Here is a 72,089-nt window from a genome sequence, read left to right as displayed (position 1 = left end):
ATATAAAATTACAAATTGTGAATGCAATCATGAAAGATTCCCTTAAAAATAAGAGCCCTGTAGCTTAACTTTCCCAGCCACACAGGTCTTTCTACCAGTATTGTGATCCACTGTTTATTCTGTCTCACTTCAAACACTACCAGAAATTCTGAATCATAATAAACTCTAAGTCTAACACTAATCTCCAGCAAATCTCAGGAGAGATGGGACAGGACAGCACCTATATACCCTTTTATTTTTGGTGTTCCTTTCATTTAGTTACCAATGGCTAATATACATTTCTTACACACACATACACCACACACACACACACACACATGCAAATATGCCTTTTTAATTTTTTCTTTTATTAAGCAGATAGTACAGAGTTCCCATAAGCTTTCTAACTCTCATACACAGTTTCCCCTCTTGTTAACATCTAGAATTAGTACTGTGTATTTATTATAACTGGTGAAGTAATGTTGTCATATTATCATTAACTGAAGTGAATAGTTTTAATTGGCATTCACTTTATGTTGTACAGTCCTATTGGTTTGGCCCATATATAGAGAATGGTTTTGAGGAAGTTACTTGAATGAATGGTAAGAGTTTTAAACTGCCACCATCTTTATTCTTTAGGTTATTGAACTTTCATTACTTTCAGACTTTTAGACATAAAAATCTGGAAAAGTTTTTTTAGGCATGTAGATGAGGATGGTATTCCTGTTGCTGAAAGGCTGACAGGTGGGAGAATTTTACTGTCAGTTCTGATCTGATACTGCCCGTGTTTCAAAGGTCATCCATCAAATTGAACACAAAGTTCAGAAAGAAATAAACCTGTTAAATTTTTCCTGACTTTTCACTATGTTGGTTTCTTACTAATAGTCCTCGACCTATCTGATTACTTTAACCCTTATATTTGAAGGATAGAAAGGTAATTACCATAATATTATCACAGCTTCTTGTTTAAGTATCTCTCTTGCCATACAAGGTAAAAATTTCTGGGAAGAAAAGTTCCTGTGGTCGCCTGAAGAAATTTGCAACCTCCCCATCTTTAAATCTGCTTTCTGAAACTGAAAGAAAGTGATGTCTTAAATACTATGAAGTTTCTATCAGTGATAATCTGAGTAGAGAGGCAGGACACAGCATTGCCAGCCCTGAATCAAAGATTGATCCAAGGGAATATCTGGAGTGGATCACAAGCTGCTCTCCACTTCCACGCTGCTCCCCTGGGGAGGAACCAACTAGACACTGGGTTAGTGCACCTGCCTCCATGACCTCTTAGGTTACAACTGTGATCAACCTACATCAAATCTTGAGGCTTTGGAAAAATAGTGACTTCTGAAAGAAAGAGAGAGCAGGTTGGTCTTCAAGCAGTTATTTTCTGCCTGCTGGTCTATGACCAGCCCACAGAATTAAAATAGGAAACTAAAAATTACAAACAATTTCAGTGTAACCCAGGAGAAACCCAGGAATGGGAGGAAAGGTAGGAAAGAGAGAAGAATAAAGTCTCAGCATAGATTTGGAAAGTGAAAGAAGTATCTTTATGAGAGGATACATTTTATGCAAATAAGAGGTTTCAGATAGCAGTATAGAAAGATGTGCTTGAATAAAAGATCAAGGAAAATTTAAAAAATTTACAATGAAAAATTAAAATCAAATTTCCGTATTAGCAAGGAAAAACTTAAATGACTAGCAAAATCAGTAAAAATAAAACTGAGAAAGTAATAAAATAATTAGCATGAAACGAATGTTAGAGATCAAATAAAGAAATAAAATTAAAAGACTTAAATCATTAGGCTAAATGTGTATCTATTGAGATCCTCATTAGGACTCAAAGCCCCACTATAAGTTTTTTTTTTTTTGATGCTTGTAAGAAGTAAAAGTTAAAAATAGAGGTGTGAGGAAAAAATATATATTTCAGACATGAAAAACTAAAAGCAGGAAGGGTAAAATCAATACAAGAAAACATAATGTTTAACGTTAAAATCACTGTCATACTAACACTCAACATAGGTATGTATAAATGTCAAATTAATGTATTTTGTGAACATAAACTTGTGCTTAAAGACAATATTCACTCCCAGTCTAATTTTGACTTCCATTTGCTTCTCTTAGACTATTGTCCTTAACACCTCCTCAGGATTTCTCCATAGAAAAAAGTGAGGAAATGGCAGTAGTTACCAGAAGAGCTGGGTTCCAGTCTGGTCTCTGCCATGAATATGTGGAGGGCTTTAATCAAATCTCTTAAGGTCTTTGGGTCTTAATTTCCATTTTTGAAGTGAGAAGAAGTAGGCCTCATCTTGGAGGTTTCCACTTAGCATTACTTGAAACCTAAAGATGTATTTTGTTTGACTTGCAGAGTGCGTTTGAGTTTGTTTAGACTTAAATATCAACAGTGTGGAGACTGCACATTCTGAGACTTCACAGTCTCCATCATTCCATACTGTGATAATAGATTCTGTTACCCACTTGCCATTAAAGGCATGTGAGTATGTGACCTCTCTTAAACAATATCTATATTTCCTCTCTGAAGCTTAAAATGTGTGCATAGCATGTCCATACCAAAAATCCTATTTACTTAAAATAAATAAGATAAATAGATATAATAAAATAGATAATATGTTCAGTTTTACCAGTCTTTGTTTCAGTTTTATATAACCTTAACACAAAGGTGCTGTTTGTTTTGGATGCCTCCCTAGTGTGTTCATTCAACACAGCCTGCTTAGCACCTTCATGGCATTGCTACTTTAGTGATCTCTCTCCACTCCAACCTGTTAGATTTAACAGGATAGAATGTATCTCATAATTTTACTGCTAATTTCCCACACAATTCCTAGCATATGGGCCATAGTCAATAATGGGTAAATACAAAATTATGTGGAAGAACGAAGAAAAATGATTGGACTCTAATGTAGTATGTATCTGGCATAGAGTTCCACAGGCTTTTCAGTAAAAGGCCAGAAAGTAAATATTTTACTTTATAGGTCATATAGTCTCTATCAGAGCTACTGAATTCCACTGTTGTAATGTGTATCAGACAGAGTTCTCCAAAGACACATTATGCACATGATTTATTTTAAGGAAATTACTTACACTTGTTCAAGTTTACAAGTCTGAAAATCCATTTTTGCAAGTTAGCAGGCTGGAATCTCAGGCAGGAGTTAATGCTGCCATCTTGAATCTGACATTTGTAGGTCAGGCTGATAGACTAGAAACTCAGTCAGATTGATACTGCAGACTTGAGACAGAATTTCTTGTTCTCCGGGAGACCTTGCTCTTAAGACCTTCAACTGATGGGATGAGGCCCACCAACATTATTACTGAGGGTAATCTCTTTTACTTAAAGTCAGTTGATTGTAGATACTAATCACATCTAAAAAATACCTAGATAAACATTTGATTAAATAACTGAATCCTATAGTTAAGCAAGTTTATATGTGGAAACAATCATCACAGAGTATTAAAGCAGTCATAGACAATGTATAAAGAAATGGATGTGTACATGTGGGAATGTTCTAATAAAACTTTATTTAGTTTTAACTTTACATACTTTTCACATGTCTTTTTTTTTCTTTTGACTTTTTTCCAAAATTTCAAAATGTATATACTATTCTTAGTTCATTGAATGGGCCATGAATAATCAGGTGGTGAGTCAAATTTGCCCTAATGACCATAGTTTGCTGACCCCTGTTCCAACACATGGTTTGTATGTATTATCTACATGTATAACATTTATAAATAATATTTATTTAACCATTTATCTATACACAAACTCATACACACGTGCAAAGAACTTTAAAATTGAAGTTAACAACAGTAACTCTCAAAACAGTCTAAATGTAACTGAATTTATTGCAGTGAAAGAGTAGGAAATGCTAAAGAAAACTAAAAGATCAGTTTCTCGAGTCTTTTAAAAATACTGAAATTTATTATCATAGTATTGTTTGTGTTTAACATTCTCTGAGAAAAGTAGAACTAACAAAAATATCTGTCAAGGTATTTCAAATCCTTAAACTCCACAAAATAGTAGACAAATAATGATGAAATATGTTGCTAGAATGGAGATGGGACATAAGTTTTTCCAATTTATTAATCTCTTCTTTCATACTAATGCTCAGCTGTGCTCCTCAACACACACATTCTTCAGGTATTCATACTTTAAGCATGTACTTACAATACATAATAGAATTACATGCATATTTTCTCTGAGCAAACCCAAGAGGGAGACAGATGATTTTTAAAAAAATGAATGCACTTCTTAGGTATATTAGGGAGTCAAAAAGGTGAAATTAATTTCCTCTGTGTAACTTCATAGGGTCAAATATTTGGATGGAGTCTGAAAAGTGAGTTAAATGTAAGTAAAAATTAAGAATACTAAGTTGAAATATTTAAAAAATTATTCTTTAATCCTACAAAATACTATCATTTTTTCAAGATACTCTCTGTACTTAACATTACCATTTCAACTCATTACTCTGTGTGTTACAGAAGTATTTCCAGAGAGCAACATGTTTTCTGCATTTTCTTGTTCCTTTCAGAATTGGCAAAATTCTATTCCATTATTACCAGAATAAAAAACTTCAAATTCCCTTATATCCTTGTAAAAAAAATTAATCTTATATTCAAGACAGATATAAAGTGAAATCTAAATAGAAAATGTGTCTAGTTACTTTGTCTTATAATTGTTGCTGGTAGATCAAATAAAGAAAGCCAGATGTCTTTACCAAGGAGTTAAAAGAATTATTTCACACATGCAATCGTTGATGAAAGAGGAATATCTATTGCTTCCTTGTTTCTCTTTCCTATATGAAAAAGATAATAATAGCTGACAACTGAATTCTGATTACAACTGAAGAAATAAATGTGATTATTTCTTAACTTCAATTTAAGTCTGTTGTGTAGGTAGAGAAGATACTTATTCCCTCAATTGTATAACTGGACACCAATATAAGGCAATGCTATTCTTATGGATTGTTTAATTCTTAATCATTGAGCCATTTCCTAAATGTTTAATGCAAAATTTTACATTTGTATTTCAACTTTTTCCCAACAAAACATGAAATTTGAGTAGTAACTACAAAGACTTTTCTAGAATTACAGTTTAATTTTAGCATGGTAGCGTAAGAATTATGATGTTTTACTTTCTTTATATTGTTGGAAACAACTTTAGAAGATTTTCAATATGATGAAATTTGAGAAAAGTGACTCTTCACTGTGGAGTCCTTGATGCTATACAGATGAGTCTAGAAACAAGGTGCAAAATGAAAGTAAAAACAAGATGATGAAGGAGAAACAGGCACTGGATATGAATGCACACTTTGACACCATAGTGTAAAACAGTAAAGGGCAAGTTCAAAAACAGTGTCTCCATATCTAGACAAAGATCTATCAATCAGTTCATCCCCAGACCACATTTTCTCTAAATTACCACAGAACGATAATTACAGAATTACAGAACGATAATTACAGAGGGAAAAAAAAATGCATTTTGTGATCTCGCTGGTTACTCACTCTACAGTGTCCTACCAGAATATGTGCCTGTTTCCTGAGTGAAGTGGGAGGAGATAGCAAAGACAATTAAACACTCCTTTTGCAAAGTAGTCACTTAGCACTTGCATGCAAAATTTTACACACTTTTCTATTCAAGTTCTAAACATATCCTAGTCTACAGGTGACCATATTTTTAAAATAGCCATAAATGAACCTAGAAAGTTCTTTTAAAGCACTTTCAGTTTCTCTTTCTAAGGGAACAGATCCTGATGAGTGCAAGAGGGAAGAATGCACTAGTCTGTCTTGTCAGCCTTCCTTTCTAGTTGCTTTTACTCAAGGAGAGGATGTCAAATCTGTCCTGTGTACAAGAGAGCCTCAAGTGATTTTCTAGTAGAATTGCTTATGTTTCTGCTGATGTTTCTTTCTCTTTTTTTAAAGATTTATTTATTTATACAAGAACCAGGGTACAGGCCATATTCGCGAGAGTGTGAGAGGATTCACCAGAGACAGAGCAGGGAACAGAACAGGCAGACTGATGAAATACACTGCTGAGGGGAGCAGCGGGCTAGACAGGAGAGGTCTGCTCGCCATGTTGGTTGCTCCAAGGCCGGTGGGGATTGAACCAGCACTGCAGTGGCTGTGGACAGCTTCACAGTGCTGCACTCAACTGCCTGTGCCACCAGAGAGGCTCTCTGCTGATGTTTCTTAAGGGTTCCATGATGTACAAAACAAAGAGAAAGATACTTGAAAACAGCTATCCAAAAATATGCATTAGGTGATAAAGACTGAATTTTATTCTAACTTTGCACAAAAGTTTTAAACATCTGCTCTGGTAACAAATTCACTTAAATGTATTCAGACTTATTTTTAAGTTCATTACACAGAAGATGCATGTAGCTGCAGATATTGTATTTGGTGCCCACATTATTTTATTAAACATATATTAATTTATTTGATAGCCATTAAAAAGAATGTGTGTGCATGTGTGTCATATATACACATGCATATTTCACACTTGTGTGTGTGTCTGTTTGTGTAACCATGAATATCCTTCCTGGTTTCCAAACTCTCATGAAAAGCCAGAAAATCTGTACGTTTGAATGCATATTCACACATGGCATCCCTAGGTAGGAGCTGAATTACCACTGTCCCTATATAAGGGTTGTTTGCCCTATTTGCTGTGTTTCACCATAACTGCATGCCTACCTTGCCTCACTCATTTGAGTGGCAAACCTGGGCATGAGAATCATGTGAATTTGCTATCCTTGATGGATATTGTGGATACTACCTGCAATCACAATGGTGATTTTTAGCCTGGCGTGGTGAGAAGACCATTAAATGATTCTGGGACCAGCTCAGCCAGTTTTTCACCTTAGCCATGTAAAATGAGGATGCTATAATTACTGATTTTTCAGATATAATAAGAATTAAGTTAAATGTGTTTTAAATGAATAATACATCTGGTGTACAGTATCTCTCTGGTGGGTAGTTGCTCAAAGATGATGACAATGATTATCATGAGGATAGTGATGTGATGTTGATAATAAAGTTTTGAGGCCACAGTTTTCTCCATAGAATAGGAAAGTGTTTGAATCTAATCACACGAGTCCTTCAGCACAAAATGTTTCCAACATAGGTAGGATATTAAGCCCTGTTCCCTTTTAATTTTAGATTGCTATAAAATAAACCAAAATCTTTGCATTGTTTGGAAAGCCTGTTCATATAGAGACAGTGCTTTTCAATGTGTGTGATAAAGCTCAACTAAAATTAAGAAAAACTAATATTAATTAGCTGGTTGTAAAAAGTGACGATAAAGAATTTTCTGTGAAATACTGAAATTTTCAGGAGTATGACTTGTGACTTAGAGGAGAATTATATGTTTAAGTAAAACAGGGTGGTAATGTTAAGTGAAAGGTATTTTTTCTGTGGTGGAGCTTTCATTGATTAAATAATAATGACAGGGCCTCCCTGATGGTGCAGGCGGTTGAGTGTCACACTGTGAAGCTGTTCACAGCCTCTGCTGCGCGGGTTTGATCCCGGCCGGAGAATCCCATATGGTGAAGCAGACCACTCCTATCTCGCCCGCAGCTCCCCTCAGCAGTGTATTTCTTCAGTTTGCCTGTTCTGTTCCCCACTCTCTCTGGTGAATCCTCTCACCCTCCCACACATCTGGCCTGTACCCTCCTTCTTGTATGAAAATAAATAAATCTTAGAAAAAAAATGATAACCAACATGTAGCTGACTTTTGGGTTAGGTGTTAAATTGTTTCCATAGCATTAAACAATGTCTTAATGTGTTGGTGAGCAATAATTTCAAATATATGTAGCTACATTTACAAAAAAAAACCTGAACATGAATGAAGGCTTGCTGGATAGATATGTTTTTAATGAAATTATCCTCTTCAATCCTTGGATTTGTGAAATCTGAACAAAGAGCAAAAGACAAATTTTCTATTTTCTAGATATTTTCAGTGTCTTTTGTTAATTTAGCTACTTCTCTAGAAGTAGCTTCAAATGCCAGCCTCCTCCCACCCCCAGAGGAATAGTATAAGATGCCAGTAATTCAAAGGCTTTTTTTTTTGGCATAATGGTGACTTTGTATAAAAATAGAGTTCAAAGAAACCACAATGCTAATTGACTTTTTGGAACAGTTCAAAAATTTTTTTCCCATTTACAGAAGTGCAGTGGGAACATAAAGTGCTAACTTTCTGCCGACCACACAGGCAAATACACTTACTTTCTTTTTCATAGATTCTATCCTGCTTGAAAACAACTGTTTCCCTGCAAAGTAAAATGAGATAATTTTTTACAGATGACTCTATGATTAAAACTTGTATTCTTAATAGAGGAGACCTGGCATTAAAATTTTGAGGCTATGAAATAATTTTTATTTATAGTGATGACCTATCACTTTTTCAATCAATCCATATGAAATAATTATGTCAAGTGAGATGGAAAGGGAATATTGTATTTCCATTTGATCAAGAAGAAAGGTTTTTATGGTAGATTTTTATATTTAAACAAAGAATGTTAGATATTATGTTGGCCAATATAATCTAAGAATCTATAAGTCATACTTTATAACCAAAGTGCTATGTTTTTATTGCATACTCTGTTTCTTCAGATGGATTGTCTGCTAATACTTGTTGAACAGTACTAAGTATCCTCAATTCTCTTTCATTTATTCAGTCAAATAAAATATTTCTTCCCAACTACCATTCCCTGTATTGTGTCAGGAAAAATGTTACAGAACATTCCATCTACTTCTGATGTAAACTCACTTAAAAAGAACACACAGGTGCCCCAAACAGCATGCAACCCAAGCCAAAGGACTAGATCCCTACAAAGGTAATGAATAAGCCAAAGCCTGAAGGATGTATGGGTAGCAGCCAGGTATTGGGAACAGGGCAGAGATGTCTACAGTGGAAAGCAGAATGGGAAAGAGTGTCTCAGTAGAGGCCCAGATGGTATGAATGTAGGGTGTATAAATAAGTGTAATCAGAATGATGGTGACTTTGGGTGGGTGAGCTAAGACTGACAAGGTGGTTAGCCATTCATTGAGGAATATGGCCTTTGACCTGAGAATAACAGAAAGTTTCTATGGCATTAAGGGAGGCAACATGTAATCACTGGTGGTGGGTGAGGAGGCTGAGGCAAGAGAGGGATGTTTATTTGTTTCTTTTAGGAGAAGCAAAATAACAGTATTTTTTTTATGGTGGGAATAGTATAATAGAATGAAAAAGCTTAATATGTAATGTAGTGTGTGTGTGTGTATATATATATATATATATATATATATATCTCCTCTCATTCATGCACACTGGAAACATAATGTTATAATGCAATGTTACTTCAATAAAAAAAGGAAATATATTATTTGATGCTAAATAGGGAAAGTAGAGAATGGTAGATTGATGTCTTTGAGTGTGATGGGACAATGGACTCAAATGGTCTCACAGGATGTTGTTAACCTTCTGGAGGAACAGAGGACTCTTCACAGTGGTTTATAGTGGCATGTAAGAATTCTCTTCAGAGTTATTCTTTCCTTAATCAAGAAGGAGGACGTACACTCCTGAGGAAAGATAAGGCATGAACTAGCGACTGACACAGTGGCAGTAAGGAAATACAGTGTGATTGTAAGACTTAATTCCTTACTGTGATTTCACATAGAAATAAAAATTTTAAATGGTTTCAATAAAATCACAAAAATGTTGTATACCTTAAGCATTACAGGAACAATTAGGAACATTTTGAGGATGATCAAATTTGTTACTTTATACCATAATTCTTAAGATTTTTCATGTTAAAATTCATTATCAGTGGGAATGAATATTTAATACTCTAAAATAAGTCTTTCTCAATCAGAAAGAATGAATGGCACCTGAAATACAAGCATGAGTAGAAATGGGCCAAGAAAATGAAATTCTTAAAAAAAAAAAAAGAAATTCTGACAGATTAGGGTTCATGTCATAGAAGTCCTCAGGCTTTCCAACTAATTGAGAATATTAGTAACAAAATGGATTGTTTGCAAAAGCTGTGACCTATTAGCAGCTAATTTTCTAACCCTTGGAAAAATGTCATTTAAAGTATGTTAATATTATAACCTTTGCCAATATCAGTGACAAGTAATTGTTTCTTTTATTCCATCTATGGCACTTTAGAGATAAAAAGGCATCTTTTTTAGTACAACTGAAATGCTACCCTTTATTTTGTTGGGGGTAATTTTTCGATAATTAAGTAATCTAGAGAAATGTTATGGGTCTCCTCGGGCTCTAAAAATGCAATGTGAGTCCTGTTTTCAAAGATGGTTCATTTGCATTACTCCATCAGAAATATAATAAGGCAAGCAAGGTTAATATATATTTATTCTGTTTCCACATAATAATTGAGGTTGTTATACTTTCAGAAAACAAAAATAAATAATGAAATTTGGGGCCTTCCCGGTGGTGCAGCGGGTTGAGTGCAGCACTGTGAAGCTGTCCACAGCCTCTACAATGTGGGTTTGATTCCCAGCCAGCCAGGGAGATTCCCACATGGCGCAGCAGACCTCTCCTGTCTTGCCCACTGCTCCCCTCAGCAGTGTATTTCCGTCAGTCTGCCTGTTCTGCTCCCTGCTCTGTCTCTGGTGAATCCTCTTACCCTCCCACAACTCTGGCCTGTACCCCAGCTCTTGTATAAAAATAAATAAATCTTAAAAAAATAATAATAATAATGAAATTTAACCTTATCCTCTTATAGGATATGTGATTGTCATTAGTGAAAACATCCAAGATTCAACCTTTTAAAAATGAATCATTGCATAGTACATCATCTACTTTTATTTTTTACTAAATGGCATAAAAGACACCCTTTACCTGAAGGAATTCTTTATTGCAATCTAATGATTTAATAATAAAACTTATACCACCAGACTATTGCTTTTAACCTGAAATCTTTATATTCAATGAAGAATTTATCTGTATCATAAGAGCATAGACAGTTCAGCATGTTGTAATTTCATTACTCTGAAAATTAGCACTATTTTCCTTTTTACTAGTTGTTTTATATGTGATGCCTTATGTCTGTCAAAAGACTACATCATCTGGTTTTTGTTGTATTTTTTTTTTGTTCTGTTTGTTTCAACAACTTGTCACAATTATTTCATTTTTTTAAATTTTTAATTGTGGTAATATTAGGATACCTCCATCAGGTATTGCCACCATAGTGCACCTACCAACAAATCACTCCTAGTCCACCCCCATAGTCCATTGTGCTCCCTTCCCTCCTTCTTATGGCCTCCCCCAACTCCTCTCTGCCACTAGATACTTCACTTCTATAGTCAGCACTCAAAGATTAGTTTTTAAGCTTATTTTATCTGACCATTATCTATTCCACACATTAGTGACAACGTCTGACCTTTATCTCCTTCTGGTTTATTTCAATTCCTTGAAGGCAAGTATCTATCTTAAAGTCTTTACTGATGCCTGTAATACCCATTTCAGCATTATCCTTTCAGTAAACACTTGTTCAATTATTATTAAGATAAATGTTAAATCTGGCCTCATTGACTCTTTTTTGTTTGTAATGTAATTATTGGTATTAGAAAATCTGAGGAAAAAACAGTAATTTCTATTTACAGATATATTGACAGATTATACATGTAATGAATGCAGTTCCTCTTAACAAATTACCAACAGAGTATTAAATTCTGAAGTATATTATCATAACGAGAAAGAAATCGGGTATTGTGCCAATTTAAATATTTGAAAAGAAAAACATTAATTCAGGATTTTTTCAAGTTGATAGTATGCTGCTGTAGCAAACCAAGAGAGTTCTAACAGCAGAGCTTTGAACTGGTTAAGCTCTCTCAAACCTCATGTAATTCCTCCCAAGTACTTTATTGTCACCACCAATTTAAAATTTTGTTGTTTCTCAAACTCCAGATTTTGTAGTCTTTCTAACACACTGAGTCATCTATACACAACTTGGAATACTTTATCTTCTTCCCACTTCCAACTTGATTCATATATTTGCCAGCTGTATATTGAGTTCCCTCTCCAGGCACATTCAGTTCACTGCCTGAAATGGGGTAAATAAACAAAAAGTTCTGCCCTTATGAATCCATTATTCACCTAATCTGTCCCCAGAGCTTTATGAATCAATTCACAAACTCCAGCACCAATTTTTGCCTTAAACACAAGACAGATTATGTAGAGTAAGAAAAGGAATGAGGGTAGTTCACTAGTATTAGAGTCTTTGAAGAAAGTGATTCATAATTTGATGATAATTACATTTGCCACATAGAAGACTTTCTGAATTTTTAAAATCACCTTTCACTCCAGTCATTTAATCTTTAACTGAACATTTTTAGAATACCTACTAAGTGCCAAGCCCTATATTAGTGCTTAATGTATATAATGGATTTACTTGTGTGAATGTCAATCTAAGATTTCATGGGAAATAACAAATTCACAGCTTTATATCTTAAGTTTTATCACAGGGTTGATATTTTGTTTTTTTTCTAAAACTCTAAAAGTTGGTTTTCCAGTTTAGATTGTGATTTAAAATTGGCATTTTAGGTCTTTTTAAAAATGTAACTCCTCTAGTTTCATGCTCTGGTGGTTTTTGTGTGGAATTAGCCCAAGGTAGTTTTATAGCAATAAGGGATGTCTTATTGAAGAAGCCTTCTAGTACTTTACCTTTTATTCTTTTATTTCCTACTCAAAAACAATTGAAAAACTAGAAACTGTACCCAAGGGAGCTAGCTCTCAAGTATGATATGAAACTATTGGGTCATACTTTCCTTAGTTTTTAAGTAAAATAATATTCATTCCATTCTCTCACTAGAGAATGTATTGGGTTGGTTTTAAAATGAATCAATATGTACCTAAGGCTTCAGATTGCTTTTTAATGTCAGGGAGATATCTAGTAATTTTAAAAGCTGACTATCACAAGTTTATTGCCACACTATGAGTATAATTTCAAATTACAAGGCAAGCAGAAATGGAAGAAAAAAACCAACATTCTTGCCTAGGAAGGCAATTGTGAACCTGCTTGGAGGCCAAACTTGGTTTATAAATTTAGGTCTCCTGGTAATAATGATTTAATATTATTGTAGGCATATAAACAGAGAACTACTAGTGTCAGGAATAAGGGATTATATATTATTTATATGACTTTTTTATTATTGGTGCTTTTCTTCCTTGGTGTATAAAGTGCTTTTTAAATACCCTCCTGGCAATGCTGAAAATTTCTTTGTTTATGTCATTTCCTTCTTTTACTTGAGGAAAGTGAATTAATAGTTTGTCATTTACCAAAGTTCACATTTCTCTGATTCCTACTAAATATAAGGCTTGATGCTGAGGCAAAATGCAGCAGTCTGTCACCCCACCTATTTTCATCTATAGAGTTAATACATAAACTCGAGTCATGAGACATATAAGCCTATAATGTGATGTATTATGTAATAATTTACTAGGTCACGTTTAAAGACCCTAAGCTAATTCCAGCCATGTAGAAAATTACAAAGTCAGGAGTATTGTAGATATGACTGGGAGTTGTGTTGTCTTACGTAACTAACCCAAGGAAAGAACCTGATACAGTTGGATTCAAATATGAACAGAACCAGTTAGAAATAGCACTAAAATAACTTTTTATTGAACATCTCTAATTCTGTTTTTTTTTCTTTCTGCTGTCAGTTTCCTTTATCTGGCTATATATTAAATTAGACTTCCTAGTAGAATACACATCATCCACATTCATATCAAATGGCTAATTCAGAAAAATTTACCTGCTAGAAAACTGGTAACTTGAGGTTTTTTCACAAGAAAGGAAAAACATAGAGAAAAATGTTGATCAGCCAGGTTTGGGTTGCATGTTCACCTTATTGGCCACAAAATCTGCTACTAAAATTAACAGAAGAAAACAATGATGTGAATTTGAAAACTGTAACAGAGGGAATATGGTGTGTGTGGGGTGTGTGTGTGTGTGTGTGTGTGTGCGTGTGTGTGTGTGTAGAAGGAAGGGTGGGGTGAAGAGGGAAAGGTGTGAGCAGTTTCCTAAAGTTATGAGAGTTCATATTCTAAAAGAAAAGGAGAGGCTTTCTCAATTAATAAAAACACAGATAATCATTCAAATTATGAAGAAAAGCTTCTGATCAATAGAGACTTTTTATTGCTTTTAAAGTACCAGAGAGGGCCTCCCCAGTGGCGCAGCGGTAGAGCGCTGGGTTGCGAAGCTGCCCGCAGCCTCTGCGGCGCCGGTTCGATCCCCGGCTGCTCCCCGGCCACCGGAGGAGGGTCCCACATGGCGTGCAGACCTCTCCTGCCGCCCGCTGCTCCCCTCAGCAGTGTACTTCGGTCCTTCTGCCTGCTCTGCTCCCCGCTCTGGCTCTGGTGAATTCTCTCACCCTCCCGCGCTTCTGACTGTACCCAGTGCATGTATAAACAAAAAACAAACAAACAAACAAATAAATAAATAAATAAAACATGCCTCTTAAAAAAAAAAAATAAATAAAAAAAATAAAGTACCAGAGAAATCAAGGTAGGGACATGAGAGTATGAAGAGTGGTAAATTAAACAGACTAAGAGAATGTGAATTGTAGTAGATGAAGCTATAGAAGGCTCTTTCAGCACCTGTCATAGTAAAATTTTATAAACATAAGCCTCAATAAACATTATTTGATGAGGATAGCCAAAACTTATCTGGTTGATTAGCAGTGCAATCAGTAAACTAAATTAGATGGACTTCCTAGAAAAATACATCATGCATATTCATATGAAAATAATTGATTCAAGGGATTAATGACATTTCAAAAGGGGAGAACTAATTAGAAGAATAATTTAAAATATAATCTCATTAATGTTGATTAGTTATACAATAGCTTAAAGAACAAGATTAGAGAAAGTAAGTGAGAAATATTAAGTATAAGATATGGGAGGAAAATAATGAACAAAATAGTGTAAAATATATGAAATTGTCAGCTTTTTTCCTGCAAATAAGCAAAAAGAGTAGAAAACACATAAAGAGAATAAGAAGATTAAAAATTTGATGTTTCAGGGCCTCCCCGGTGGCGCAGCGGTTGAGCGCTGGGTTGCGAAGCTGCCCACAGCCTCCGTGGCGCCGGTTCGATCCCCGGCTGCTCCCCGGCCCCGGAGGAGGATCCCACATGGTGCGCAGACCTCTCCTGCCACCCGCTGCTCCCCTCAGCAGTGTGCTTCGGTCCTTCTGCCTGCTCTGCTCCCCGCTCCAGCTCTGGTGAATTCTCTCACCCTCCCGCGCCTCTGACTGTACCCAGTGCATGTATAAAGAAAACAAACAAACAAATATAATAAATAAATAAATAAAAAAAAAAAAAAACATGCCTCTAAAAAAAAAAAAAAAAAAAAAAATTTGATGTTTCAAGAATGTGAGTAATTTCTATTTAATTATTAAACAATTAGTTACAGATTTTGCTACGACAGCCTTTCCCCTTAGGCAAGCCCATCTGATACCGCACCTCTCTCCACTGTGATGGGCTTCCTGAACACTGATTACCTGGACCTGGCCTCCGTCTGCTTCTGTTTCCCTCTTATATGTGGATGCTTGTCTCCCCACAGCTTGACTTTGCCTGGCTAGCTGGATTCTGTCACATGACACCCCAGATCTCTCATGGATGCCCATTTCTGTAGGTTACTCCAGGCAAAGGTGATTAAGAAAACAAGTGAACAAATTATCTGTTTTTCAGCCAAATTAACTTTTATCTTACTTAGTTCTCAGAATCATTGAAAGTCTGCCTAATTCTACTAGATTTGCCATTCCAAATTTATTAGTATATATACAGAGTTTATTTCATAAATGGTTGAAAAAATACGTATTTATACATATACATACATGTATGTGTATATGTGTGTGTGTGTGTGTGTATAACTGGTATCAATGGTGTAATTCAGGATCTCATAGCTGTGTTCTAAACTGCTTTCTTGCAGACTTGACACACAAAATACTTTTACTTTCACTTTGAAACTCTAAAAATAATCTAGTTTTTCAATGATCAAAAAGTAATAATTAATTATGGATATAATATAAATTTTTGCTTGTAGTCCAAGTATTAAAATTACAATAACAATACAAATTACAATAATTTTAATAATATCCACCTTCTATAGCCGTGTGTTTCTAAAGATGCCATTCATGATTTGCACAGCAATAATAAACAATAAGGTAGGGGGAATATCCAAAATCTGTATTTTATTTTATATCAGACTCTGAGGAATTTACACTTAAATTTACTTTTGTCTTCAAACTAAATGGAAATTTTACTGAAAACCTAAGTTCATTTCTTGATTCTCCTTTAAAAATTTTTCTTGACACTAAAATTTCTTTCAATATGAACATATAACTTTAGGACTCACATTCAGTCTTAAAGTAGTTTAAAGCTGAAAACATAGTTACCAGAAACAAATCATCTTTGAGAGATTTTTTTAAAGAAAAATTAGTGTCATATTTAGGATAACCATGTCCTCAGAGAATTTAGAAATTTATTTTCCATGGTACAACATACATTTGAAATTTTTGATTAAAGAAATATTTTTCATATTCATCATTCCAAAATAAATGATTGAATTACATTCCAAATTTCAACACAAAATATACTTAGGGCTCATTTACAAATATTTATACTTTGTGATATGTTAAAAATTTATTCTCCCACTATGCAAATAGTGTTTTTTCAGTTAGCTGCATATGCATATCTTTTACTCTATTATTATTTTTGTATTGTGATGATGTTGGTTCACAGCACTGCATCTGTGCAGAGGTATAGAATCAGACCTCTTCAGCTGTATATTACCATATCACACCCACCGCCAAGGTACCCATAGCCCTTCAACATGGCTCATTGCGCTCCATCCACATTTTGTGCCCCGTATTCCCCCTCCATCTTTGGTACCCTCAATTGTACAGCCAGATTTCTAGGGTTTGTTTTGGTTTGGATTTGTCTGACTCTGTTTTGTCTCTCTATATTCTGCATTTGTCTTTCCATCCAGCATGTGTCTTTCTAATTCTGACATATTTTGCTTAACGTAATCTACATACTAATAGTGTTTTAACACCAAAATGTTTATTATCACAATTTTCCATCTTAGGGAATAATGCAAATATTAAAACTAGTTAGAATATTCCAATTGTCTTCCTTCTGCTCCTCCTGATTTCATCGTTTACTACTTATTATCTGTTCTCAACCCAGAAGAAAAATCCCAATATTTAAAATTCATTTAATGCTTTAGTTCAAAACCCTGTAACTCCTTTTCACTATGAGTAAACACTGAAGTCTTTGTGATATCCTCTAAGATCCTGCCTCTCAGACTTGCTCCTGCCTGCCCTATGACTGTCACATCACTCTTGCTGTACCAGTCCCAGCTGCTTCTCAAATGTCCTGGGACCACATGCCAGCTTCCTTTACTCAGAATGTCACCATCTGTGAGGCCAATCTTTACCATCACATGTAAAGTTTAATCCATCAGACCAGAATTAATTACTACCCCTTACCTGCTCAGATTTTCCCATGATACTTATTTTCTAATATATAAAATGTTGTATTTAGTGTGTATGCATGTGTGTGTGTATACCCACACATACACTCTATCTCCCCATGCCAAAATATAAACTCCGAGAGCAACGTTTTATCTGTTTTGCTCCTTCTTATACTCCCCAGTAACTTCAACACAGAGAATGTGTATCAGATGGCTCTTATGTACCATTTTACATCCTCTTAGCTTTAGATCCACTGGGGATCTAGTGACTGGAATTCAGTCCCTCTTCTATCCACACTTATACTAGAGTGACCAAGTTTACATGGCATTATAGGACGCAACCTGAAATCTCCTTGCCTCTTGCCTATCGTGTGCTCCTCTCACCTACTGCTCCTTGGCATCCTTGTTGAAAATGAGCCATGAGACCCCTCCATGCCCTTCATCTCCATGTGTTGTGTAACTGTCCCTGGTGTAGTAGGTTCGCTGTCAGTTTGGGCAAATGGAAAAAAAATCTTAGAGCCTTAGGTATATCTGCCATGTTCCTTATACCATGTCAAGCCAATGATTTTTTTTCATGTACTTAATGACCAGTCATCTACCTTCTTTGCTGTAATTTCTATTCAAGTCTTTTCCACATTTTTATTTGGATTACTTATCTTTTTAATGTGTTATTTTATATATGTATATATATAATCTGGATACAAGTTCTTTATCAGATATAGAATTTGTAAATATTTCTACAAGTCTGTCACTTGTCTTTTTGTTTTCTCAATATTATTTTCATTTATAACATGTGTATGTGTGTGAATACATATATCCCTCTGCATGTATTTACGTGTATAGGTATGTGTGTGTATATAAATAAAATACAGTTATATATATAAGTTATGCCAGCCACATATTCTTTACTTTCCTTTCTGCTGTATTCATGTCAGATTCTGTTTCTTTTCTTCTAAGTTTCCCTGAATTTGCATGAGGTTGTAAGTTCTAATCTTAGAACTTTGTGGGACTTCATGAGGCTGAGACTGAACATCTGTCGCCCATAAATAAGCTCATGCATTAAATAAAAAAAAATCCAGGTAAAAGGAAACATTATTCCAAGTATTGGCATTGTCATATTTTCTGCTGTGAAAAGTTCATCTTCCTATCACTCTATTGTCATGAACCTAAATATCAATAATCCATCATCACCATCACAATCAAGACTGCCCAAGATAGAATAAGTCATTCTCCACTTTGCTGTATAATTTAATTTTAAATCATAGGCACCATTTTACATACCAGAAGCAACTAAATAAATATATGGTAATCATTCCTTACTTACGCTATGATTTTCTTATTTGGAATCATCGCTTGCTACAAAATTTACATAACCATTAAATGAAATACAGGAAGATTTAGACTATCTAAATGAAATCTTTCTCACTTCTCCTATCAAAGTGTTTTAGATCAACCAGCAGGACATCTTCTACTGTTCATATAATTTTAGAAAATTATGAAATAACCTATGTGTGTGCACATGGTGGGGAATCTAAATGAACCTCTCTGTTATATTATAAATTGATTCTTCAACTTTAGTAAAAATTGTATGGCATGAGTTAAAAAAGAAATATCACATTATTGTATCAAGGAAATATGTCACTAAATTAAAGTATAACATTATCCTTAGCAGGCTTCCTTTACAGACAAACAGGTAGATGAGTCAGTTTCTGTGAGCACTATGCTCTGTTCCTGATTAATATTTGTAATTCAGCCTAAACTTGGATGAAAAAGCAGGAACATTTTCTTTGTTTTGGTGTTATTGATCATGACTTCCTAGAATGCATCATTAGCACCGGCTCTGGCCTGGCCCTGCACTCAACTGCTCAAAAGAGATCTCTTTTCTTTAAAATCAGCTCGTTAATGCCTTCAGGATGACAGAGTACAAACCCTAGCCCTTCATGTCTTTCTCCCACTCCTCTTCAGATAATTTTGTACAGACTATGAAACACCCTATTGATTGAAGTCTGAGGTTGTAAATGTGATTTATGAGTTGCATTTGATTAAATGTGTGACTGCTACAGGGGACATAGACATTTCTTCTGGTTATGGAAACCCTGTGCATACCACTTAAACCCAACCCTGCAGGCTTGGAGCAGCACCTCCTTAAAAAAAAAACTTAAGTCAAAAATTGCAATATATTGGAATACTATATGTTGACTAATTAAGTCAGCATGAGCACCATTCATATCATAAAAGGTATTTTCAGCTGGATAATTATTTTTTTTATTTTTATTATGTGTTAACAATTGATCTGTACTTAGCACCTGATCGGATTTGTGCTATTTAGCAGTTAGGTATTTTGAATATTCCAGGCAAAGTTTTCTTGATAAAAGAAACAATTAATCTTTCACAGTGTCTACATATACCATATCATTACAATGTATACACTAAATATCTCACTCGGTGGTGAGAAAAAAATGCAAGCAAATGCAACAAGAAAAAAATTCATCATCCAAATTGCTGTGAACTGAAATATGTTTCTCTAAAATGTGACTCTAGAGATAGGACATTTAGAAGGCAACTAAGGTTGAATTGGGTTCTAAGGGTGGGGTTTTGCTTAGATAGGATAGGTGGCCTTATAACACAGAAAAGCTTTCTTGTATTCTGCATTCTCGCTCTCTCTCTCTCTCTCTCTCTCTCTCTCTCTCTCTCTCCCTCCTCACCCATCCACATACTCTCACAGCAAGGGGGAAGCTATCTGCAAGCCAAGAGGAGTTCTCACCAGTTGGCCATGTTCACACCCTGATCACATACATCCAAACTCTCAATTTCTGTTGTTTAAGCCACCCTTAAGAAACAAAAAAATGGGGGCCTCCCCTGGTGGCGCAGCGGTTGAGCGCTGGGCTGCGAAGCTGCCCGCAGCCTCTGCAGCGCCGGTTCGATCCCCCAGGCACCGGTGAGGGTCCCAGCCTGCCGTGCCCACTGCTCCCCTCAGTAGTGTATTTCGTCACTCTGCTTTTTCTGTTCCCCGCTCTGGCTCTGGTGAATTCTCTCGCCCTCCCGCGCTTCTGACTGTACCCAGTGCTTGTATAAATAAATCTTTAAAAAAAAAATGGAAGTTATTAGAACAGGTGATCACTACAGTTTCCCCCTACACAAAGATGCCAAGGAAGATTCAGTATGAGTGGCACAATAGAGGGAATAATGCCATCAAATAGCATTCTTACTAGTGCTCAATATACCCACTAACTCAGGTGTAAGTGTGGAGGAGGAAACACCATCCTATTTGACAGAAGTTTGATGAACTATAGTGATGAACTGTCTTTTCATACTTTCAGAATTTAGGCATAGCTAAGAAAACACAATATGAAAAGTCATGGAAAAACATGAATTTGTCCTTAATTAAGAGAAATTAAGTGGGCATCCATGTTTCTACAACTTATGCCAATACCAACCTTTCTACATTATAACCTTTCCCCCAGTCTTCTAAAAGTCAATAAATCCTAAGTAACCAAATATAATATATTAAGTAGGTGCTTAAATATCTAACAGAACTGAGGCAAAAGCCTTAAGGAAAGTCCATGTTTCTTGGACTGATGAAGTTATACAAATGGGGAATCATCTTCAAAGCAGTGAACAACCTGTGAATTTGTCAGCGTTCTAGTCCCATGTTGACAAGTATAGCAACCCTGGCACCTCCTTAAAATTCAAAGTGTCAGTGCTGCATTATTTGTAAGCAATGTCTATAGATGGTGATTGCTCCTGCAAGCTATTGTAAAGGAGCATTCTAATCAAATAAAAATATACCAGCAAGTGTAAAATTACAAGTATAGTTCAAGCATATAAAAGTCAGGTGTTTCTTAACAATCTCCTGAATTAACAAGTAAGATTCTTTTTCAATAAATACTATTATAATAGTCAGATGAGTGCCAGCAGTGAAATTCCAAAACCAACAAATTGTACAATATTTTTTTCCAAGAAAATACTCATGTTCAGGTAAAGAAATTTAGAGTTACAGTAAAGCTACTAAATTATATTTTTTCTTATATTCCCATCTATAAAATAATTAAAGAACCAACTGTTCATAGGAATAAATGAGAGTTAAATAATCCCCTTTAGCAGTTAACTTGTAAAGAGAAGGAAACAGTGACTATTTTCTGAGGTTGATCAGAAAAAATTCATTCCAATAACCAAACCTGAGAGCTTGCCTGCAGACATATCAAGATCACCATTTAAGGCTGACTTTACACAATGCCTGATGCTTCGAAGATGGTCAGAGAATCAACACCCAGGAAAAACATATTTTTCCAAACTGGAAAACAAAATCAAAACACAATTTAAAAAGCCTCCTTCAGCAGTTTGAGAACAACACTTAGTCTTCCCATGGGACCGGCATCCCATAAACTAGTTCAGGATGCCTTCTGGGCAGTGTCTTTCATGACTATTTTTCTCCCTTCCTCTGGCAAAAGTTTTTGCTTTACCCAGAAAAAGTTAAAATGAGTGCCAAGGTAGAAATTGATACGTTAATTGAGGGTTCCCAAATCTTACTGTGTTCCTCTTCTAAAGAACCAGGTTTAATGGGAAAAAAATTTTTTTTTGCCTTTTTGAAAAGTTGGCCTTTAGTTGCACAGTGGGAAAGAAATGATTTTGTTGCATAATTATCAAATGATATTTATTCCTGTATACATTTGACATTCTTTAGCAATGATTCCTTATCTCTTTTAATTTTTTTTCCTTCTTTTTTTTTAAATGTAGGTAATGTTGGTTTATATCATGGTTTTTATTTTGGGAGTATAGGCTCCCCCTTCGTGTTTTAGTACCCTTTTTCTAGAAACCTATAAGCCAAATTCAGAGATTGGACATAACCAAGGCAATAAATACATAAATGAATAATGTGTAGATTGGAGTTACTATGTTTCTTTTGGGTCTGAGAATATATCAGAGCGTGGTAAAGAATGCACACTTTTTATTTTAGCTTAGATTTACTGTCTTCAAATTTATAGGTTAAAAAGAGTGAAAGAATTTCTTTTAAGTTAGAGGACAAGAAATTAATTAAATGATTAAAGTAAGAGCTAATATTTTTTTAAACTTGAGAAGCTCAGAAGTAAAAATAATGGTAGCATGGAATGCATATTATATAATATTCTCAGTTTTTGTTTTTGGCTTATAAGATTTTTTTTTTCCTCTGGCGCCTTATTTCCTATAGGCTAAAGAAGTTACTTTTTCTCTGTTAGAACACGATGTTCCTCCCCCTGTAAACTCCCACCCACCCTTTATTAGGGGAATGCCAGTCAGCCTGGATTACTTGGCCAATAAAAGGAAACTGTTTGAGGAGAAGACAAGTAGATGAATTTGTCGAGGAAGGCAGCAGAGTAGCGTCTGAAAGACCACGGTCCTGCTGTTTGGCAGAGGGCAGGGGTCTTTATCTAGAATTTCAAGGGAAATGGAGGGATTGGGCAAGGGTCAGCATGTTCCTCCTTGCGACACAAGCTTCTGGTGACTCTGTCTGACACAGCTTGCTTTTACCATGGTCTGGTGGTCAGCAATTCTGATGTTATCTTTGTAGTGAGGCTCTTTTCCCGTGGAATGTAAAAATCACGGTTTATTAAGCCTAAAGGGAAAAGAAAGAAAATGGAAGAGACAGAAAGACATAAACTTTGTTGCAGCGTCACCTTTACTAACAAAACAACATGATTTGTAATACAATAAAGCCTCTTAAACTGGAAAGCACCTTGAGGACAAGAACAATATGTCTTTTTAACCTTATATCTATTTCCAGGTGCAAGCTATTTCCACAGTGCCTAGCATAAAATAGCATTCAATAAACATTTTTGAATGAGTGAATACATGAGCTCACATTATTTGTGAGCAGTAAACTCTGAAGATTAAACATACCAAAACCTTGCTGCAATAATGAATATTACAAGCAATTAATTTATATTTAATAATTTAATGGCACAATTAATCATTATTGCAATGCATGCTAATCAATCATAAATGGTAAAGCGTTTACATAAATTAGCATGCTTCAACTGCTCTGGCATAGTCTGGCCCCAGTTTTTTTTAATTACCGGAGAGAAAAGGGCTGGAGAGGGCCATCTAGTAAAGTAGATCCTGATACCCCTTATACTTTTCTGTCTCTAATTTGGGGTAAAAGGAATTTGGACTCTATTTCCCAGCCTCAAACCAGCATCAATAAACAGAGGACTTTGCTTTCTCAATGTGATTTTAGGAGAGGTATAATGGCAACAATTCCAGATATCACCTGTTTCAGGAACATGGGTGACCACACCCAAGAGCTCCTAGACACCTCACTGACTTTTGACTAAGGAGTAGTGAGGGAAGCAGAGTCCTGTGTTCTCTGGAATTATAAAATCACTTATTCCTCCCTGGCTGAGCTACAGATACAAGAAAAATAATGAACAAGAAAAGGCATGGTTTTTGTGTTCCTAAAGCTATCTAGATGGCAGAAATTAGTCAAATTATCACAGAATAAATGCATAACTGTAATTGTGATACATTTTGCAAATGAGGGTTTCCTATACTCTGTTTATATAGCAATGTTAAGTCCATGAATATTAATTGAAACAGATGTCGAAATTCCAGGAAAAAACCTCCAATAATGTCAATATTATAATAACTACCAGGTCTCCATGTGTATTTTAAGATCATCAAGTCCTTTCTTATGTCATAAAGAACTTTCTTGTTGTTTTTTCTATAATTCCACTTTCAAATCATTTAATAATTAAAAGTTCTTGGAATAATTGTCCATTTGGTATTTAACTAGATATCATGAAAAACATTCTCTTTCAGAGACTCACTTTACCCCTTATCCCCACCTTTGCTGATACTCAGTATCACAGATGCCTTTTACCCTCTTTCAAATTGAATATAACATATGCTGGGTTTATCTCTTCAAAGAAATCATTTCCCAACAGAAATATCTTGTGTTTGAAATGACCTTGCATTAATGCAAGTACTAAGACATTTACCCACAAGAAATACCACTTGTATTTTTGTTTTGTAGAAAGACTTATTTGACTTATTACTTCCATGACAGTCACAGCCTACTGACAGAAGACAAATGTTTGCTTCTCTTTAATTTTAGAATACTCTTGAATGTTTATTCCCAGTTACCTACAGTTTCTTGATTAGAGGTAGCCAATCAAATCCTTGGACAGCTATTATTTATCTTCATAGGTGGACTGTTATTGTGGCCAGCCATACAAAAGTACACCCTCTAGTAACATGTTGTATCTTTATTTCTTCTGAAATCTTTTTTTAATACTTGTAGTGCATTTTTAGCAGCTCTTCTGAAGAGAAATAATGAAGGGTTGATCTATTGTAAAATTGGTGCCTTGAGTCACAATTTTATTGCCAGTTCATTAAAGCAATAGTACACTTATTCATGAGGCTCTTTTGGGTGTTTTTTTGTTTTTTGGTTTTTTTTAATGAAATGAGCAAAGGCATTCATAATGACATACACCGAGGCCTACAGAGATTGGTTTATTTATTCCCCAGGATACTTAGGGGCTGGAGATTAGCCTGTGCCTGTCTTGGCCACGGTACTGCAGCCCTGGCTTTATTCACATGAGCATGTTGATACAGCTCCTGAAGAAGTCTATTACTAAAAACTGAGAGTGGACCCCAAAAGGGAACTGAGAACTCTTTCATCAACCCATCTGTATGGGGGAAATTTTGCAGGTTCATACTCATCCTTGACAAAATTGTATCAAATAGCTGTGCTTCATTCTGGAACACCCCATACCCAAAAGGACAAAAATGTATAAGAGAAAATGCCTGCACTGAAGAGATAAAAATGAAGTTTAAATGTAAACTAGTGCCATGAATCCAGCGAAGTGCCCCAAATTCAGGCAGGTAATGTAATAGCTTTAAAAAAAAAAGTTAACTATACCTTTTTTGTATGGATACGTCATCATCCTACTACAGAATAAGCTGGATTCATACCCAGAGAGCAAACTGCAAATGTGTTTGTCCTCCATGTCCCCAGGAATGCTTTGACTTGTTAAATATTTAAAATCTATTTGGCATTCAGTAGGAAGTCAATATAATTTCTTTAGAAAAATGATGAACTCATTTCATGGGAATGAATAAGCTAACTTGCACATTTCATACAAATGAATCACTGGTCCAATTTTTCAGGAAAATAATAACAAGCACTACAGTAATCTAATAAATGTGCTTATGCATTTCATAGGGGCTATTCAATTTAAAATAATTGTCCCCACCCTCCAAAGTCATTAAAATGTGAGACTATAAATCTATTTTTTAAAAATAGGTTTCTTCGCTAGAGGTTGCAAATTGTTGAATGGACAAGGATTGGTAAAATTCCTCAAATCATGTTTTACTTGGGCACAAAATCAGATAAAAGATGTTCGGCCACTAGGTTGGAAACCTAATTCTGCCATTTGACAGCTCTGGAAACTTCTGCAAATGAGCTCCCACAATTTGTACTTCAGTTTTATCATTTAAAAAATGGAATAAAAATAGCACTTCATATTCTTTCAGTCAAGATTAGATTACTTAATACTCAAAAAAAATGCTATTATGCTGAACAAAAGGAAACCTCTAATGACAATCTAGCGTTAAGACTCTCTTTTAGTACTCAGACCTCTAAACAGGCACAGCTCTGAGGGGCTTTTCTTTCTTGCTCTACCAATTTGTCCTGGCGATATGGATGTTCTGTAATCTAGGCTAAAGAGCCACGGGCTATAAAGGAATTTCTGAAATGGCAACAAAAAAGAATCTATAGTTAAAATATGTACAACTACATTTTCCACCACAGCTATAATTTTAAATCCATCAACACAAGGACACAAAGATCAATTTTGCTCATTATTACGTCCCAACACCCAACACTGTCTGCACATAGTAGTTGTTCACTAAATGTTTACTAAATATTTGTTGAATAAATGAAAGACTGCTTTAATTGGTGGATTTACCTTTTACTCATAGGGTCCCTTCTTCATGTCCTAAACTACAAAATGTCCCAGAAGGAAGGCTAATTCTGTTAGTGGTTACAATGGTCCTCAAAAAGACCATTATTATTGCAGTTTGGCAGATGATCTGAAGTACATGAGTGAGTAAACAGAAAAAGGAGTTAAAGGATCAGTCAATAAAGTGTCAACTGGGGACTGCAGCAATTGTTCAGGTAAAAAATTGGTGACTGAAAAGTATACAGGAAGAGAGATCTCTTGTATATTTGCTGATTTAACTCAGAGAGAGAAGTGGGTGAAGGAGGAAGAGGGAGAGAAAAAAGAAATTAACTAATAGGTAGAAGACTGAGTATTCTCTTAGTACCTGAGAAACTATGGTTTTTAGCAACTTACTTTTCTTCTTAGGATTTCTTTGCAGCATCATATATCAGTTTGCTTAATCAAAAATATTTCTCCAATATGAAAAAAAAGAGAAATGTAGTTCCATTCCATTACTAATCTGTTCACTAATTCAGCAAACAAGTATTGCTTACATATGCCCACACCTCTAATAGCTGTTGGGATAAACTAGTGAACAAAACAAACGAGAATACATGTGTCATGAAGCATACATGCTAGTGGGAGGAAAACAAACAATATAAATAAGTCAAATAGGTGCTAAAAATTGATTGGTGCAGTGCAGAATTTAAAGAAGAGTAATAAGAGACAGCTCAGGAGAGGCAGAGGCAGGTGATATGAATTTTATTGGGATGGTCAGGGTAAGCTACAATCAGTAGGAAACATCTGAGCAATAGTTTTATTTATTCTTTTTTCCAAAGATTGATTGATTGATTGATTTATACAAGCACTGGGTACAGTCAGAAGCGTGGGAGGGTGAGAGAATTCACACAGCCAGAGCAGGGAACAGAACAGGCAGACTAACGAAACACACTGCTGAGGGGAGCAGCAGGCGCAGCAGGCGAGGTCTGTCGCGCCATGTGGGACCCTCACTGGCGGCTGGGGATCGAACCTGCACTTCAGAGGCTGTGGGCAGCTTCGCAGCCCAGCACTCAACCGTTGTGCAGCCCAGCGCTCAACCGCTGTGCCTCCAGGGGAGGCCCTGAGCAATAGTTTTAGATGAGAGATCAAGCCATTACAATATCTGGACAAAGCCATTCTGATGTGTTGAAATTTTTAGCAGAAATCTGCATTAGGATACCAGATCTCACTGTCTGTTTTAAATGTTGATTAAAATGTATTATCTGGGAGAAATAAGCGTGAAGCTCATTGTTTCCTTTTGTCAATAATAGCAACTTCAACAAACATTTGCCAGTACGAACTGTATTACAAGGTACTGGCCAGATTCTTTATATGTAATTTGTAAACCCTTAGGTGACTTGTGAAGTAGTAATACTTGTGAAATAGTAATAGTATACTACTTGTGAAGTAGTATACTGATGTCTGTTTACTAGGTAAGATCTATGAGTCAAAAGGATTAGTTGAAAGTTACAAAAACTTGTAAAAATTTAGAAAAAATAATTTTAAATTAACAAATAAATGAGACAGAAATAAGATGAGCACAATTTAGACTATAATCATTAATCAAAAAATATATATCATTAGCTTCAATTGTAAGTGAAGATTTTTTTCAGTCACACATTTATTTCCACTGTCATTTTGTTTTATCCCGATAAAATTAGGATGTGTTGAACAAGACACACACCTCACACAAAATGTAAGGGGTACCAAAAAATCCCAGTAATCAAGATAGATATGTTAATGCTATATAATATTTTAAAAACAAAGTTAATACAAAAATCCTTATGAATAAAACATTAAAATTTAAATAAAGACAAGATCAAACTGCATTACATACTTCACTTCCTGCATTCTAATCACAGATCTGACATTTTAATTATTACTTTCTCCACAAAACCAGAAGATAACTGATAATGTTTACTTGACACCCTTCCTAAGGGTACTTTAGTACTTGAAGAAATCTTAAGTTACCTATTGCCCGACTAATGCTTTGGAGTTAAGTCTTTCTATTTACCCTTAAATTACCCCATGAACTTGACCTCTCAACTTTTTCTGAAACAGATCAGGTTCACAGAGCATGTGCTTGTGCTGAAAAGTTTACAAATGAACCCAAGACTGCACAGCAGTGCTTACACTCTTCAATCAGTCACACCGGGAATGGTTTGCAAGAAAAGGCCTGTGCTAGTTGGTAATGCTGAAGTCCCTTTAGATGCTGACAATAAACTATGTCTTGGTCAATGTTTCTAATAACAAGATATTGCTTTAAATTGCATGTTAGATACAGTATAATACTAAATTGGGTATATTTATTCATTAGCCTCCTCAGGCCTAGCTCTAGGCAAAATTGTAAAGCAGGTTAAGTTTATACTTGACAGACCTCCTCTCTCTCCACAATGCCTGCAGATGCCAGGTCTTCTCAAGCTGCCCTACTGACCTGTCCACCGACCCTGTCAGTCTTCTTGGAAGCACTCCAAATTTGTCCTCATTTTCCATTTTATAAATATGACTACTAGTTTTACAACACCACAGGGTGTCAAATTAGTTAGCTGTGATTAGAAAACAATCACTCCAAAAAAAATTCGCCCTAAGGTATGTTTCCAATAATATTTTAATGTGTTTTCATGGGCAGAATATTAGCATTTTGACAGAGACTAGGGTTGGGATGGGAATTGCTTGCCTCTGTGGGAGACAAAATTGTATATATGGTGTGCCCTCAGCTGTAAATTAATACTGAGAATATATGAAAATATGCTGATATTTTTAATTATGAATTACAAGTTTTGCTTAAATAATAGCATACAGGAGGTATCATTTTTTGCATTTTCCATTTTCTTGTGAATGCATACCGTATTATGAACTATTTTATTCACATAAACAAAACATAAAGGATAATGAATATCAAGTAGCCATCACAGCTTTAACATCCTCATATTTTGCCAAGGAGGGAATGAGAGAGGGAGAGAGGACCAAAGATATGTTTAACTTTATAAAACTACCAAACTTCCAGAATGGCTACACTATTTTGCATTCCACCATGAGAGATCCAGTTTCTATATATCCTTCCTCACCAGTATTTGGTACTACCAGTATGAAGTGTCTATCCAACCCTTTTGCTCATTTTTAAATCAGATTGCTTTTTCGTTGTCGAATGTTGAGAAGCTTTATATATTGTGGATACAAGTCCTTCTTCAGATTGAATTTGTAAATATTTTTCCCAGCCTGGCATTTATTTCTGTTCTCTTAAAGTGTCTTTTAGAGAACAAAGTTTTTAGTTTTGATTAAATGCTACTTACGAAGTTTTCCTTTCATGGATAGATGTTTTGGTGACCTGTGTTAAGAACTCTGCCTCACCCCAGATCACAGAAATTCTCCCTGATGTTTTAAAATTTAAGACTTCCACTTATTTCTGTGATAAAGTGTTCAGTCTTTGCCATTAATTATGATGTTTGCTATAGGTTTTTTGAGATGCCCTTTTCTATATTAAGGAATAACTGGAAAGTATTCCATCCTCTTCTATTCTGAAATGTTTGGTAGAATTCACAAGTGAAACCATTGGGGTCTTAAGAATTCTTTTTCAGAAGAATTTAACTATAAATTTAATTCTGTTAATAGTTATAGAGCTATTCAAGTTATCTATTTCACCCTGGATGAGTTTAGGCAGTCTGGATTTTTGAGCAGTAAGTTCATTTTATCTAGTTGTCCAATTTATATAGAGACTTGTAATATTCCTTTCTCTTATTATTTGCAAGGTGTATAGTGTTATTACTGTTTCATTCTTTATTCAGCTCTCAAAAAAAAGTTTAAAAAATTTCATACAGTAGAAGCTTTCTTTGAGAACTATTTTTTTTTTAAAGATTTATTTATTTATACAAGCACTGGCTGCAGTCAGAAGCGCGGGAGGATGAGAGAATTCACCAGAGTCAGAGCGGGGAACAGAACAGACAGACCGACAAAATACACTGCTGAGGGGAGCAGCCGGGCGGCAAGAGAGGTCTGCACGCCATGTGGGACCCTCGACCCAGTGCTCAACCGCTGTGCCACCAGGGGAGACCCTCTTTGAGAACTATTTTATGAATAGATTCAATGTAGAAAACCAAAAGGGGACCCTGTGGTTGAAGGTGGAAGTTGACTTAGGACCACCAGGGCTCCTAGAGCTAGAAGGCCACTCACCTAGACTGTTATGTATGATGAGAGCAAGGTGCCATGGTGCTTAAGCCTCTGGCTCTGGGTTCAGAAAGAATGAGGTGGGATTGTGTCAGACTTATCCCCAGGTTAGCTGGTCTGGGGTGGGCGGCGGGGGGCGGGGGGTGGGGGTTGCGGTCCATATATCTTGGGCACTGCTCCATTTTACCTGGATACCATCTGCCTTACCCTCCTGTCTGGCCATAAGTAATGGCCTGTCACTCATAGTGTAGAAAATTTATCTTCATCATCTTACATTTAGTAACTTTAATCTTTAAAGATACGAGTTACAAGAGTAAAACCTTCTTTTTGCCCTTATAAAATGCATAATCTATTTTTTTCTATATCAACAAAAGAAGAATGTTCATATTAAGATCATGGTGTAGGAACCGCAGCAGGACTATACCTTTAACTCCAATGCAGAGAATGGCAGGAGGAAAGATTCATATTGAAATTACCAAAAGGACCTCCTCATAAATGTAAGCGATCACTTCCAAAGGGTTTTTGACCATGTGCAAGGTGTTCTTGCCAAACAGCAGGAATTCACAGTGGATGAGTTGCTCCCAAAAGCCATTGTTGGGCTGAATGATGAGTCAGCAATACTAGGTCCATGTGTGGACATCCTGCAGGCACCAGGCCTGGTGCTTCATAAGGTAGGCAAGGCAAAGGGCAGCCTAGTGGCTCACATTCACAATGCAGTTGCGGCAGCATGTAGCCGCGCTTCACCTCCATGCTGTGCATGAGGGAATGGGTCAGCCTCATGCGCCAGCACATACTGAATGTTGTACAAGATGTTCACCACCTCCACTGAAACTTTGGTGACCATGGTGATCTGGTTGCTGAGGGCATGAGCTTGTTGCTGGAGGCCACCCTGTTGCTGATTTATAGGCTGCCAGTGATCTGTGAGAGGCCGCTGAACTTGTGCTGCCAGGGGAGAGTACAGGGGTTGATGTGCTCAGGCTGGGGAGCCAATGAGGCATAAAGACTGCATCTGTGCTAGATTGCACCCATGGAAAACTGGTTCGATTATCAGAGCTACGTAATAGCACGATATCTGGAGTTAACATTTCCCATTTACACATGGGGAAAATAAGAAAGGTAGGGGCAAAGGACTCGCCTAGAGTCACAAACCAAGGTCTAAAACTCAGTGTTTCTGGTCTTGTCATGTGTGCATAAAGTCAGCAAATACAGCAGGGCATTCATTCAGTTAGTAACAGGGAACACATTACAGAGCTTGAGGTTATAAACAGGGAACACATTACAGAGCTTGAGAGGAGCAAGATGCCAAGCCAAATCCAGGGTGTGAGGCAAGTAGTTCGTGGGGAGACGGCTTAGAATGGGTTTTTTAGCCCCTTCAGTATCGAGACCCCAACAGTCTCACCTCTCTGGTGCATGCAGGAGAGACGGCAAGTTCATTCTAGAATAACCTCCTCTCAGGGTCTTGAGGAAAGAAAAGACTGGTCACAATCCAGAGCCATGTTCCCTAAGGGGCCCACTGCTCTGGTTTCCATGGCAATAGCCCCACATTTTAAAAAAACAGGATTTGTCTATGTGCCTTGAGCCTGCCCCACCCTATGTTCCTGCTTACCTGCCTCCCGCCTGTCACACTTAGGTTTTTAAAAATTGATCCATTTGGATACATGTACTCTTCTTCCTCTTAATTTAAACTGTTGTTGTTTATTCTCATTAAAATCAATGTTGCAGTGTTTGGGGGGTAAGATTAACTTACATTATTATTAATATTTTGGAAGCATGAAATCCCCCTTATGCCCCTATCCCCAGGTAATGTACTCCTCACCAAATCATAACATAGTCCACTGTGCTCCCTTCCCTCTTCATTCTGACCCCTTGCCTACCCCTCCCCACTGGGTGATTCAGTTCACATGTCAGCTTTCAAGGATTAGTTTCAAACTGTCTTTATCTGACCCTTTGTTTTGTTTCCCTGTATTCCACATGTTAGTGACACCATCTGACATTTGTCTTTCTCCTTCTGACATATTTCACTGAGCATTATCCCTTCCAATTCTATCCATGTTGCTGAAAATGATGTGAGTTTATCTTTTTTGGACACTGAATAATACTGCGGGGAGATGGGCGGAGCAACATGGCGGCGAGGAGACGCTGCGAGTAAGATCTCCCATTAAAAAAAGTTAATAGGGAGGAAAAGCGGCAGGTCCCAGTGAGAACTGGGACACGGAAGATAAACGGACGACTCCAGCAAACTACCCGAAGAAGAAAGTGGCCATTAAAGAGGACTAGAAGGGAGGGAAGCACAGAACCCTGCTCCCCTCCCCCGCCCACAGAGGCGGCACTCTCCGACCGGCAGAGAGGAGGAAACAACAAACCAAAACGGCCCACAAGAACAAAGGATGCAGCAAGCGGGACTGTGCGTGGAAAGGAACTATTGCAGCCACCACACCCTGTGAACGGGAGCTGAGGCGAACCCTGCAGGATTCGCCGCGGCGGTGAGCGAACGGCTCCGGGCGCCATTAGAGAAGAACAAAGACCCCGGGAGACGCGCACACAGCCCGGGCTGCCGGTAAGCTGGCGCGGAAACGCGGCGCGCTCGGGGAGCTTGAAAAGCAAGTGCAGACCTGGATCGCGGCTGCCCAGGTACCCGCGCCTGCGACCTAGGCTTGCGGGGAGACGACCTACGCTTGCGGGGAGACGCGCGGAGGTCCTCACTGAGGTGAAGGTCCCTCCCTGAGTGAGCAGGAACCAGGCACCCGGGCACGGGAGCAGTGCAAAAGGCGCCATTCCCGCGCCACTGAACTGGGCTACAGCCCACGTCCTGGAACTGAGGGCTTTGAACTGAGACCCGGGGCACGAAAATTCGGGGCATGGGTTCTCCACGACGGTGGGGCACAAGGCAGACACAGCACCCCAAAGCTGTTGAGGTGTACCCTACCATTCCCGCTCTGCTCCCTGTCCCACGGGGTTGGGGGGACGAAAAACAGCCCCCCAAGGACACTAGGAGAGATCTCTGGCGCCACCTAGTGACCAGGAAAAAAAAGTCACTAACACCCCATAGAACAGGAAATTTCTTAAGACTGCTTGAAAAGGGCAGAAGGCTTCTGCAGTGGCCAGCCGGGAAGTTATTCCACGCCAGGCCCCTTCCGACCAGCAGTCTGAGCCCACAGAGGGAGCAGGCACTCACGTCCGGGGCAGACCGGGGGCGCAGAAGAGTGTGCCTGAAACCGGAGGCGCAGGGACTGCATCCCGCTTCGCCATTTGAGAACAGGGACATTTCTTCAGTAAAAACTGCCTAAAACCAGCAGAAAGCTCCCCCAGAAGGCAGAGATGGCTCCTGGAAGAGCCAGAGGGGAGCGGAGAAGTTCACCCAAGATGCCAGTCAGTCCGAGCATCACAGTGTCCCAACGCATACGACAAATTAGAAAACAGACAGTAGGGAGTAGAAGAACCACACGCAACCTAACAACTCCTCAGGAAAGAAGCACACCACAAAAAGAAAACCACTCCCCAGATTGCAACGACAGCAACTTGGAAGAACTTCTGAGCCTTCCAGAAAGAGAATTTAAAATTGCCATGATTAAAAAAGTGATAGATCAGAAGAAGGAAATTGAGTCCCTAAAGAGGGAAAACAATGGTCAGAAGAATGAAATTGAGTCCCTAAAGAGGGAAGTAAAAGAAATGCAGGAGATCAAAGAATTAATGGAGGAACTAAAGAACTCCGGGAAAAGCAAGGAAAGCAGAATAGATGAAATGGAAGAACGAATAAGTTCTCTTGAAGACACAGAAATAAAAAGAACCAAAACAGAAAAGGAAAGAGAAGTACGAAGGAAAAAGAATGAAGAAAGACTTCGAGAACTATCTGACTCCATGAGGAAAGGAAATATAAGAGTTATAGGAATTCCAGAAGGAGAGGAGAGAGATGTAGGAACAGAGAAAATATTCCAGGAGATAATTGAAGAGAACTTCCCAAATGCGAAGAAGGAGCTGAAAATTGATATACAAGAAGCAAGAAGAACACCAAACTTCCACGACGAAAGGAAAAACACAGCAAGACACATAATAGTAAAGCTCCCAAGAATCCAGGACAAGGAAAAAATAATGAAGCTGACAAGAGGAAAGAAACAGATAACATTCAAAGGAAAACCAATCAGGCTGACATCAGACTTCTCTGAAGAAACACTACGGGCAAGGAGAGAGTGGAGGGACATAGTCAACAGACTCCAAGAAAACAGATGCCAACCAAGAATACTCTATCCCGCAAAGCTCTCTTTCCTCCATGAAGAAAGAATATGGACCTTCCCAGACAAAGAGAAACTCCGGAATTTCATTACGAATAAACCCCCACTCCAAAAATACTACAAGGAATCCTAAAGCCAGAACCTCAGAGGGACGAATAACAACGAAAGAAGACCAAAAAAAAAAAAAAAAAAGTTATTAAAAGAATAAATAAAATCAAAGGAAAGACAAACATAATGGCAAATACAGATGCTAACATATCAATATTAACTCTAAATGTAAATGGACTAAACTCTTCAATAAAAAGACACAGAGTTGCAGCCTGGATTAAGAAACAAAATCCAACCTTTTGCTGTCTCCAGGAAACACATTAGCTACAAAAGATAAAAATAGGCTCAAAGTCAAAGGATGGAAAACAATCCTACAAGCAAATGGGCCAAAAAAGAAAGCAGGAACAGCTATACTTATATCAGATAAAACAGACTTCAAACTCAAAAAAATAAAAAGAGACCCAATGGTCACTACATTATGATTAAGGGGACAATACTTCAAGAAGAAATAACACTCATTAACATATACTCACCAAACGAAAGAGCACCAAAATATATCAGACAACTGTTGTCCTCTCTGAAAACAGACATCAGAGAAAACACATACGTAGTGGGAGACTTCAACACACCACTATCAACAATGGATAGATCAACAAGACAAAAAATAAGTAAAGAAACTAAAGCTCTAAATAAGGACCTAGAGCATTTGGGCTTAACAGACATCTATAGAACACTAAACCCAAAAAAAATGGAGTACACATTTTTCTCAAGCGCACACGGATCATTCTCCAGGATCGATCACATACTGGGGCACAAGACAAACATCAACAGATACACCAAGATTGAAATCATACCAACCATCTTTTCTGACCACGAAGGCATCAAACTAGAAATAAATCATAAAAAGAAGGCAAGGAACTATCCTACCTCATGGAGATTAAAAGCCACACTACTGGAAGACCACTGGACTAACGAGGAGATCAAAGAAGAAATTAAAAAATTCTTTGAATTGAATGACAAGGAGGACACCAATATCCTAAATGTATGGGATGCAGCAAAAGCAGTAATAAGAGGAAAATATATAGCAATAGAAGCTCACATCAAAAAACAAGAAAGAACTCAAAGAAACAACCTAATCTCGAAGCTCAAAGATCTAGAAAAAGAACAACAAAAAAACCCCAAATCCAGTAGAAGAAAAGAAATAATAAAAACCAAAGCAGAAATAAATGAAATTGAAACTAAAAAAACAATCCAAAAGATCAATGAAACCAAGAGCTGGTTCTTTGAAAAAATAAATAAAATAGACAAACCCCTAGCCAGGCTCACAAAGGAAAAAAGGGAGAAAGCACAAATACACAGGATCATAAATGAAAGAGGAGAAATCACAACGGACACAGCAGAAATCAAAAGAATAATCAGTAACTACTATGAACAGTTATATGGAAACAAGTTCAACAATCTAGAGGAGATGGACAAATTCCTACAACTCTACAATCACCCAAAGCTAGATAAAGAAGAAATAGAACACCTAAACAGACCAATTACAAGCAGCGAAATTGAAATGGTAATCAAAAACCTCCCCAAAAACAAAAGCCCAGGACCTGATGGATTTACAAATGAATTCTACCAAACATTCAGAGACGAATTAGTGCCTATCCTTCACAAACTCTTCCAAAAAATTGAGAAGGAAGGGACAATACCAAACACGTTCTATGAAGCCAATATTACACTAATACCAAAACCGAATAAGGACAACACAAAAAAGGAAAACTATAGGCCAATCTCCCTAATGAACACTGATGCAAAAATCCTCAATAAAATTTTAGCTATCAGAATCCAACAATGTATCCATAAGATAATTCACCACGACCAAGTTGGATTCATTCCAGGGGCACAAGGATGGTTTAACATCCGAAAATCAATCAACGTTATCCAACACATCAACAAAAAGAAATATAAAAACCATATGATAATATCAATAGATGCTGAGAAAGCTTTCGACAAAGTGCAACACCCATTCATGATAAAAGCCCTTGAAATTCTTGGGATACAAGGAACATACCTCAACATCATAAAGGCCATCTATGACAAGCCAACAGCCAGTATCATTCTCAATGGTGAAAAGCTGAAAGCAATTCCATTAAGATCTGGAATAAGACAAGGATGTCCACTCTCACCACTGCTTTTCAATATAATACTGGAAGTCCTAGCCAGAGCAATAAGACAAGAGAAAGACATCCAAGGAATCCAAATAGGAAAAGAAGAAGTCAAACTATCACTCTTTGCAGATGATATGATAATATACATAGAGAACCCCAAAATCTCCACAGAAAAACTAATTCAACTCATCGGTCAGTTCAGTAAAGTGGCAGGATACAAAATCAACATGCAAAAGTCAGTAGCCTTCCTATACACAAACAATAAATCTGAAGAAGAAGAAATCAAAAAAACCACCCCTTTTATTATTGAAACAAAAAAAATCAAATATTTGGGAATAAATCTAACAAAAGAGGTAAAGGACCTATACAAAGAAAACTATAAAACACTGTTAAAAGAAATAGAAGAAGACACAAAGAAATGGAAAGACATCCCCTGCTCATGGATTGGAAGAATAAACATTATTAAAATGGCCATCCTACCAAAAGCAATATACAGATTCAATGCTATTCCAATCAAAATCTCAATGGCATTCTTCAAAGAAATAGAACAATTATTGATGAAATTCATATGGAATCACCAAAAACCCGAATAGCCAAAGCTCTACTGAAAAAAAAGAAGGAAATGGAGGCATCAAACTCCCAGACTTCAAACTCTACTACAAAGCCATAATCATCAAAACTGCATGGTATTGGAACAAGAACAGACATACAGACCAATGGAATCGAATAGAAAATCCAGAAATAAACCCACAGATTTATGCTCAACTAATCTTTGACAAAGGAGCAAAGACTATGCATTGGAGCAAAGAAAGTTTGTTCAATAAATGGTGCTGGGAAAACTGGGTCGCTACATGCAAAAGAATGAAGCTTGACCACTACCTCACACCATACACAAAAATCAACTCAAAATGGATTAAAGAACTAGACATAAGACCTGAAACCATAAAATACATAGAAGGAAATATAGGCGAAACACTACGGGATTTGCACATCAAAGACATCTTTACAGACACATCACCCAAAGCAGTGATAGTGAAGGCAAAGATAAACAGCTGGGACTACATCAAATTAAAGAGCTTCTGCACAGCAAAAGAGACAATAACAAAAACAAAGAGAAACCCCACCAACTGGGAGAACATTTTTGCACCCAACACTAATGATAAAGGACTGATCACAAAAATCTGCAAAGAGCTGATGAGACTCAGCAACAACAAAGAAAATAATCCAGTCAAAAAATGGGCAGAAGAGCTAAAAAGAAACTTCTCTGAAGAGGAAATGCAAATGGCCAACAGACATATGAAAAATGTTCAACATCACTTGCAATCAGGGAAATGCAAATCAAAACTACCATCAGATACCATCTTACACCAGTGAGAATGGCACATATTAAAAAAACTAGCAACAACAAATGTTGGCGAGGATGTGGAGAAAAAGGAACTCTTCTGCACTGTTGGTGGGAGTGCAAACTGGTCCAACCACTATGGAGAGCTGTGTGGAGATTTCTGGACCTACTAAACATAGAGCTTCCATATGATCCAGCAATTCCACTCCTAGGTATTTACCCAAAGGACACAGAAACATCAATTCCAAAGAGCACCTGCACCCCTATGTTTATAGCAGCACTGTTTACAATAGCTAAGCTTTGGAAACAACCCAAATGCCCAAAAGTAGATGACTGGATCAAGAAGATGTGGTACATATATACCATGGAATATTACTCAGCATTCAAAAAAGGTAAACACATGCAATTTGCAGCAACATGGATGGCGCTGGAAGGGATCATGCTCAGCGAAATAAGCCAAAAAGAAAAAGAAAAATACCGGATGGTCTCACTCATAGCAGGAATCTAGAAAACTTAAATAAGGGACCAGGAAAATGAATATAAGAAAGTGAAAATCAAAATCAACAAAAAACTATGAACCAGAGACACTTTTTGGGGGTGGGGGGCGGGAGGGGAAGGATTGGGGTCAGAATGGGGCGTTTGCAATTGTATGGGGGAATATAAAAATAAAATTTAAGATTAAAAAAAATAAATAAATAAATAAATAATACTGCGGGGGGTGGGGGAGGTGGTGTGTGGTGTGTGGTGGGTAGGTGGGTGTATATGCCATATCTCTTGATCTACTCATCTGTTTTGGGCACTTAGTTTGGTTATTATAAATAGCACTGCAATAGACTTGGGAGTTTCCTTTCAAGTTAGTATTTTTGAATTTGGGGGGTTGATGCCTAGGAGTGGAATTACTGGGTCATACGCAGATCCATTTATAAACTTTGAGACACTTGCATATGGCTGGACCAGTTTGCATTCCCACTAACAGTAGGAGGGTTCTGTTTTCTCCATCCTTGCCAATACTCGTTCCTGATCTTTTCCATATAGGTTTTGATGTTTCTGATCTTTTCTCACATGTGTGGGGTAGTATCTCATTGTGGTTTTGATTTGCATTTCCCTGATGATTACTCATGATGAATATTTTTTTTCATTACCTGTTTATCATTTGTATGTCTTTTAAAGAAGTGCCTGTTTAGCTCTCCTGTCTATTATTTTGATTGGCTTATTCGTTTTCTTATTGTTGAGTTGTATAATGTTGCAATTACAAAAAATTGTGTATCTCCACGTACATATGTGTGAATATTTCTCTACAGTCAATAATTAAAAGTAAAAATGCTGGGTTAAAGTGCATGAGCATTTTTTACTATTCTAGAAATTCCAAATTGCTGTCCACAATACTTTATATTCTAACCTGTGAATGATGAGTTACTGTATCTCCATATCATCACTAACAGCTGATTTTTAGACATTTTAATTTTTGCCAATCTAAAGTATGTGGAAGGGTACTTAATAGTTGTTTTAATTTGCATTTTCCTAAGAACTTATAAATTAAAATTTCTATTAATTGCCTGTTCTGTTAATTGCCTGTTTATATCATGTTCTATAGTCTTTAATGACAAAAGTGTTTTGAAGTTCTAATGAAAACGTCTAGTGATTACCCTTCAATTAAGAAGGAACATCTTCTTATGAGGCTTCTCCCAGTACCCTTTAAATAAATCTAGTGCTGCTTTCTTTGACTATATCAAAAATTAATTTTAATGGACTCAGTCACCATACATTGTATCTTCAGATTATGATTAAGCATATAACACAAGCTTCAGCCTTCCTGGGTTCATATCCTCCTTTATCTCTTCTTATATGTGACTTCTGATGAAAACTTAATTTCTCAGTGGTTCCATTTCCTAATCTTATAATGAGTTAATAATAATCACTGCAATCCCCACACCCTAATAAGATAGAAATAGTATATCATAAATGTAGTTGATGCAGTTAGAATGGTGCCTGGTACATGGAATTAGTAGTAGTAGTAGTAGTAGTAGTAGTAGTAATAGTAGTAGTAGTAGTAGTCGTAGTAGTAGTAGAAATAACATATTAAGCCACATCTTAAGCACTTTGGTTTTGAGAAAAATACTTTAGTAATCACATTTTGGTTTATGTAATTTGTTTCTTTCTGCATGGCAGATGGTTATTTTTTAAGTCATTAAGTTTTTCCTCATCTTCATAGCTTTTTATTGCCTATTTTTCTCTGATTAAGCTATTTTCATTCTTCATTTCAGAGAAATTTTCTCTCTACTTACATATATGGCCCTATAAACCTTAGTGAATGCCATGGAGATGCTTTGAAAGTTTTCAGTGAAAGATCTTATAAAAATGGCATTGGTTTTTATTTCAAATGACTCAAGATGAATCCCTAGATGTAAAATCATAGCCTTTTCCAAAATCTTAGCAAGAAATGACAATCTTAGAATATGGTTATAACTGGAAATGCCATTTGATTGCAATGCTACAAAATAGTATCTTTGACCCCAGTATTAAAAGCTAGGTTAAAAGTTTCAAAACCTAGAGACATCCCTTGCAATTGACTGTGAAGCCTCCTAAAGTACTAAAAATTAGGGAATCAGAATAGAAAATTATAAGAGCACCACAGTTTAGTTGATATCTAAAAGCACTAAAAATTTATCACAAAACTGAAAACAGGGCAAATGCAAACACATTTTTAAAATAGTTTCTAACATTTCTTCCCTATTACCTATTCATAGCTCTTGTGTGTGTATTAAGAGAAAATACATGGAGTGATTAAGACGATGGACCTTGTCATCACCCTTTACGTCCTCTTAATTTAAACATTATATTTAGAAACTATTGCTTTTATAATCTGTCCTGCACACATTCTACATTTTAAGGTTGTAGTTATAGCTTAATGAACGCTTTCTAATTTTTATGTAAAAGAGTTCTTGAATTTGTTGTCAAGGTAAAAATAACTTTAGAATTGAAACAGAGTACACTGTTTAATAATATTGAGTAGTTCTTGTTGAACAGAACTACTATTGGAGAGAAGAGAACCATTAGTAAAAAGAGATCCAACTACAGGAGAGGCAGTGCAGAAGCAAAGGCTCAGAAATGTCATAGAATGTCTATCTTTATGAAAGATACAAAAAGAAGTGTCAGTGGTTTTTTAATCTATATTTTTACATATATGCTCTGTAAGTTTTTTTATTGAACCTGGTATCATAACTATTTTTCATATACACATGCTTTGTATAAACTACCTCATTCTCTGCAAATGCAGCAGAGTATTCTGATGTATAATTGAACGTTACTGCATTTATTCCTCTACCAGTAGACATTTCGATTGTCTCTATTTTTTTTTCTTATTGCAAAGCATGGATAATGTTACACAAAAAGTATTTGTGTACTTAAGCAAGGATTCGTAGATAATATCTTATAAGAATATTTGCTTGAAGGGCAATTTCTTGATTAGGAGATATATTTTTTAAGTGTGCATAGATTCTACAAATGAAACCCCCAAATATATTGTACTAACTTGTATTGCTACCAGCAGTGTATGAGAGAATAAACTGTCCTTCACGAAATGTCCACATTTGAAGTAATCAGTCTAAGGTTGTGCCAACCTGATAAATAAAATAGTAATCAATTGTACTTTTGATTTGTATTCTGACCTCTAATGAGGTTAGTAATTTTATATGGCTAATGCATAATAATTTTTACATAGTGTATCATGTATGTATATTATATATATGAATGTTATTTACTGAATATTTTATCATAGAAATTTCCAGATTTTTATGTAATCAAATATGCAAATAGCTTTTAGGTTGTGTAATTAATAGCAAGACCTTCACCTTAGACATCCCATCCTCTAAAATATTTTCTTCCCAAAGCAGTTTGCAGAGTTATTTACTTTCTTTAATATATCGTCTTCTTTAATATATCATCTTGTTGCTATTGTTTGCTTGCTTTCTGTGACAAATGCAGTTACAATGAATAATTTCATGCTCTTTCCCAAGTTAGTCTTTGGTTTCGTACTTACATAAGACATTTTCAATGACTATAAATCCTACCTGTTTACTTCAAGTATATTTAATATACTAATTTATAAAACCTTAAGCCTTTTCCTTCAGACAGTAGTTTTAAAAATATCTCAGACTTCCTCAAACTTCTTTGCCCATAATTGTTAACCATTTGTATTCAAACTGTAAGATCTTATGCCTGGTGTCTTTGCTGAACAGTAACCCTGCGGTCTGGAATTAACCTACAGGCCTTTACAGAGCTCTGACCTGTTAAGTGAAGACAGATTACATTTATTTCCTACATTAAAATCATAATTTTCTATCTGGTTTTATCTACCTGATCATTTTTTCCCTTCTAAGTACATTTAACTGCATTATTGGAAAGAATACTTGAAAAAATACTTTGTGTGGGACAGATTGTAGAAATAATAATTTCTAAATATAATGTTTAGATTATGAGGAGGTAAAGGGTGATGATAAGATCTGTTGTCTTATTCACTCTGGGTAGTTTCTCTTAACAGACACACATAAGCTATGAATAGGTAATATTTGAATATGTTAGAAAGCATGAGCTCAAATCCAGTCAATTCTAATACTTGATGATTTGATGAGATCCTTCAGTCACCCTAGACCTTGCTTCCTCTTCAGTTTTGGTTAGGCATAAATATTTAGAGAATTTTCTGGTTCGTACACCTTTTTCCCACCTGAGCAATATGTTATTGTGGGTATTGTTTCGACAAAGATGACATTTGAGTTCATCTCTTTCGCTTTCAGTTGTCGTACTTATATTTTGTGCTATCTGTTATGTTAAAAATCCTGTCTCTTCCCTCAAATTATCTTTAAGATTTCCCTGCTAATCTCTCATCTAAATTTTTTAAGGGAAAAACTTCAAAAACTGTTACTGGAAGTTTCTAGTATTACTTTGCCATAATCAAACTTAAATAAGTCCATTGCTGAATTTGATTTTTATTATTCTATGCACATTTTTCTAACCTAACTCCCTTACTACCTTATAAAGGAGAAGAGTTATTCTCTTTTTTCCCTTATTAGAATTCTGAAAACTCTTATGATATTCATTAAATCTGCTCATAGGTATCACATCATTTGTCTCTTTTTCCTTATAGCCCCCTTTGAATTTTGAAACCTTAATATAAACAACACACACTAACTTCCAGCTTCTGCCAGATTCCTCTGAAGTATACAGGATACCCCTACTCCCCAGTAAAAGAAAATAAACACCACAAAATAAAACATACAAATGAGAAAGCAAGCATAACAAAAAAAGAGGATCATAAATTGGCATTCATGTTAATAAAGTACATATCTGCCCCCATAATTTCTCAGCTTGCCAGCACTATCAATGCTGCTATAAGAGAGCTTGTCAAGCAAGTCCTAAGTGAATCTTGCTATAATTTGGGTGACTTAGAAGCTCCCTGTAATGAATAAGCATATTTGGTCTTCTTTTCTAATCTATTCTTGTAAGGACATCCCATTGGTCTGGAGGATCTTGTAGGTAGTTGATTCAGCATTTCACATCCATCCCAACCTGCCATCTGCATTATGACTTAAAATCTCTAAAATTTCTTCAGAGCAATACCAGATAATGTCATCTCAAACTTAATGTACCTAAGAGTCATCTGAAAATCTTGTGGAAGTACAGATTCTAATTCAGAGGGTAAAGGATGTACCTAAGACTCTGCATTTGTAAAGAAATTCCCAGGAGATGCTGAAACTGCAGTGCTGTGGACCACATTCTGAGTTCCAGTTTTCAGATTCCTTTTTTACATAAGAGAAACTGCAGGATAGTTCCAATTATGAAAACAATTACAATGACCAAAAATGGTGACTATAAAATAGTTCACATTTATATGGCATTTCAAGTTGACAGAGCACTTTGACATTTGTTAACTCCTTCTGATATTCACAATAACCCCCTGATGAAGGCAGGGCATTAATTATTCAGAGCAGAAATTGAAGGAATGTTAACTCTCTTGCTCAATGTCACACAACTAATAAGTTGCAAGGTGATCTGTGAGGTTAACTCAGACAGTATAACAAAATGACTTAAGTGCACAGGCTTTGGATATTGTCTATCCTTTGACTATTGTCTCCTTCACATTTTAATTATGTGACATTGTACAGGTTACTTAACCTCTCAATTTTTGTTCCCTCATTTATAATCTGGACATGCTTACTTCATACACTTTTTAGGTTTAATAAGCTCTAAAACATGTAGTATAAATGGCTGTCACATGGTAATCACTAAATAAATGGCAATGGCTGCTGTTGTTTTGTGACCGTCCTTATTATCCCAGAATTTTGCTGAATTTCTGTAGATACCTTATATCCTCGTAAAATCTTAGTGCCCACCAGCAAGAAATATCTAACTTCCCTGAAGCACTTGACCATCTTGGGCTCTACATTAAAAATATGACAAGATTAAACACTTGGAGTGAATCTTTTTTTTTTTTTCAGTGTCTCTATTTAGCTGAATCTGTGGGAGGATTAACAGAGTGACTGCCTATTGATGTGTTGTTATGTAGATAGAGAATTTCTCCTGCAGAGTTTCTACAAGGGCTCCTTTCACAAGCCCACAAATCCATGCACATTTTCTTGAAGTATAAAAGTTATTTTTTTATTTATCTTAGGATGCTGGTGAACGTACTTGGCTAAGCTTCAGATGATTTTGCCACTTATGTTTTCTGTAAAAGTAATTGAATAGTGCCACTAGAAAAGCTGAAAAATGACATCTTTGTCAGTGACAGATAAGTGAGACAAAAATAAGATAACACTGTACCATATTGATATGACTTATGAATTTGTCTCAATAATCATTAGATATATATTTTTGCCTTTTACAAATACATCCAGGTAAGGGCAGCACCATCTTTTAAAATGTCTTAACAAATAAAAATATGCATTTTTCCCTTGGATTAGTTTTTCATCTAGTGGAATAAAAGAATGTAATCTTTTTCTTATTTAAAATCTGTCTTTCTCTAACATGTAAGTTCTGTGGTTGGAAAGTTGATAGTTCTTGCTATTTTGACTTCTAATCATTTTTCACCTAACCTGATCACTATCACATGAGTTTTAGTGCTATAACATCTTTCAGAAATCTCAGGTATGCAAGAAAAATAAAACTATAGAGCAAAGATAAATGTTTAAGGTAAATTGTAGGGTGAGAAGTATAAGTCTATGTTTTCAAAGTCCATAAGGTGAACAATTGGTCAGTTCAGCCAATCACTCAATTGCTATTTTGCTTGAATATCTGATTAACTCATTATGAGCAACTGATGTATTGGTAAAAGATGGGACTTAAGGGCAGCATTTCTTTCTATTTTAGGCTGGACTCCTAGATCAGCATAACAGAATATTTATTCTCATTTTGCAATAAAAAATAATAAGGAATATGCATTATATAACAGAAAAGAGAGCTAATATATTAAACAAAAGTAAGAAATTATTTATATCCATCCACCAAACAAGATGCATTAGAAAATAAATTTGACATCAGACAAAACTTAGTAATGATATTTAACCATTAAAAAATTAATTTTACTGTAGTCTACTTGAAATCATATTTCAATAGTATATAAATACTTTGTTTTTACATGTAGAAAGACTGTAAGAAAACACACCAAAATTTTAATTATATTGTGACTTTGAGATGATTTTCATTTCTGAATACATTTTATATATTTTTATAAAATGTTCATAAAGTTTATCAATTACATTGATAATCAAAAATATGATAAACACTTTAAAAATGAAATTAAATAGAAGCAGGAGTCAATATTTTATACTTTAAAAAAAGCATATATGATTTTTTGAGTCATATCAAATTGAGTTAAAATTTTATTCTTCCATTTAGACAGTCTAGGCGAGGATGTGCTATAATAGCAGGTGGCCCCAATATTCTCATTGGAGTAGCAAAAATAAATTAAATAAGTTTATTTATCACTCATGCAAAGATTGCTATTGCTGTACTCCTTAGGGTGGCTCAGCACATCCAGGGTAATTTGCTTCTATGACTCTGCTTTCCACGTTCGGTAGGACTTGAGAAAAGGCTTCAGAGTCGAGCTTCAGCAATGAGGCACATCACTTCAAAAGTGGCACCCATCATTTTAGTTCCCATTTCACTGTCACAACACTTGAAAAGTGTAGCCTTCCTTGTCCCGGAAGAGGAGGAGAGACAGATGAAGTCATAGCTTCCTGCATGCCAGTGAGCTATGGACCTCGCACGCTTATTTCCTTAATAGTCTTACTTGAGTATTTAAACTGCAAAACATTTGTAAAATCACACTGTAGTGCCTGGCATGGTGTAAGTTGTTAGTAAATGTTCACTGTATGCGCCTCTTGCCTATAGCTAGAACCAAATATATAAAATATATTCTAAGTCATCTATATTGGAGGATCACTATGCATTCTGCCTGTGAGCTATGAACTACACAATATCTATACTATCTTTGCCCAGGTTTAAGAACAGAATTTTTTACATTGTATTATACCTTCTAGTCTAGGATATTCAGTGGCTTTATATGAATCAGTAATATTTTCTCAAAGCTCAATATGTTTTTCTACAAACTAAGATAGCTAACAATTTACCACACCACCGCTTTATCAGCCCAAGACAACAATTTAGTTTTACTGAACAGCACCAAGTTTATATGACTCATTGGCTTAGGTCTCCTTCCTCCCCGTGGAAACGTGATAGGATGCAAAATTAACAATTCTTTGGCATCAGACAAATACACACTGAAATTTTATTTCTGTCACCTACGTCCCATGAGATCTCAGGAAACTGACCTAGCCTCACTGAACTTCAATTTCCTTTCTCATAAGAAAAATTGGGATGAAAATATTTACTGTAGCAGATGTTTTTGATCAGCCGCATCACACCTTTAAGGACCACCCTCCATTTCAGTCTCAATTTTGGTGAGCAGCTCATAGAGCTGTTGGTGTTTGCCACATGGGTGCTTTTCTCTGCGTATCTGCTTTGGGGCTTTCTCCCCTTATGCTTACTCAGCTCACATAAGTGCTCAGTTAAAGTGGAGGGGAGTTAATACCTGCTTGGGTAGAAACCATCCTGGTGGAATCATGCATATATTGCCCACAGCAGAATCTACAAAAACAGACATCTAATGCACTTATCCTTTCTCCTTTTTTCTCCTTCCTGCCTGTAGGGCAAATGGCTTTCAGGCTTTTCTGCCCTCCCACCATTAGGCTTGCCCTGCCTGGTGGAGCACCTACAGTTGGTACATTGTTGTAAGCTCTCTTGTTTACTTCTGTGGGCCATGGGAGGAGTATTGAGATAGTCACAGAGAGAAGCAGGAGAAGAAGCAGGAGAGAGAAGGGGAGAGAAGGGGAGAGAGAAGCCCAGAGTGAAGACTTGCTGGGGGCTTGGAGGCCTCCTGGCCCCACCCACCCTGGCACCCTTGCCTGCCGTGTGCCTGTTTGCCACACTACATGTAAAGCTCAATAAAAGCCTGAGAAAGCCACTGAGGGCTCCAGGACTCTCCTTTACTGGGTCTGCTCAGATCACAGATACCCTGCTCTGTGCCCTTCCTGCCCCTACACTGCCTCAGTTCTATGCCTGTGGATCACAACTCATAAATAGCCTACACTCAAGTCCTTGTCTCACCTTCTGCTTTGAGACAACCCGAATTTAGACAGTAGCAAATTTTAGAAAATGCCTATAATGTTTTTACACTTTGTAATTTGAAGGCATTTTATATTTCATGGGTTTTGGGGGTATTTCACATTTTCTTTGGTGGCAATTAACCTTATAAATAAGTTCACATATTTGGTGTGGTATATTAATGTTTTATATGATCACTGGTCATATAATTCCTTGTCATGAAGCCAGGTAAGTCAGCATAGTGGAAGGTAAGAATATTTCTGAAATTCATTCCTGTAACAAGACAACTAGAAATAAGCTCATTATATATACTCACAAGTGACTGTGAACCTCATACATATTACTCATACACCCAAGCTACATGTACTCCCAACTCAGCTACCTTTAACTAGGTCCTCAAGTTGCTCCTGGGGCCTCCAAAATTATTCAACCCAAGCAAAGTGTAGCAGAGAGGATTTCAGGATGGAGAATGAGCATAGTGTAATTTAACTTGAAGTTACATTATCTTATTTTAGAAGATTTAACAAAAATGTAAGGTTATGTGAACACATCGCAAAAGAAAAGTATTCTCAGGACCTTGGAAAAGATCAGTGCAAGTTAGAGACCCTGAAGCTTGAGCTTCATTAGCTTCATAATAATGCCACCCCAGGTCATGTCTATTAATAAATTACTATTAGATGACAGAGGGAGTAAGAGAGAAGAAGGAGTGAAGAAGAGCCTATCTTCTTATGAGGCCATTTTGCATTCCATGTGAAAAATATAGGCTGGAGTTATGGAAAGCCTTTTATTTTTCCTCTCAATTATTAAAATCTTAATTTAAAAATGCATGAAGAACTTTCTTTTATGAGTAAAGAAAAAAGATAAGGTTTTAAAATTTAAGCATGTACTTATTCTGGGGAATGAATTGGAAATGAACAAGAGGAAGAGTAAAACTCCATTCATTTGGCACTTGTGATTTTTCATATATGGTGTGCAGCTAAAGAAAGAATTTGACAAAGAATTTCAGGAGAGAAATGAAATTTAAAATGACAAAATCTTTTCAAACATTTTAATGCAATCGATATACTAATTACAATTTTATCTCTAAGTATCATGTAAGATCCACTCTTTAGTACTACTTTTGTTGCCTCACGGCTTGTAAAGCACGGCTTGCGTTCACAGAAATAAAATGTTCATTCCTTCCGTGAATTGGGGGGGGTGGGATGTGTATGTATATGTACTTTGGATTGGTTTTTCCTCTAATGACCCTGCATTTGTGAGATTTTACCGAATGTTTGTCGCTGTGTGGTTAGATTACATATCTTTAAGGCTGATTATACCTTTGCCTCATGTACAGTCCTAAAACTAAATCATAAGAAAACAAGACAGAAAATTAAAAGGAAAGGAATCATTATGTTCTAGTCTAGAAATAATAAAGAACATTATCCATTTTGTAAAATAATCTTTTTATTCAATAGAAGCTGTCAAATTTTCATCCCTCAATTTTTATTGTCTTCTTGGCGGTTACAGAAGAATTTTTTTTAAAGAAACAATTTCCCAGAAAAAAATTATACAAAGCTAATATATCGAGTTACCAGAAGAAAAAGTACAGCACTTTTTAGCATTGAGTTCACTGGGAAATAGTGGAATAGTCAGCTAACTGGAGATACAGAAATAGTATATGAGAGGAACATTCGTTGAGAAACTCACTATTGTACTCTCCTCAATATTGTAGAAAGTTTGAAAGAGGACCGGTTCCCCACCCGTGGTCTGTGTCTGTCATTCTAAGTGCTACCTATTAATATTACAGGATCTTCGGAGCCGGTCATGTTTCACTTCCTCAGACCCCTCAGGGATAAGAGGCCTGGAGGTGTGGAGAAGGCAGAAGTCAAGTCTGCAACCAGAGAGAATGAGGATGAAAGGGAAGGGGAGTGGGTCTTGAGGAGCAGGTGATGTTTCAACAGGCAGCAGAAACAGGTGTCTCCTTCAGAGTAGGGGCAGCCCATTGGTTAGGAGGACCCGAGCAAATGAGTGCTGCAACAGAAATCCCAGAGTCCTCTGGTTTTAGCGTGGCAAGCATTGGGACGACCTGTTCTCAGGCACCCTCTGAGCATCCCCTGCTTCATAATAAATTGAAGTTTTTTAGTGCAGAAAGCTGTCCCCATGTTTTTATGGAAAGGTCATTGACACTATTTTTCCTGTGAGGACTCATTTTTGTCTCATTCTCTAGCTTGGCAAATAGATGCATGTTAGACTTCTAGTGTATGGTTTTGTGACACTAGTTCTAGTTTCCAAAGTGTTAAGCAATATGATAATAGCAGGCATGATCAAAATAATTGCAATAGCATAATCTGTATGAAAGTATCCACTTTCTAACTTACTATGGCCTTATTCTAGTCCTATGACATGTAGTGTTTCGGTGAAATGAAAAAACGGTACTAAGTTGATGGGTTCAATCAGAACAAGGTCCACACAAACCTCAGCTTCAGCATTTCACTAAGCTCAATGAGTTGTCATATGACCTTGTGAATTTCATTCCCCAAACTAAACAGATCCCTGAAATTCTTAAGTAAATCTGTCTTGCCACTGAAAATCTCTTTTTTCTTGCATTGGATATTTGATTAGGTATTGTAATCTTACATTATTCCAAACAAAATGTATTTCTGAATACTAATCTACTTCAAATGAGATACCTAATGCCTTCCAAAAGAAAACTATCGGAGTTTGTACTCTTTGACCAACTTCTGCCCATTTCCTCTGCTCCCTAGTCTCAGGTAACTACCATTCACCATTCAACTAACTGTCACTATAAGCTCAACTATTTTAGATTCCATGTATTCCATTCCATAGAGTATTTGTTTTCTCTGTCTGATTTATCTCACTTAGCATAATGACCTAAAGCTCCATTCATGTTATAGCAACTGGCAGGTAGTTCTTCTGTCTCATGTGAGTAATATGTATGTGTGTGTGTACACACACATTATATATATATATATATATATATATAATAATTCATATGAAACTTCAGTTACAAAATGAATAATTGGAGAAGCTAATGTACAGCATGGTGATTATACTTGATAATATATTATATGCTTAGTTAATAATATATGCTAGAAGTTACCAAGAAATTAGATCTTAAATGTTCTCATCACAAAAACAAAAATGGTAATTGTAGGTTATGATGAGGTGTTAGCTAAAACTGTGGTGGTAATCATCTTGCTATATGGAAGTGTATCAAATCAATAGTATTTGCAACTAAACTTACACAATGTATATGCCTATGATATCTCAATAAAGTTATGGGGGCAGGACAGGAAAAAATAAGATGGAAATATCCATCACCCTGAATTTTCCTGTTTCCTTAGGATGGCAAATAATTTGGAATTGACTACATACACCTTAGTCTCACTTTAGTTGAATTAATTATTGTCTCACTTTAGTTTAATTATTGTCAGGGTCAAAAACATTTTGTGACAGGGAACAACTATTGTCCTTGATTTGTGTTCATGGGTCTGCAGCTTACATACAAGTCTAGCTGATAGTCTAGAGTGGAGTCAGATACTATTTGGGATAACAGAGGCTCATTTCTCTAATCTGTGATGTAGACACAAAATATCTTAGTTGATGTCTTCATCAGAATTTCGTCAAGACATCTCAGATTTGAACATAATATCTTTCCCAGAATCTGTACCATCTTTTTAAATATTAGAGTGAATACCAACACTCCTTAGAAACACAGTAGTCAGCCTAGATTTGTTCCCTCTCCTCTCCATCATTCTCGCTCCAGTTCATCTCATCTGCTCCTCCTGCCCCTGCCACACCACTCCCGCCCTAATTTTTGTCCTAATCATTTCCTACTTGAAGTAAGGATACATAGCATTTCTGATCACTCCCTGTCATAGACTCTGTTTTTCCCAGCCCACCAATGTATGCCTTATGCAACTGTACAAATTATTATTTTAAATAGTAAGTCTGATCATGACTTCTCATTTCTTCAAATGGCCTTCCTTAAACAGCAAGTTCAAGGGGTGTTGTGACCTGGTCTATGCAGACTGGCCAGTTTCATCCGTTAGCTTTCCTTTCTCGTGACTCTATCATGTACTGAGCCTTATGCTGCAGACATCCTCTTGCTTTTCATTCACTGAACTGGCTGGTTTTTTGTTTTTTTTTTTTCTCATCCTTTGCCTCTGTATATGATGCTTCAGTTTTGGGTTGTTTTGTTTTTGTCTACACCTGTAACACCTACCTGGGTAAGTCACAGCTCTCAAGTCAGAGCTCACTTGTGCTTGGAAGATTTTCCAGACACAAACTTAACTGTTTTAAGGACACTCTCCTATGCGTTTCCATAGTATCCAAAACATTTATCATGCTGTATTGTAGTAATCTCTTTGTCTGGATTGGAGTTTTAAGTACTCAGACTATAAATTGGGATGTTTACATGATCTCTCCATTCTATTTGACAGACTTCTTGTTAGAAGTGCTTTCTCTTCTTCTTCTCTTAGAAGACTCTCAGTTCCTCACCACTTACTGTACTGTCTACTTTTCTCCCTTTTCCCCTTATACCAGTCTTAACCAGTGTAAAACTGTACTACTAGTTTGAATCTATATATTTCTGATTAAAGCCTAAGTTGGTAACTTCATTGACATTGTATTTCTACTCTTGACACTAAATCAAGAAGGGAAAAATTTGGAACTATCAATGACCATATGGGTGGGGAAGAGAGTATGGCAGAGAATATAAAAACAGAAAGACTAAATTTCCAGATATAAAATACTACCACAGATTTAATACTCAACCAGAAATCTAAATATTTAACCTTATTCTTACATTGAAGAAAACAATGCCCATTTTTTAAAAGAAATTAACCTTAGGCTGTAGAGCATCCTAAATGTTTAAAATAAATTAGGAATGAACTATAAGTACAGTTATTACATGATTATCGCTTATGAATTAAATACAGTATGTTCTGAAGTTAATAGATTTCAGCTTAGAATAAAGATGTTTCTGTTAAAGGGACTTGTTTTCATTGTTTTTTATGATCTTCAAGTAGCCACTTTATTGGTTGCCAAAAATGAGATAGATACTGTTTCAAATATTAGCACTTTTGTTCTGATACATGGTCTTTGTTTCCAGTCAGTCACCTGCAATATTAAAAGTGATGTGCTCAACCTGCTTTCCATTTAATGAAGCATTTCTAGGAAGTGATTTCTTTCTTTTATAATAACAACTGCATTCTGTATTCAAATATCATGCCATTCTTTGCCAGGACAAAAGCTTTATGGATTTTTAATATTTCCATATAACCATTCCAACTAACATCATTCACTAAAATATTTTCAAAGATGGGAACTCATATCTATATCTAAAGACCTTCACTGGAAATCTCTGTCTCCCAGCCAAGGAGTAAAGAATGCATTGTGCTTCCAAGAACCTTACTTTGTATAATCTAATTAGGAAACAGATACATTTACATTTGAAATTTTGCCTTATACTAAATGAAATTAAAATGAGAATGGAAATTATAAAATAAAAAATTAGTTAAATGCATCTTTCCAATTATAACAATATACTCAAAAATAGGATATGAGAAAATTCTACCAGATCATAAGGACACATTTTTAACAATGTGTTAATACAATGTTGTTAACAATAGTGATTTTTTTTGTCCTGCCTTAGGATCCCAATAGGAAAAAAAGGCACACTCAAATTAGGGCAATTTGAGGATGGTTTCACAAGGAATGTTTAGGACTCGTTAGTTAAAGTAAAGAAAAACCACATGGACATGATGGTAATTACTCCTCACTAAGGAGTGGGAGCTTTTTTTGTCAGGCATGAAGGAAAAGAGATTAGCATTTACCAAAACCTGAAAAGACAGAGCTCTGTAGAGAGGGCTGCCTTCACTATAGGACCCTTCAGCCTCATAAATAAGGCTACCAGAGAAGACAGGCGAGGAGAAAGAACAAGGTAGGGAAGGAGCACAGTGGATTATGGAGGAGAACTATGGGTGTTTTGGTGGTGAATGTAGTTTGATAAAAATATCTGAAAGGAAAGATCCTGTTGTTCTAATCATAAACATTTTAAACCAGTGTTACCGCAATAAAAAAGGAAGATGCAAAAATAGAATAAAACACTAGTGAAAATCTAAATTTGTACCTATTGTAAATTTGTTTATTGTGTATTGGTTTTAAGCAACATTATAAAATTAATTGGTATTGTTCTAATTTCTTTGGTTGATTTTATTGCAAAATGCAACGTGAAAAAATCTAGACAAATAGTGATGAATATGCTAAACACTTTAAAATATTTATCTGGAAAAAGTTAAGGAGGCCAACCTTGAGTGGCAAGTATTTTTAATGTTCCTCAAGTGTAGTTGTCTTTTACAATATAACTCTCATCCTGTCATTAAACTCACATTTGTAATATTGTATAATTATAGTAAGATATACTATTTCTCTTTTCAAAGCTGAAAAGACACAGCTTCAAAAGAAGCTCATTTTTTTCTCATTTATATTCTCTAGTCTATTGTTTTACTACCCGCATTACTTTTTTTAAAAAACATTTATTAATATTTAATCTTATTAATATTGTTGGAGATACCTTAAAAATAAGAAACTTGTAATTCCTATTACTTAAACAGGATAGCTAATAATTCATTATAGCCAGTTCTTTTTGTTTATTCTAAATCAGTGTATCCTGACAAGCTGTCTGTATTTAAGGAAAAACAGTGATAGCCTATTATACTTTACTTCAAATGCTATCAAAATAGTTTCTTTGATATGTCTGTGATAGCAAATTACCTAATTCCAAGAACAGAAATTATAATTTTATGTGATAATGTATTCTTTGGCAGTTCTTTTACTTAGAAAAAGGCAACTATGATTAATGAAATAGAAAAATGAATATTTTATATAACATAAAATGAATCTTCTAAAAAGTTTTAATCTAAAGACATAGTATATTATTTTAGGTATATTGGAAAGAAATAAGTGAAGGCTTGTAAGGAAGTAGTCTTCTACTCTAGTTTAGTCATTCATTTTCACCTTTCTGGAAACACAGAATTAGAGGGTCTAATCCAATTGTCCTTGTTTTTGACTGGGATACTATTTATGGTTTCTGAAAACTAGCATGTGTGCTGCTATTTAAAGCGTTTGTCCATCACAATAGTCTTCAGGCTGAAGAATCTAGGGTACACGTCTAACTCACCTAGCACTTCACCAGCCTTTAGCACAGAAGAAGGGTGACTACATCTTTCTCATTCAGAGTTCAGTCCTATAACCCAGGCTGCTACTATTTATTATATATTTACTGTTTCTACTAAGATCTTTACATATTTACAGTCTCCTACATATTACATATTTACAGTCTCCTAAGATCAAGGTTCTACTTTCTCCACTTATGTTCTGCATACACATTCAAACACATGCATGTGTATGTGTGTGTGTGCACACGAACACACACACACACACACACACACACACACGATCCTCTCTAGACATATACACAAGCAAAGCTGGTTGTCCAGCAGTTAACAACACAGACTATGAATTAAGGGTGTTTGAATCAAATCTTGGCTCAAACATTTGTCAGTATTTTGTACTAAGCAATCTATACAGCTTTTCTGTTTTGTTTTCCCTTCCAAATCTGCTTTATTTATTTTATTATTATAGCAACATTAGTGTGCAGTGCTGTTTTGGTTCCAAGATTACATTTTCTCACCAAACCTACCACCCAATGTCCAGTCATCATCCACCATAAACCAATTGGCCCCTTCTACCTAGTCTCTCCTCCCTCCACCTGTCTGGTAATCATCAATCTGTTATTAGAGTCTAAAGTTTCATTTTTGTTTTCTTTGTATCCCACAAGTGAATAGAGTCATACAGTATATGTCTTTGTCCTTCTTACTTATCACTACACTTTCAATTTGTAAAATGGAAAATAATAGTACTTAATAATATGTAAGAATTTTAAAAATCAATACATAAAAGGCTTAAAATGTACACATAGTAAGTATTCCACAAGAATTAGCTGTCAAATCTCTGCACAACATAAATCAGATTATGTCCTTCCCCTCTTAAAAATCTCAAGTGGTTTTCTGCAATAAGAATTTAAAATCAAAAATGCTTACCACAGTCTCTGAGGCTCAGGATAACCTGACTCCCTCTATCTCTCCCACTTCACTTCTTGCTACCTGACCTTGCAATTCCTCCATGGCTTATTTTTCCCACTTCAATATCATTGCTCCTATGATTTCCTCTGTGTGTAAAGTTTCTTCTCCATTCTTTGAATGGATGGCATCTTCTACCAGAAGTCAGAAAACATTTTTTGTTAAAGACAAGAAAGTAAAGATTTTCACATTTATGAGCCATATAATTTCTGTTGCAAGAACTTGACTCAACTGGTGTAGGGCAAAAGCTGTCATGAACAATTCATAAATGTTGAGTGTCGCTCTATTCCAACAAAACTTTATGAAATCAGGCAGTATGTGACTATGGGCTATTGTTTCCCTAACCACTATAATCTAATCATTGCCTGACTAATTTAAATAATATCACTGGGAGAGAGATTTGCTAATTCTACAACTATGATTATTTTCCTGTAACATATATCACAATGCATGATATTAGATTTATTTACTTGTTTACTATTCTTCATGATACCCTACACATACACTCTAAGTGTTTAGCATAGTACCTATTGCTTAGAAGGCACTCAATAAATACTTGGAATGGATAAATACCATTTTATCTCACTTTAAAAGTTAAGAAAAACAGATCGGTAGAACATTGCTTAAAGAGTTATATAGATTGCCAATAGCAGGAATGCATCCTTTATAAAGAATTTTTGAAATAAGCTTTATTGAACAATATAGAAAATCCCCATCTTGAAGTCCTGAGCTCACACAGTGCTGGAATGTTGCTAGTCCTTATGTGTCTGCTGCCTTGGGATTTCCTAGGGATTAGAGATAAGCATGACCTCATTTTTGTTGAATATGCATGTTATGAGAATTAGAACTAAACAGGCCATCTGGGGAATAATGTCTTCCTTTAGTATTGTTCATTTCATAGTATATACATGAGGGATATTCATTTCATGGAGAAAATTAAGAAGTCACAGCAATCAAAGCATGCTCCATTTTAAAAAGTTCACGGTATGCTTTAGGGCTAAATATTCACAGCATGCATTTTAAAGATGCAATTAGGGGCAATGATGCACAAAATTGCATGTGCAAAGAAAATATTATTTTTAGAAATGCAATTGAAACATTCAAAGGAACTAAAAATAAAAGATTGTACTGTTCAGGTGAGAACCTATAGCAATGTAATAAGCTCTGTACACAGCAGAAAATACTCTTGCATTGGAGAATGTTTTTTCAGTGAATTTCTTCAAATATCTCATTCAATAGCCTTTGATCCAAATGGGTAGATATCATAGTCTGAGAATCTAGATTTTGGATGACGTTGTTAAATAATATTTAGGTACCAGTTATTATAATTATACACATCTGTTTAATCTGTGGCTCATATTTTACGTCCTTTATTAAAATTATACTAAGAAGCCAAGAACACTTTTTTTTTTTTTTAAAGATTGATTTATTTATTTATTTATCCATGCACTGGGTACAGTCAGAAGCGCGGGAGGGTGAGAGAATTCACCAGAGCCAGAGCAGGGAGCAGAGCAGGCAGAAGGAGCGAAGTACACTGCTGAGGGGAGCAGCGGGCGGCAGGAGAGGTCTGCGCGCCATGCGGGACCCTCCTCCGGTGGCTGGGGAGCAGCCGGGGATCGAACCGGCGCTGCAGAGGCTGCGGGTAGCTTCGCAACCCAGCGCTCAACCGCTGCGCCACCGGGGAGGCCCCAAGAACACTTTTTTTGAGACACAGTTCTTTGGTGGATTTAAACTTCCATTTAGTATTCCATATACTGTGATCTCCATATTTGGTGATTGCCAAGGTTTTTTGAAGCAATTTCAGTACATCTCTCCTCTAGGTTTATTTCATTTGGGTGTGATTTCGTGGATACTTTTATTTTCAATCCATTGATTTTTTTATCTTTCTTCCTATGTATTAAACTATAGCTATAGCTTGCATTCTTTTCAAAAACTTCTAAGTTACATATTCAGTAGAAACAATTAATTTGCATGTACTATAAGTAAAATAAATGTGAAATTTTTAACAAGTTTTATTCCCTCTAAGTAAATAGAAATATGGGGGAAAAATCATTTTGAACATACTGTGAAACAAATCTATAGAGCAAAGAAATTATCTAATTTGTGCTAATACTAGAAAAGAATAAAAGGAGGAATTTTAATCAAACTAAAACTGAGCCTTCTGGTTAAAAATATCTTTCAATAAAAAATAATTTTCACAGCTTACCTTCTTGTAACTTTTTAGTTGATTTTAAGTAATTGCAGTTATTGTGTAGCAGTTATTATTATTTGAAAATGACCTAGTTGAAGAATCAACACATAAGATGTTGTTCAAGTCAATTAGTCAGATGTTTTCCTTCCATGTAACTGATGTTGAATTTGTTTAAAATTTTGAAAGTCTAACTATAAGCGAGACAAGTAACATATTATTCAGGTTATGTAGTGATAAACTACATAATTTTTTTAAAGTACAAATACTTAAGTTTTAAGTTTATACTGATAGATTCAATGTTTAAAGTAAATAGTTATCTTTCAAAATTTAACAAAAAAATCAGTAACAAAAAAAATTAAACAACAGTAAATCTCATGTAAGGCTTCCCTAAAGTAGTCCCCTATGATGAAAAGTTGCCTGCACATATCACAGTCATATCTAACTATGATACAGAATCTTATTCAGAACCTAGAACAACATCTGACATATACCAGACACTCAATATATATCTGAATAAATTAAACATAATTATTACCATCACTGGCTTCTGTAATTTACAAATGAAATTATAGCGAGAAGTTAAAAAGGACATAAGTGATAATCATCACTAGCCAACAAATAATTGTTCATATTCCACTGAGGTCAAATATATATGTAATGCTGCATACTTGGTGATGTCTATTTAACCCTTGTCAGAGAGAATTTACTTTTCATTTGTTTCTAGCCAGCTTTCAAAACTTCCCCCTAGACAGAAGATAAAATAGATGAGAGTAGGAGGATTCAAGTCTAAGGAAAAGACCAAAATGTAGGGTGGAGAAAGTAGGAAGAGCTTCATGTTATCAATATGTTTCTTATACTTATGTTGAGTAAAATAAAAAGGAGTGAGATATTTCTAACCTGCCAGAACAAAGTGAATCTTTGCTCCTGGCTACAACTTTCAAATGAAAATAAGATACTATGAGATTCCTTGCTTTAAACATCTTTTATAGCTGTACACTTTCCCCTGGCTTTTCTTTATATTGTTCCATGGGGCTTGCTATTTTATACATCACTTTTATTTTCTTTAAGCCAGCAAAATCCTGGTTTGGATGCTTCGCCTTCCACTGACCCAGCTGCCTTATCATTTTATCTAATAGTTGTAAAATTAGAAAGTTCTGACAAATCCCTTACGGCCCTGCTGAGCCCAAGGAAAGAATGTTCAGTGGATCCTAGAAATGGGAAGGCTGCAAAGAAATTTTGCTGTGGGTAACTTTTAAACCAAAGGTACAATCTTAGAATGGGGATCTTGAGACTGAAATCACTCTGTAACTTAATTGTATCAATTTTAATTTTGCACTTATATCTTCTTGTTTGTTTTTGCTAGACCCTAGAGGCCATACTCAAGGATGCCATCTCACTTGGTTTCCCAGTATATTTCCCAGAACAGAACTCCATAGAATTTATGACCCAATTTTTGTGTTTTGATTTAATCTGAAAAATATCCAACTCACATCAAGCACAGAGCTGGCAGTTAGGAACGATAAAGCTGTCTCTCTCTTAAACCAAGGTTGCTAAAAGGTTCAAATCGAGGCTGTGTCTTACTTCCTATACTCAATCTCTCTTCCTGTATACAAATAGATTTCATTCTTTGTTGTTTTCCTTTAACTATGCTTGTTTATTAGAGAAAATTAACGACAATGATAAAATTCTTCAAAAATATATACCCATATATATATATATATATATATGGGTATATATATATATATATATACACGCACACTAAAAGAGAAAGCAATTCAAGATATTTGTTCCCACATGAAAGTTGGACTGATATGGAGAAATTAGTAATAACAATAATAGTGTTGAATAATAGAGAAAGCATAGAAATTTTAGCATATTAATAATAATATAAGAACACTTTTTGATATTTCCAAAATAGGCTTTGTAAACAACTGTATTATCTGTTCTGAGAAAGTAATTATTAATAAAATTTTCTACATTATTTTTTGCATCATAAAAAGAATGCTTCTTAATGATATTTTTAAAGTTATCTAAACTAGAACTATATTTGCATAAGAAGAATTAATCTTTAAGATATCCAAGATATTGACCTGTTTATTCTGTGATCACAAAGTACTCAAAAAGTTCTAAATTCTTTAAATATTATTTTAATTCTTCTAATATATCTATAGTATAGATACTGTCATTGCTATTATTATTGCTCCTTTGATTATTATTATTATTATTTCTTTTATTAAAAAAAGCAAGATACAGCAAGGTTAAGTATCTTATTCAAGGTACTAGTAATAGGAGACAATAAAACATAAGATTTAGGTAGTCTAGCCCTGGGCTCCACAATGCTCCTCCTTAATACCATAAAGTGCTTATTCATCTTAAGTGTATTTATTCATATCAGCTAACATTAAGCCCAAAGTCCTCTAGAGCTATATGGCATAGCTAAAGCTTTACTAACTCATATTCATAAGCAATTTGTTTACAAAGTAGCATTCTTTTGGGGGGACATGTTTGTACCATAAAAGTAGGGCCTATGTATTTAATAGTAACTTCATAAACTTAAAACATTTTTTTCATGATTGGAAGGATATTTATTACAGTTTTATTTAAAAGAATTTAATGTGCAAATAATTATACACCTACACATGGAATAGATGCAACCATTTAAAAATATGCCAAAAAAATAAAATCACCATTAATTGTAATCACTATTCTTTTTCTACTTATTTTATGAAACGGTTTCAGGTCTTTATAAAGTGCCAGAAATCAAAAGCAATATATAATCCTATGGTGTAAAACATATTTTTAATCAAATTAAAATCTTAGACTGCTGGTAACATTTCCACAATTAATTTTTATAAATTTTTGCTATTGGATTCTACTAAAATTAAATGCATCAAAACGCTGCTTCAGGTAGGGTGAAAGCTATGCATGTTTACAGCATTTGGAAAGCAACCAGCATATATATTTACTACATCAAATGACTAAAAAGGATGCATCACCGTACTACATGACTAAATAAGGGCCAATCACACATTATTAAACATAATGCCAATGGGGATAAAACAAAGCAGTTGAGTAGCAGACATATTTCAAATTAAGAAATGATAAAATTTGGTCTCCCCGGTGGAGCAGGGGTTTGAGCACGGTGGTGTGCAGCTGTCCGTAGCCTCTGCAGCACAGGTTCGATTCCTGGCTGGCTAGGAAGATACCCACATGGTGTGGCAGACCTCTCCTGTCTGGCCCGCTGCTCCCCTCAAAGGTGCTTTTGGTCCATCTGCCTGTTCTGCTCCCTACTCTGTCTCTGGTGAATCCTCTCATCCTCCTGCACCTCTGGCCTATATCCCAGTTCTTGTATGCATAAATAAATAAATCTTTAAAAAAAAAAAAAAGAATTGGTTAATGACAGGTCTTGGGTACCAACAAAACCGGTTATTAACAGTCCTGTCCACAGCCAAGCCACAATACAGGCACTGTGATGTCCCACAATACAGGGATATCGGCATTTGACTAGTCCATGGTGCAGCAAAGTAAGGGAGGTATGAAGATGGCAGTACAGGCAAGAAAAATGGTGATGCACCTAATAGAAATTGGGAATTTAAGAGGGATAATTTCTTGAAATTGGTTTTGGATGAGTTGAATTTGAACTGGGTCATAAAATTAGAAAACTGCTGAAGATGCTAAGAGATAGGAGACTATTGCTAGAGCAAGATACCAAGATTAGAAATATAAATTTGAAAGTCTTCTGTATATGCTTGAGAGCTGAAACTCAGAAAGTAGATTAACTGTATTAAGGAAATTTTGATGACTGTACCAATAGGCCTAGAGAGGATATAAACATAATGGGTATAAGTCCTGTCTTTTAAATTGGACAGCTGTTAGCCCTACTACTACATGTTAACAGTATGAATTTAGGTAACTCACAAAACCTTTGTGAATCTTAATTTTCAAATTAAAATGGGATTAATATGGACTCCACAGTGGAAGACAGAATTTCTAAGATTATCCCCAAGGTTCCTGCCTCTCTTGTTCCTTTCCTGTGTCATCCGCTCCCCTTGAGTGTGGGTGGAATCTGTGAATATTGGATTCTGTTATGTGGCAAAAGGTGATGGCACAGTCACTCCCATGAGTATGTTAAGCATTATCAAACTAGGTCATCGTCTATTGGAGACAGAAGCTGCAGAGATGCACTCCTGCAGGTCTGGAGGAAGGCAAACATTTATGCTGTGTTCTGCTTATGGGGGCCACATGGCCAAGGACTGTGGGTGGCCTCCAGTAGCTAAGATCAACCTCTAGTTGACAGTCAGTGGGGAGAAAAAAATCTCACACACAAGGATCTCATTTTTACATCCGCAAGGAAATGAATTTGCCAATAACCAGAGAGATTGGAAGAGGACCCTGAGCCTCAGATCAGAAAATTGCCCAGACAAATACTTTGATTTTATTCCAGTGAAACCCTGAGGAGAGGAAGCAGCTGATGGATACTGTGAAGGAATAAATTTGTTTTCTTTTAAGTTGCTACTATTATAGTAATTTGTTATGCATCTTACATGTCTAAATACATTATTAATTGTAAAATGCTTTTTAAGGTATCTTCCACATAGTAACATACACTAATTGATACCATAATAGCATTGTTAAGTGTTCTGAATCCTCGATTTCTACATTAAAAAAAAAAAAAATACTAAACCCGAAAGTCTTGGCAACAGGTGAGCCTATGACGGCTCTGCCTCTGTGACTGGCAGAGACCAGCTTAGGAGCCTGTTTTCCAGGTTCCTGATCAACAAAATGCTCTGGGACTCAGAACCTGAGCCACCATGCTCAGGGCATCCTCCTTGGCATCCTCATGACAGGGTTACAGCATTAATGGACAGATTCAGCTTGACCTGCAAGTCAGAATACGATGAGGACAAACGGGCCCCCATGTTTTCAGTTATTACATTAGTGACTTGTGGAGCGCGTGTTCAACAGATGGGATTTGTATAATTTATTGGATCAGTGGGAAGTGGGAAGAAAAGGCGGTCTCAAGTTTTTTTGGTTTTCATCACTGAATTGATGGTGGTGTCATTTAGCCAAAATGAATATTTTCTGTTTTGGAGGAGGTATACTAAATATCACAGGGGATGCTCTCCTGGCACTCTGAACAGTGGAACAGAATCAACTGAATGATATCTACCCTGACAAAAAATTCAATGTGGAGATAACAGGAGAAATTTGTGATGTATTATAGTAGCAAATGCAATAAATCATGTTGAACAACTAGCATAAACAAAAAATTATTCTAATTTAGATGACAAAATTGGGTCTCCCCTGGTGGCGCAGGCGGTTGAGCGTTGCCATGTGAAGCTGTCCACAGCCTCTGCAGCGCCAGTTCGATCCCAGCCAGCCGGTGAGGGTCCCACATGGCGGGCAGACCTCTCCTGTCTAGCATGCTACTCCCCTCAGCAGTGTATTTCATCAATCTGCCTGTTCTGTTCCCCTCTCTGTCTCTGGTGAATCCTCTCACTCTCGCGCATCTGGCCTGTACCCCAGTTCTTGTATAAAAATAAATAAATCTTTAAAAAAAAAAAAAACCAACTATTAGATGACAAAATTGTCTGATTGAACTGATTATTTTGATATCATATAAATATGCTCAATAAAATAGTACTTTAAGGAAATTAGACTTTAGATTTTGGCATCATATTGATAAAAAGCTGAAGCCACTAACATTTTTTTCACATTTCTTCTAGATGTAAAAATCTAACTTGAAGGATTAAGAAAAACCATTACAGAACCATAAAAATGAATTCTACAAGTCAAATAACAGTAGAATTCAGTTCACATTATATACACATGATGTGACGGTGATTTAAAACGTATCTCTGCCACTTAGTGGCAAATGCATGCTAAGCATTTGTTAATCAAGTGATATTTTCCCATTGTCTATTTTTTATTTTAATATCTTTTAATGATAAAAATACAAAAGTTTTCATGTTTGTAAGAAACATTGTGTTCTATAGAGAAAAAAATTACTGCTTAAATATGTTTTAAATTTAATAGAAAGTGAAGCTAATAAAAATAATGCACATTAAAATGTATTTTTTGAAAAACAGTATGGTAACAAGAAAAATAGACTAGGAAAAGTTTCGATAATCATCGCAATTCTAGTAAAGTTAAGAATTTTACACATCAGTATTTCCCCAAATTTACCTCTTGATGTCTTCAAGAGAAATTATAAAGTATTTACACCTTCTCTCCTAACAGCCTTACTGGATTTAGTCAAGTAGAACAAGGGTTGGAAAACCTTTTCTGCAAAGGACCAGATAAATATTTTAGACTTTGCAGACCATACAGTCAGTAGAAACCGTTCAAGTCTGCTTCTGAGTGTGAAAGCAGCCATTGGCAATATGTAAATGAATGGGCATGGCTCCAATAAAATTTTACCACAAAAACAGGAAGCAAGCTGATTTGCCCTGTTTGCCATCACCTGCAATAGATTAATGTTAGCAATTTTATAGCCATTTTAAAACAAGGCAATAAGAAATGGTCTTCACAATTAGTAGCTGGTATATAAAAGAATATAGTCATTTTAACATTTTGTAATACAATGGCAGCATTCTATCTGATACATCTATAGATGCTTAACCATGGTGAAATTTATAAATGAAGCTAACTCCATCAAAGACAGAAAACAGATTTTATGTGTTAAGATTTTCCTGCATTCTTTTTTATTCTAGGAATGCAAAAGCTCTATCTCCCAGTTACTGAGTGAATATCATAAACTTGGGACTGTTTTTTACATTTTACAAATATTATCTAGTTATTTCTCACAACCTAATGAAGCAGGTAGTGCATCCCCCTTTTTAAAAGGGAGTAAACTAAAGTTAAAAAGACTACATAGCCCTCTTCAACTACCCAGCTATTGCATGACAATTGAGATTCAATACCCCAAAAGACTTTTGAAATCAGTGCTACTACAGTGATTAAATCAGTATGTAAACATTCTTAAATCTAAATTGTAATTTGTTTCCAATTGCAAAGAAAAAGAGATTTATAAAAGATCATGGTTAGTAAAGCATGATTCATAATTAAACTTACAGATTGCAAGATATTTTCAAATGTAGCTTGTATATTACATTATAGTTTGAGTGTTGGCTGTGAATGAATACTTTTTATCAGTCAATAATTCTAAAGACAGTTTGCAGTTTTCAATAACATAGCCTTAAGGAATGAACAAAACTAAAATTTAATTTGTAATTATGGGATTCAAAATTCAGTTATAATTTGCATTGTCGGAATGCCAGTGCATATTTATCTCCTGATTATGTTATGATCTTGGGGAACAAATAATGTGAATGCAGCACTCTCACTGGGACCTCATTCACAGTACCATTTGTATCAAAAAAATGCTAAAAAGTAGAAAATCTATTTGTCTGAATAATTATCTTATTCTATGTTCATTAATAAAAATTTAAATTTTACTTTAATATGTGGAAAACTTTTAATTTGAAAAAATCTTGATTCCTATAAGGAAAAAAAAGTATGTGACGAGCCACTGATCTCAGGTTGGTTGTCAGAAAACTCTGTTTTGATCCTGAACTTTTAATACCTGGTTGGTGACTTTGGAAAAATTACTTAACCTCCTTGAGCATCAGCTTGCTCAGCTGTGAAAGAATTAGTGCGAGAGGAGGAATAGCTATAAAATCTATGATTCTATCACTGAGAAAAAGGATTACTGAAATCCACATATCAAAGCATTTGGCTTAATCTCTTTATAACTCATTTCAGGGCCATATAATTAGCTTTGTCCTATTCAACTTTTTCATTAGTCACTTGGATGGAGATGTAGTCTGTTTTCAGGTAGAAATTTGTAGTAAATTTGCAGATAAAACAAAGCCTGAAAAAAACCTGAATAAGAGGGATAACAGAATCAAAGTCAAAAAACCTTGACAGGCTACAATAATAGTCCAATGCAATTTATATAGACTATATACTAGATATAAATAGCTGTCTTTTATGTGCATACTAATGACTCATACTAATGACCCAGGATTTCATACAATAATTTTAAGCTGGGGGTGGTGCATAGCTATGAGAATTTATTTGGCATTTATAGATCTAAATATATTTTTTCCAATATCTTTAACCTCCCATATGACTCCAAACAAAATTCAAACCTGAATAAGCCTGGGTATCCATCTTCGTGTCATCACCCAAGACTCTGGATTTACTCTTTAAAAATAAATCATCTAGTTGGGAAAACGGGGACCGCCATAAATTCATAACCACGAACCTAAATTGAGTCTCCTTCAGAGTTAACAAATATTATATTTATTTGTTTAATCTTATTTCCCAGTTACCATATTGACTATTTTAAATCTTCACATTCTCAAAGCTGAGACCTTAAATATCCCACTTACTCTCAGGGAATGAATTTGTTTCCCACTTTGCTGAGAGAAGTATGACTCTCAAGAGGCATCTCTCAAAACTGACATCTATGTCATCATCCATTTGTTCTTTCTTCTCTCCGTTAGTATAAAAGACATTTTTATTTTATTTTTTTTAAGATTCATTTATTTTTGTGCATACAAGAGCTGGGGTACAGGCCAGAGGTGCAGGGGGATGGTGAGAGGATTCACCAGAGACAGAGTGGGGAGCAGAACAGGCAGACTGACTGAAATACACTGCTGAGGAGAGCAGCGGGTGAGTCAGGAGAGGTCTGCTGTGCCATGTGGGTTGCTCCCTGGCTGGGGATCAAACTCTTGCTCCAGTGGCTGTGGACAGCTTCATACGTTACGTCTTAAACCCCTGCACCACCAGGGATGCCCTAAAAGACATTTTTTAATTAAATTATTCTTCTGCCCATACATTGACTTTTGTAGTGGTTGTTTCTCCTATAGTGTGTGTTCCTCATTTTTAATTCCCTTTCTTTCTTTTAAAAGCTACCATATTATGAAACTTGCCCCTGTAACATAACATATAACTCATATTTCTACCTGCCTTTGGACTAGTATACAAAAAGGGCAGTCTTTACCAATCAAGGACAATTCTTTTACTATACTAAAAATAATAACAGCAAATTTTGCATTTTTCAAATAAAATGCTAAGAATGCAGATTGTATTCCTTCCCTCATTTACAGAAACGATGAAACATTCACTCTCTTCCCTGTATTTTCTAGTCCTTCTGTTCTGCTAGACCCTCTCAGAAGCCTTTACATTATAATACTCTAGTCCTAATACCTCCTAACAGCCTTTAAATTACTCTAGTCCTTCCCATATATTAAAACCTCCCAAGAATCCCATTATAGGCCAGACACTGTCCTGTGACTTCTCTCCTTTCCTCAAGGAAAACATTCATTTACCTGGTTCCAGTGTAGTTCTTCTAATTCCTTACTGCCCAGTCCTGCTATTGCAAATCAGGCTGATTAGCAGCTTCTTACAAAGTTAAGTTCTGTCTTGCTAACAAACTTTTTTGGCTTCTCTAATGCCACACTTAGTTGTGATACCTGCCTCTTTGGTTGCTCTTTACCAGTCTCCTTGGCAATTTTCTTTTCTGTTTCACAGTTTTTTAGGTATTGATCTTAAATTTCATCTTCCTCTTAATCTATACATTTTCCCTAACAAATTTTCTTCCACTTTGCTCAGCCTCAATGGCCAATATTCTTTTATTTCCAAATTGCATGCCTTCAAAATAGACTGTACTCTGAATTTCAAATTATGTTATGTGGGTACCTTCACTTGAATGTCTTAGAGTATCAAGAGTACAACTGAACTCCTGATCTACAGTCACATACACACACACACACACATACACAGACTGCAGTCAAGCCCCAAGTTTTCACATGGTACTGTAATCACCAAAGGTTAGTGAGACATACTCTAGAAGTCTGTCTATGCACTGCAGGTAGCTAGAGCTAGAAATAAGAGATACAGACCTACAGGTATTTAATATTCTACTTCATTCTTTACCCTACCCCAATGTCTCTATTATTGGTGTGAAATGAAGTATGGAAAGAGGGGGGAGTGAGAAAAGCTTTAAATTTCCTTCCATGCTTGCTTTTTAAAAAAGGTTCTTTAGAGTCTATGTGCACAAAATACCATTAATCACCAGGTTCATACTGTGTAGCACTTTACGATGTATTTTTATACTTAATCCAACAGAAGTCTATATCCAGCTACTGAAAGAAGACAAAGTGAGCCTACCAGCTAAACAGTATGTTTGCAATCTCTAGCTGTGATTTCAAAGAGGTTTCTTTGGAAGCAGTTTTCTATCCCACTAGTTTTTAATAGGAGAGGGAAAATTGGTTTACAATATGAACTTTTAAACTTTCCCTTATTTTCATACCAATTGCTTGCCCCACACTTGAACCCAACAATTTCCCATATATTCAAGTGCTTTTGTACTCATGGTTCTTAGCCAGAATCAAAGCAGTTTAGTTGAATGAGACTGTGCTGTCATATGGGCCACAGATAAAAAGACCAAGCACATAAGTGGCAGCAATTCATGGGCTTTCTAATGTAGTTTTTTCCACTTTTGAGCTTATTGAACTCAACTACTGAACCTTTTTAGGTTTATCTCTGGATTTTGACCTTCATTTGTCCAAGTTCTTATTGCCTTTGAGGCATTTCAGCTAGTGAAATAGTATGCTCATGTGGTTATAGTCATAATTCCTTACTGTTTGTAGTAATTTATTCCTGAACTTCTTTAGAAATGTATGATTATTTTCAATGCATGAGAAAATTTCCTAATTATATCATTGGTATTGCATTAGTGATCTCAAAATGACTATAGTTGAATAAAAATTATTTTCACATACACATCATATTATTAAAAATGTCTTTGCAAGTTATTGAAGAAATGAAAGGAGCAATAGAAGACAACAATGAATGGGACAAAGGATTGAATAATGAAGAATAAAACAGATTTGAAGAAAGAAGCAACTTAGTGTTTTACTTAATTCCAGCTTGTGAGAGGGTCAGGGGAGAAGAAAATTAGTAAAAGTGTATCATAGGCATAAAGTTGAGAAGGAAAGATGTCATAATGCTAGGCTAATGGACATTGTTTGCAGAGGTAAATACTTCACATTCTAAGCTGGGAAAGTATAAAAATGCAGCTTCTTACCAGGTACATACAAGGGCCAATGTGAAGTCGTCACTGAATGCAATGGCGGCGACATGTATTGTGTGTGCTGTAGAGATTAAAAGGGTCCAGGTTGACATTTCCTAGCCCTGTGACCTTGTACAAGTTACATCACCTTTCCAAGATGCTGATTTCTAAGTTATAAAAGGATATAATTATAGCGTTGTATTGAGGATTAAAACAGATTATCCATGTAAAAGTAGAGTAGTTCTTAACACAGGTCTGACACCAAATGAGAGCTTAAAGCAGGTTAGATGTTACTGTTAGAATAGCATGGAAGGACTCCCTAGGGATGACAGATTCAAGGGACAGGGTTTTCAAGGCTACAGGGTTAGTGAGAAGGAGAGATCAGGGGGAAAGTGGGAAATGTGACAGTTAGGGATATATCCTCTGTGGCAATCAATCTTCCATAACCTTCTGCAAGTCAGGCAGTATGTTTAAGAGCCTCAGTTTTAGAATTAATAAGTAGTATAGTCAGTCCTCAAAGGCAGATACTTCTAACTCTGTAACATTCGGAAAATTGCTTTCCTTTTAAAGAGGCTTAAAGGTCTCAGCTGTCTTCTCTTTTAAAAAATAAACAGAGTTAATAATTGTACTTTTGAGAGCATTGCCTGACACATAGTAATACTCAATAAAGCTGGCTGGGTTGATTCTGATTCTCCATATTCTCCTTGCTCTCCCCTGCCCTCCCTTCCCCTCCCCCATCTGCCTCAGATATCTCAAATTATCTGTATGGTGAGCTAAATGGATGTAGATATTGATCATATTTTTTTCTTTCTAATCCTGAGACACACATAACAGACAATGAATGTGAATACAACTTAAACGCTTAACCATATAGTTGACTTAAAATCAAACTGCTGATAGACATGGCTACCAAAAGAAATGGTTATGACGATACTGAGACTGAATGGGACTAATGGAAGTATTGTAGCCAGTTACCAGTTTGGAAACTGCTGTATTTTTCCTAAAAAGAGCACTTCATAGAAGAGAGATTACTCAATTTTACCACCCAAATATCTGCACTTTCTTGGAGACATATCACTACTTTTTAAAAAGTGGAAATTGGTGACTGACTACAAATTCTTAGAAAACCCAGAGGCTTTGAATTGCCTACTGTAATAGAAATCCCAGAGAGGTACAACAAAGCCAACTGGTTCCACTAAATTTAATTCATCCCCCATATACAATACACGTGCATCCTGAGAAAAGGCTTTAGTTAATTACAAAGCAGAAAATGAGAATGCTGTCTCATTTCCTTCTTCCTTCCTTCCTTCTTCCATGTGTGTATTATTGTACTCAAAATGTATGTGTGTGGGGGGGGCACACTATAAATTTTTAATCGTCTACTAGGTGCCTCTATAAAATATTTGCACCAGAAAATCCAATATAGAAACTGACTTCATTACCCACCCACTGCTAAATGACTCTTATTTCTCTGTTACCTGCTTTAGTTTCTGCTCCCTCCATTATCTAAATTACTTAGAATTGAAAACATTACTGTTTCCTCTTGAGATCTCACTTCACCTTGACCCACTACCAGTTGTCAAGTCCTGTTGCTCCTAGTTCAGAAAGTCTTTCCCATCTATGCCCTTCTCCCTTTTGCTATTGCCAGCATCCTTGAGTTGACCCTTACTTCCACCACATTATAACAGTTTTAAATAGGAAATCACAACTTCTTACTTATCCTAACTCAAGCTGTCTGTACATTGATAGGAGCATAGTATGCCTGAAGGACAAATCTAATTTCGCTGCTTCTCTGCTCATAAGCATTTAATGTCTCTGGCTTCAGAAGGAAGTTCAATTTTTTTATTCTAACATGCCAGCCCAGCCTCCTACTTCTCTGTTTTCTAATACTCACCTTCACATAAACTGTGCTCCAGGCCAGCTGAACTATAGATTTTTCTCTGTGTGCTACCCAGGCTGTTGCATTGTTCTGCTTGTTCATGCTCTTACCTCTTTCTTATGATATAATAAGCTCATTATCTGCTGACTGAAATAATCAATTAATTGACTTATTTTCCCAGTTTCAGTAGAAAATTTACATTAAGGATCAACATTTGATACATATTGCACCCTTTCTGTGCTGTGAGCAAAGTTGATTTCAGAGGTTTTTTTATTTTTAATGAATATTGTTTTCTTGTCACAGGTAAAGAATATTAATATCATTTAGTGGTATGCTTTTAAACAATAATATTAATGCCAGATGATACCATTTTAGTATTGTTTCCTGTAAATTATTTTTTCCATAGAGTAGGAAAGATTTTTACCCCATAACGCCATATTTCTGTATATTTTGCTTCCTGGGGTTTGATCAAAACCTATTTGTTCTGTCACCTCCCGTTCTTCAAGCTGTTCCTGTTATCATGCACTATCTAGGTCATTCTTTTCTCTGACTACCATATTCTCTTTCTTCTATAGAAATTTGTCAATTAGACAAGAATTTTTTTTTAATTGCATGTGGATGTCCTAACTTCTACTATGCTAATTTTGGGTTGAAAAAAATCACTATGGATATTTGATATCTATGATAAAAAAAAATTTATATTTTCAAGAGGTGTGTTGATAACTAAAAAAAACCCCACTTATCTTAATTATGTGAATCCATTTTAATTAAA

General features: G+C 35.8%; 1 pseudogene; it reads right to left on the bottom strand.

Annotated features, from left to right (window-relative positions):
* Nucleotides 1-31,043: 31,043 nt before the first annotated feature.
* LOC119251452 (dual specificity protein phosphatase 18-like) lies at nucleotides 31,044-71,419 on the bottom strand (annotated as a pseudogene).
* Nucleotides 71,420-72,089: the final 670 nt, after the last annotated feature.

The sequence above is a fragment of the Talpa occidentalis genome, unplaced genomic scaffold (assembly GCF_014898055.3).
Source record: "Talpa occidentalis isolate TD23 unplaced genomic scaffold, MPIMG_talOcc4v2.1 talOcc4.2, whole genome shotgun sequence".
NCBI classification, from domain to species: Eukaryota; Metazoa; Chordata; class Mammalia; order Eulipotyphla; family Talpidae; genus Talpa; species Talpa occidentalis.
This window is presented reverse-complemented; position numbering and strand designations above follow the sequence as displayed.